The following is a 72,089-nucleotide window of genomic DNA, read 5'->3' as shown; positions in this document are numbered from 1 at the left end:
AAGCACTAAATGCAATTACTTGCGCACTATCACCGGATGAGTTCAAAAGAATAATTTCCTGTGATACTGCAAAGTAAGCTTGGGATATATTAGAAATGACACACGAGGGTACTACAATTGTCAAAAAATCTAAAGTCTAACTCCTCACAACCAGATTTGAAGAAATTCATATGGAGGAAAATGAAATGTTTATGGACTTTTACACTAGATTGAATGACATTGTAAACTCAATGTGGGGTCTTGGCGATAAAATCCCAGAAAGTAAAGTGTGTGCAAAAATATTATGCTCATTTCCTGAACGGTTCAATTCTAAAGTAACCGCGATCCAGGAACTTTGTGATACGGATAATATGAGGGTAGAAGAACTAGTTGGTTCTCTACAAACCTACGAGTTAAACTTTAAAGCTCCTAAAGGTAAATCTATCGCACTAAAATCTTCTAAATGTAATTCAGAAGAAAATTCTGATTCAGAAGATGATATGGCTCTTTTAGCTAAGAAATTTTACAAGATTTTCAAAAGCAAGAAAAGGGTTGATTTTCAAAAATCAAATGATAAAAAGAAGTTTAGACCCAAATCTCGAAAATCTTTGAAAGATAGTCAATGTTACAACTGTCAAGAATATGGGCACTTAGCAAATAGATGTCCTAAAAGGGACAAACCCAAGAAGAAGAGTATGTTGGCTACATGGGATGAATCATCTGATTATGAAGGTTTTTCTGAATCAGAAGATTCTGAAACTGAGTCGGGCAATGAGGTTAAAGCTCTTATGACTCTAGCCAAATTCACATTTTCAGATAATGACTCAACAAGTGAAGAAAATCTGAGTAGTGAATGTGAAAATGAAGATGATCTTTAAGACGCTTACAATGCCCTATATAAGGAAAGTTGTAAAATTGCTGTCAAACTTAAACTTCAAAAAGAAAAGTTTTCTAAACTCAAAAAATGTTTTGAATCACTTGTCTTAGAAAAATCACAAATTTCAGATTGTTTTGAAAAATCAAAATGCGATTTGGAATTCAAAAACTCTCTAATTATTGATTTAAAATCTGAAATTGAGAAACTTAAAACTGAAGTATCTTCTCTTCTGAGTCTAAAGGACACATGGAAATATGCCCATTAGAGAAACTTTTATCCGGATCAAGAAAATGTGGCGATATATCCGGGTTGGGCTATGATCTACCTCCTAAACAAAAGTATACTCCTCCTATGTTTGTTAAAGGAGAGTCCTCAAACTCAAAAGGGAAAAGTACTTATCAAGATTTTTCTAGAAATTCAAAAACTTTTCAAAAACCTAGAAGCAGCCATGTCAATTTTAATCAGAAACGAAATCCACTGGCTGAAAAGATAGTTGATTTACTCAAGGAGCTCTTAAAATCTAACTCTATAGGTCATTCCTACAAATATACACAAAAGAAGACCAACTATGTTCCTAAACCCAAAACAATTATGAAATGGGTTCCTAAAGTTACCTGCTTGGTTGCTCACACTGCGTTCAAAGCAACAAGTCATTCAAAGTGGTACCTAGACAGTGGATGCTCCAGGCATATGACAGGTGACAATGCTTTATTCACGGATCTAAAAGATATGACTGATGGTTCAGTCACATTTGGTGATGGTAGCAATTGCAAGATTATAGGCCAAGGTATGGTTCAACTTTTTAATCTTCCTGTGTTTAAAAATGTTTTATATGTTGAAGGCTTAAAACATAACTTGCTTAGTATATCTCAAATATGTGATAATAACCATAGTGTTCGGTTTTCTAATCAAAGCTGTGAGATACTAAACAATAAGGGTTCTGTAATATTAACTGGACGTAGAACGTCTGAAAATTGCTATATTATTAGCGAATCCAGCTCATCTAATCAAACATGTTATATGGTCCATACAGACGAAACTGATTTATGGCACAAACGTCTTGGACATGTACATTATCGAAATTTATATAGATTGAGCAAACGAGAACTTATAAGAGGTTTACCCAAACTTCAGAAATTAGATAAAATATGTGGTGAGTGCCAGATAGGCAAACAAACAAAGAACTCACACAAAAAGGTGAATTCAAATACCACATCAAGACCACTCGAACTTCTCCACATGGATCTAATAGGACCTACCAGAACAGAAAGTCGTGGTGGAAAAAAGTATATCCTGGTAATAGTTGATGACTTTACCAGATTCACTTGGGTAGTCTTCTTAAGGGATAAATCTGAAACCCTTGAAGAAGTAAGAAAAGTTTTCAAAAGGATTCAAACTGAAAAATCTTCTCAAATCAGTAAAATTCGTAGTGATCATGGATCTGAATTTGAGAATAGCAATTTTGAGAAGTTCTGTATCGACCAAGGAATATTACATGAATTCTCTGCTCCCAAAACTCCACAACAAAATGGAATTGTAGAAAGAAAGAATAGGGTGCTTCAAGAAATGGCTAATGTCATGTTGAATAGCATGAAGCTCTCTCTAAAAATCTTTGGGCTGAACCAGTCAACACACTTGCTATATTATTAACCGAGTCTACACTAGCAAAGATAATAATAAAACGGCTTACGAATTGTGGTTCAATAAAAAGCCTACTGTTAAATACTTTCGAGTTTTTGGCAGTAAGTGCTATATTTTACGTGATCGTGAAAATTTAGAAAAATTCGATACGAAGAGTGATGAAGGTATTTTTCTAGGATATTCCTTAAACAGTCGAGCTTACAGGGTTCTGAACAAAAGGACTGGTGTGATTCAAGAATCCATTAATGTTGTCATTGATGATCACTTAAACACACCAATTTCTAATTCAGATAATGATGAAGTACTAATCATTGATAAACCTGATACTTCATCGAATCAGACTGATTCTGAGTTGAGTACTGTTAAAGATCATCCAACCACACAAATTCTTGGAAACCCTCTCACCGGTGTTCGCACCCTAGACAACTTGAGGATATATGTAATTATGTATGTTTTACATCCCAAATAGAACCATCTAACGTAAAAGAAGCTCTTGCTGATGAGAACTGGATTGTTGCGATGCAAGAAGAACTCAACCAATTCGTAAGAAATGATGTTTGGTATCTCGTACCAAGACCTAAAGATAAACACATCATTGAAACAAAATGGATTTTCAAAAATAAGTCTGACGAGTGTGGAAATATAATTAGAAACAAGGCTAGACTAGTGGTACAAGGTTATACTCAAATTGAAGGGATTGATTTCGATGAAACTTTTACACCAGTAGCACGTCTTGAATCTATCAGACTATTTATATCCATTGCATGTTTTAGAAAGATAAAGATCTATCAGATGGATGTGGAAAGTGCTTTTCTAAATGGCGATTTACATGAAGAAGTCTATGTTGAACAGCCAATGGGTTTTGAAGATTCCAAAAATACTGATTATGTATATCGGCTTAAAAATGCACTTTATGGATTAAAACAAGCACCTAGGGCATGGTATGAGAAACTAACGACATTTCTTTTAAGTTATAATTTTCAAATGGGATCTGTTGATAAAACTCTGTTTGTTAAAAAACATAATGATCATATCTTAATGGTGTAGATTTATGTTGATGATATCATTTATGGATCAACTTGTACTGACTTGACTACTGAGTTTGCAGATTTGATGAAATCACAGTTCGAAATGAGCATGGTTGGGGAATTGACGTATTTCCTTGGATTGCAAGTAAAGCAACAACCTGAAGGAATATTCATTTCTCAATCTAAGTATGCTTTGAATCTAATCAAGAGATTTGGATTTGAGAATGGCAAGAATTTCGATACTCCTATGAGTACTACCCTGAAACTCTCAAAAGACTCTAATGGTAAAAATGTTGACTCAAAACTTTATTGGAGTATGATTGTTAGTTTGTTATATTTAACTGCTAGTAGACCTGATATTTTTCTAAGTGTTGGTATTTGTGCAAGATATCAATCTGATCCAAAAGAATCTCACTTGATTGCTGTCAAGCGAATTATTAGATATGTCGCAAGTACTGTAAATCTCGGTCTCTGGTATCCTCATGAGACCAGTGTCCACGTAGCTGGGTACTCGGATGCTGACCGGGCTGGTAATCTAGATGATAGAAAATCAACCAGTGGTGGTTGTTTTTACATTGAAAATTGTCTAGTTTCCTGGTTTAGTAAGAAACAAAATTCTATATCACTTTCAACAGCTGAAGATGAGTATATCGCAGCTGGTAATGCATGTACACAGCTTGTTTGGATGCAACGAATGCTAAGTGATTATGGAATTAAACAGGATTCTATGTTATTACATTGTGATAATTCCAGTGCGATAAATATTTCAAAAAATCCTATTCAGTATTCTCGTACTAAGCACATTGACATTAGATTTCATTATATAAGGGAATTAGTAGAAGAAAAAGTTATATCTCTAGAATATATTCCTACCGAAGATTAACGAGCTGACATTTTCACAAAACCTCTCGATAAAAGCAGGTTCAAAAAGATGAAATTTGATCTTGGCATGTGCATTTTAAAATGATTATTTATGCCTACTTGTATTATAGTGTATATATTTGCTAGATTGAATTCCAATTTTTGTATAATTTGCAAGAAATATGAATTTTTGGTCATTCTTCGACCTGTCGTGAGTATACTCGACCCGTCGACCTTCGACCGGTCGTAGATATCCACGACTAGTCGTAGAACTCGGGATTCACTTAAAATTAGGAGTTTTTGCTTTCTTCCTCATTTCGTTTTTCTTCTCTAAGGAGTCGTGCTTCGACTTGTTGAACCCATCTTTCATGTTCTTCAAGGTTAGTGTTCCAAATCACGTTTTTCTTGCAGATTTGTGTCTAGATTGTTTACTTTTCTAGCTTGAAGCTTTCTATTTTGGATTTCATTAAGATTTAGGATTTGAATTTTGAAAAATCTATTTTGTGTCAACCCACTTCTTAATCCTTTGCAACTTCTTATTTCCTTAATATCCTTGTTGCAAATGGCTTCTAGAGGTAGAAAAACTACTTCCCGTGGTCCTTCTTCTTCCTCCAGATCGACCATTATCTCTAAGCGTCATCTTCTTGTTCCCAATGATGATCCATCATATGTTAGGGACATTAGATTACGTAATGTTATTGTTGAACATCCTGTTGATGTTAATTATATTGCACCTTTTGACATCCTTCCTATGCTTGAAACTGTAGGTTGGGCTAACTTATTACATTGGGGTGGGCTTGCATACCGGTCCATTGCCCAATCCATGTTTACATGTATTAGTGCTTTCTCACAGGATAATTTAACTTTTAAAATATCTACTAGAGAAGGGCCTTTTGACATTGATCGTCATTTAATTTCAGCCCTTATGGACATTCCTGTGAATGATGAGGGTATTCCTATCCATAACTTAACTGATAAACCCTTAATGTTTGAAAAACGCATGCTCACTAGAGATTTGTGCAACATGGATGTTCAATGGACACAAAAAGGGAATGCGCTTCCCGCAAGGTATTTGTTACCCAAATACAGAATTCTCCACAAAATCTTTGTGTCTAATCTGTATCCTCGTTCGGGTAATAAAACTGACTTGACTTCGTTTATGGTTCGTGTTATCTATGCTATTTCCAATGGTACTCAAATTTGTTTACTATCCTTAATCTGTCATTTCATTCTTCAGTTTAGACTCCATCCTGGTCATAGTGACATTCCTTTTGCCTATTTAATGAATGTATTGCCTACACATATGTTAGTTGATATGCCGGTTGATGAGGCACCAATCCATCATCTGATCTTCAACAATACTAATATCAATAAGATGAAGCTGGATCTACTTCCTGAACAAGGTGGTGGTGGTGGTGGTGGTCATGAAGAAGCTGGTGATGACATTAATATGGATGACATTTTTGAGGAACTGGATTCTGACTCAACAAATGATCCAGATTTTGAACCATCTGATGTTGATGCTCGTCTGAGTGCATTAGAGGATAAAGTTGAGAATATAAATATAAAGATGGAAAATATGTCTATTGCTCATGATTTACAATTCAAGTACATGCACAAATATCTTAGGCGTTTGAACAAAGGCATGCACCAACTTGATCCCTCTATTCCTGCTCCGTCATCTAGTTCTGGTTCTGACTAGTTTATATGAGACTTCTGGTCTGTAATAACTTTATACCTTAGCACTTGGTTGACTGATTTTGAGTTGGATACTATCTATGTTTTATGCTGGATATTTATTCTATGTGAAGCTATGCTGAGTATCTCTATCACTATTTTGCTATACTCTCATAACTCCTCATGTTTCCTCTCATATATCCCTTTATTTAGTTCTCCTTTATTGTTGTTTCCTTTGTCATATTGTGACAAAAAGGGGGAGAATGGTTTGTTCTTAACGATGTGATTGTGAGAGGAGTAGCATTGGTTATGTTACTCAGGGGGAGTATGTTTGAACTAGTTGAATGAAACTGGTTGAATGTTGAATATTGAATATTGATTTGCAGGTAAGCCAGTTTATATGACCTGGTTCATAACTCTTTAACCAGTTGTTTTACTTTATGTTTATCTTGGTTATGTGTTTTGTCACTAATTTGACAAAGGGGGAGATTGTAAGTGCTATAGTTTATATCCCTGTCTGTTGTCAAATTTGTGGTGCCAAAATCACTGTTATATATAACTTGCATAAGTGAAGCTCTCTCAAGGATCAACATTCATAAACAAGCAAAGCTCACAAGTACAAGGATCAATCTTGAATGCAAGAACTGCTCACAAGACAAGACTCAAGCTGCAAGACTTCAAGAAGAGTACAAGGCAGTTTGTAAAGAACTCAAAACACTTTCAAGATTGAGCTACATCAAGATTTCAAGATTGAACTACATCAAGACTTCAAGGCTCATACTTCAAGGTCACTAGTTCCTAATGTTTCAATGTCCTTACTTCATGGTTGAGGTTTGACTGACCTTATGTTGACCTTAGAAGTAAGTCACTTTGGATACATAAATTGAATGTTTATTTTACATAAGTTTGGTCTGTTCTTCGACTAGTCCTACTAGTCCTAGAGTTGCTTCGACCAGTCTAAGAAATTCCTCGATCAGTCGTGAGTTTGTTACAAATTTCGGATAAAATCTGTTAGGCTTCGACTAGTCCAGGAATCTGTTCGACCAGTCGAAGGAACAGTGTCGACTGCATCTTCGACCAGTCGAAAATCTTCAACTCAAAATCCAGCGATGTTTTTCAGGTTCTTCGACCAGTCGAAGGTGACCTACGACCAGTCGAAGGAGACCTTCGACTAGTCGTAGAACGGTCAAAGCTTATCGCGCCTGATTTTTTCAAATATCTGTTATTGCTTCGACTAGTCGAAGAGCTCCCTAGACCAGTCGAAGACGCGATCTGCTCACCTATAAATAGTGCACGAATCTCAGAAGAAATTATCGAATTAATTAATCCATTTAAGCCAATCTTCGTCGAACTTCTGAGAGATAATTCTGTGCTCCATCTAAGCTAAGTGTGCTTATTTAATATTCTCTTTCCTTAGCTTTATTTAATTAATTTTGTTTCTGCTATTCTAATCTAATTTGATAAGAGGAATTGTTATTCCCTTTCTTTGGAATCAAAATCAATTAAGGCAAGCCCTATTTGGTTTAATTTAAAATCCATTAGAATTATAACCATTGTAATTGAGTACTGGACATTGAACTTGGACATTCAATCATCTACTCTGATTTGGTTCTACCGGGCTGCTACAACGAAGGAGATAATCAGGTATTTTACATTTAATTGTAAATTCCTTTCTGTTTTGGTTTCTTTCAAGATTTGCTAGAAAAATCTTGTTGTATTGGTTTTCTGAGGAGAGCCAGGAAAACTCAGAAGTGGGGTTTTTTTAATTGTGTAAGCGCACAGACAAAGACACAATTGTAAAGGTTTTGGGTGAACCTGGGAAAACCTATTTTGTTAGTGAACGCTAATATCCCGTGTGTGAGGATATTAGGAGTGGAATTGCATTCTGTGTGGCTGTTGTTTAACAGTTGGTGAACACACAGGCGAACCACTATAATCCCTTGTGTTGTGGTTGAATGATTTATACTTCTGATCTTTAATTATTCTTTTGTGGGATGTATGTATGGTGGTGAATGTTGTAATCATTTAATTCAAGCATTGTGAGAATTTTGTAATAGTTTAGAATTTATTTTCTGCTATTCCTTTATCAGCTTGATATTCAATTTCCTTTAAAAGTTGTTCCAGCAAGGTTGCCCTACCATTTTTATGGTGTATGGCTGTCCCTAGAACAATACATTTGTGATTACAATTTATTTCAATTCGGTTTGTATTTATTTCTGTATTCCTCTTTGGTTTGAGATTTGATACAAAGATCTTTCTAGAAATAAGGTTGTCCTACCATAAACTCTGGTTTTTGGTGTAAGGTTGTCCTTAGAACAACATTTGTATCAACCTCTCAAGATCTGAATTTTGAGGTTATTTTACTTTCTTGCATTGTGATTTATTTTGGCTATCATATTCTTTTTAATTCCGCTGTTATAAGTTTTATTTGGCATAGTCCTATTCACCCCCCCTCTAGGACATATAGCTAGGCCTTTTCAGTACTGACAAGGGTGAGGGGTCCATGGGACCCATCCACATCGTCCATCCATTTGGCGTGGGCCACTTCACCATGCGCGTGTGGTGTCCACCGTCCTTGGACGATGGGACCCACCCCCTCGTGTGGGGCCCTCCCTGACACACCCAAATCCATAGCTCGATTGGCAGACAGAGTGAAAGATACCTCATTTCAACACTAAGGTCTTGGCATCAATTCTCCAGCAGGGGTGGCTGCCAGCGAGGTGTGATTGGACGGTGGGGTCCATGGGACCCACCCACACCGTCCATCCACTCTATTGGGCCACACCATGTTACATGTATTTAATCCGGACCGTCCACCGTCCTTGGACGGTGGGACTCACCTCACGTGTGGGGTAACACCGTGATGCGTGTCGCTATCCAGGCCGTCCGAGGCCTGGACGTTTGATACATATAATATAATATTATATTATATATATTATATATTATATTATATATATATGATATATTATATTATATTCACGTTGCTGTGGTGGGCCCTACATGGGACCCACCTCTGTTTTTTCTCAGCCAAGAAAAAGAAAAAGTGAAAAAAAAGCAGCCACGTGTTGCTCTCTCTCTCTCTCTCAACGCCAGTGGCTAATTCCATGGGTCCCATCTGTTTCACCCTCACTGTCTATCTATGGGACCCACCATGGTGCATGTGTTGTATCCAAACCATTCAACCATCGGTGAGATCATTTTAGGACATGGGGTAAATGAGTGAGCTCCGAAGTTCAAGTAGACCCCACCAATTGCAATAAATAGTGGGGTACAGGGACATCCACCGTTCAAAACTTCTATGGGCCACCGTAGTTCCCAATATTGTTTCTACTTCATTTATCTCTATGTTAACTTGTGAATAGGTCGGATCTCGAATATACATAAGGGTGGGCCCGATTTGATATTCATGAGGCCCATCGATTCGACCCATTTGATCGGCCCATCGATTCGGCCCATTGATTTGGCCCATTTGATTCGGTCCATTTGATCAGCCCATTTGACTCGGCCCATTTGACTCGGACCATTTAAATCAGCCCATTTGACTCAACCCAGTTGACTCGGCCCATTTAAATCGGTCCATTTGATCGGCCCATTTAATCGGCCCATTTGACTCAACCCATTTGATCGACCCATTTGACTCGGCCCATTTGATGTATATGAGGCCCAAGGATACGTATGTAAGGCCTTTGTGTGGGCCGAATGCGATGTATATGAGGCCCATTCGATGTGAGATCCTACAATGATGTATGTGATGATGTCTTTTGGCGGCCATGCCTTGGGAACAATGATGGTTTGACGTCCTCATTGTAAGAGCAATGATGGTTAAATGTCCGCATTGTAACTCTCCCGAGGGCCCATTGTTAGGCCCATACGTGTAGTGTGTAGGCCGTCTAGGCCCATCTTCGTTACGAACGGAATTCATCGCCATATAACATGTTTAGTATAGTCCCATGATTTATGCTCATACGCATCATATGTATGCTTGGTATGAGGATTGATTGACCATAGCATATGCCTTCGGGTTGATTGTTTATAGGCTCCTGGATAAACGGTGATACCCCACATGAGTGCACGATACATGTAGGATTGTTGCATGACTGGATAGTGTGATTCATGCATTTCGCATCGTGTGACATGATTACTATACGCCCTAGCGACATCAGGGTCGTAGCCGCCACAAGCATATTATGGTTGGCAGGATTAGATACTGAAAATCTTGTTCTACATGGGGTGCTATAGATATCCCTGGGTGAAAGTCCCTAAACCCTTATGGTACCAGAAGGTTGCTCCAACGTGTAGACCGAGTGGGTGCATGAGCGCTGAGTGTCGATTACCAGTTGGCCATGCTTTCCACTATGTCGTGGTCGGTTGGAATGGGGTGCAGCCTTACTCGCCCGAGAGGAGGGGGGCCAGCTCGAGGAATGGGTCCGCTATCGACAAGCCGAGCCCGATATTGGCAGGCGGATAGTGAGGTCTCTTCCACTTACCTTATTGCGCACGATAGGGCGGCAATTTGGTTTGTAGTGTGCTAGACCTCGGTGATATTCCAGATTTGAGCTGTATTGATATGTGGACTTATATGAGGATTCGTATGCTTGAGTTGCATCTCGCATTACATGGCCTTAGTATGGCCGACATCATTCATGACTTGCATCGCATGACCTTGGTACGGCTAATAGTATTCATGGATTCATTGGCATATTCCATATTACTCTGATACTACATAACTATACTACTACTTGCGCACACACTTTCACCACCCTCTAAGCTTTCTATAAGCTTATGCACGACCGTTGCGTGCAGGTGACGTTGGATGCAGCAGCGCTGAGGCAGGAACGCATAGCAGATCATCTTAGAGCTTTTTGTCTGTTACCATTGTACTTATAAAGTTTTTGATCATAGTGAAAATGTGATGGAGTTTTTGGTTGTTGTATGTGGGTTATGCCTTTGGTTATGCTTATTACGAATCAAACTGATGTTGAAAATCCTCCTCGTAGCATTCCAGGATTGGAACTTGGCGAATGGGCACTGGGAGCCGAGAATGGGGTTCTACGGAGGCTGTCGGCGCCGGATTTTTTTATGAGTTGCTTAAAACAGGTATGACCAAAGGATTCCATTTCTTTGCTCCCTTGTCACAGATCTTGCTATTAGTATATGTTTGTATAGACACCAACTCCCCGACAAACTATATTGCATATCAAACTCATCCTACAGTGTTGTATGTGGGGCCCATATTAACCTAGGGCCCCCATCCACTCTGTCCATAAGGTGTGCTCCCTAAAGCTCACACTGTATCACAAAAATCATGCTGATCCAAAATGCGTATGGGCCACAAAATAGGGCACAATTGGTTAAGGGTCACAACAGCTGGGTAGCCCGCTTGACCCGACTTTGAGTCAGTCTTGGAACTACGAGCTTGGCCATGGACCAGGCTTGGGTCTCACATGAAATGACCCAATGAATTTCGAGTTGGGCTTGGGATCATCATTTTAGTCTAACCCGGCCCACTCAAGCATGGCCCATCCTAAGCTTGAATGTACGTGTCATATCTAACAAATATGCCATTCCAATCCTCAATTAGGCAACCATTCATCTACAATGTAAACCGTTGGTTTCATTCCTCTAAAATATCTATTTCCTTTTGTATGTGTGGGCCAATTGATTAATGGATTAGATTAATGACATCCAAATGGGAAATGAGGATTTTTATCAATTTTTTAGTCGGGTTGGATCTGAGTCGGGCTTGGGCCTGCTGTGCTAGGCCTATCTCAGGCTTGGCCGGTTTCAGGCATTGGGTCGTAGTGTTGGGCCAGTCATAGCCTAACTTGGGTTGGCCTAAACATGGCCGATTGCCAGCCTTACAATTGGTAGGACGATGACCACCATTAAAACTTTTCGAATCGTGTGTGGTCCAATGTATTTTGTCTGCCATCCAATCCATTCGTAAGATATGTTCCACCGGGACGAATGGACAGCCCAAAAATCAGGCCATTGCGAATCTGAGGTGGGCCACATATCTGAATTTTGGGTTGCCATGATTTTTGTTCTCCAAGAATAAAATGAGGTGGCACATGGACTAGTGTATGTCATGAATACATCAACGTGGGGCCCCTTGTACCTATATGTCAAAAGGGGAGGGTTCAATTATCAAAGATTGCAAGAAGCCTCCGTAAATGTGGCCCCCACCGCCTAAGAGATCATGCACAGCCTCTGCTCTGTTGTGTTAGCTTAGCACCCTTAAAAAATGCTGGTTGACACTTCAATCTTTTATTTTTTTGTTTTTTGGTTAGGTTGTGAGTGCACCCACTGTCAGTTCACACTTCATTGTTAGCCACCCCCTCTAGGGAATCAATACCAAGACCTTAGTGTTGCAACGAGGTATCTTTCACTCAGTCTACCACTTGAGCTATGGATCTGGGTGTTGGTTGACACTTCAATCGCACAGGATATAGTTGTATGGCAATCCAGACCAGCCCAACCCACTGTTTAAATTGCGGATTAGCGACGCATTTTTGCGACGGACTTCATTCATCGTAAAAATTGCTAGGTTTAACAACGGATTTAATCCGTCACTAATGGAAAACGTCTGTCGCCAATCCCGTCTTTCTCGAAAATCCGTAGTTCAAAAGTCACGGAATTTCACGACGGACGAATATCCGTCGCTAAAATCTGATTTACGACGGATTTACAACAGATTTTGGTCCGTCATAAATTAGCGACGGACAAAATCCATCACAAATTTTCATTTTGCGATGGAATATGATCCGTTGCAAATTCCCACCCAAAATACAAGTTGGCGCTGGTTTTCAGTTGCTTTTGCGATGGATCATGGTCCGTCGTAAAAGCACTTTTGCCCTAAACATTAATTTTTTTTTCATTTTGTTTAGAATATGGTGAAAAAAATATGTTTTTGTTGTAGTCTAATAATTGTTTTTAATAGAATTTTAGTGGTTTAATTGAACATATTTGTATATAAGATTATTTTTTAAGAATTGATTGAATGAAAAAAAAATTATTTTGTTTTTATAACAAATGAGTGGAAATTATTTTATTTTTAATTTAAAACTAATATTTAAATGATTTTTAATATCACATGAAAAAGAATATTGAGAATAAAAAATTTAACAATGTTAGAGAAAAAAATGAGATTTTGAAAAAAAAAAAAATCGTGATTTAATAAAAATCTATTTTATGGGAAAAAAGAAGAATATTGAATAAAGTTGATAAATTTGAAAAAAAAACACATTTGATTTTGAGAAAAAAATAATATCTTGAAAAAGAAAATTAAAAATATTTTTAAAAATGTGAAAATTTTCACAATGTTGAAAAATGAAAATATTTTGAAAAAGAAAATGAGAGTTTGTATTTTGAAAAATAAAATAAAATTGAGAAGTTCGATAAAAATTAACAAGTTCGAATAAAATGATTTTTTTTTTTTTTTTTTTTTTTTTAAAAATGGAGAAGTTAAAAAGAATTGAAAATTTTAAAATAAAACGATATTAAAAAATTGATACTTTAACAAAAACCAAACTTTTTGAAACGAAAAATAAAGAAGTTAAAAAAAAAATTGTGATTTTGAAAAATAATTGAAAATGTTAAAATTTGAATTTAAAAGAAAAAGTTATTTACAAAAACACTGAGATTTTGAAAAAAAATATCATTTTAAAAAAGATAATTGAAAAGTTGAAAACAAAATAATGCCTTTGAAGAAAAAAAATAAAAAATCGGCATTTTGGAATTTTTGGGAAAAAAAATAAAATTTGTGAAAATTTTAGAGATTTTGAAAATAAAAATTCAGAATTTGTATTTTAATTTTTTTTTTGAAATATTTTATAAAAAAATGATATTTTGTTAAAAGTTTTCAAAGAAAAATTAAGAGTAAAAAATATACATTTTGAAAAAAAATGTTATTTTTAAATGGAAATTGAAATTTATCTGAGAAAAAAAAAATAAATTATTAGGCACATCCACTAATTGAACAATTAATTGTTTTTGGACAATCGAATTAGTCCAGATTGAAGAGTAAATAACTTTAAATGTTTAAATCAAATTTCACTCAAATTGTTGATCAATCTTGTATGCCCAATATCTTTCTCATATGTAGCGATTCTGATTGGGGCGAGTAACTAGTCAAATTGAAGGTATTAATCATTAAAATAGAGTGAATGGACCAGACATATAAAATGGGCCAAATATTATTGTCAAAATTGTAACCCAGCTTATTAACCTCGCGAGAACCTAAGAATTGATGTTAGTAAGTTTTGTGGGCCCCATCATGATGTGTGTCGAACATCAACACCGTGCATTTGATGTGTCCCCTTTAGGTTATAAGATATCTCAAAAATCATTCGTATACGAAACTCAGGTGGGCCATACCATCTAAAACCATGTGAAGACATTCTAAAAAATATAAAAGCACTTGGTGGGGCCCACATGAGTTTTGGATGAGGCTAAAACTTGGTATAACCCCTCATCCAAGTGGGACACACATAATGAGTGGGTTGGATATGTGAATCACATTTGGAGAGACCCAATATATGATTATGAATGTTTTAAGGAAACCCCTCTCCACTACATTTAGGTTACTCATTATCCTTACCAGAGTAATCTTTGTGGGGTCCACCGTTATTTATTTATTTTATCCAGTCATCCATGTTAACAGATAATTTGAGGTCTAAAGAATAGAAAGGAAGGATATCCAAAGCTCAAGTAGACCGCACCACAAGAAAAGTGTGATTGAACCTCTACCATTGAAAAATTCTTGGAGGCCATAGAAGTTTTAGATCAAGCTGATGTTTATGTTTTCTCTTCATTCATATCTTTTTGATATTATGAACAGGTTGGATGACAAATAAACATTACTGTGGGCCCATGGAAGGTATTAATGGTGGAAATCATTATTCCATATTGTTTCATGTGGCATGGTCCACTTGAGTTTTGGATTTACCGAAAATTTGGGATCAACCCACACCGTTCATCCATTTTTCAAGATCAGTTTAGAGAATTATCCAAAAAATGAATCATATCCAAAGATTAAATGGACCACACCACAAATACCAGCATGGATGGGAATGGATTGCTACTCCCCTGCCAGTAGCCCGTTGGTTAGTATTCGATGCTATGTGGGCCCCACCATGATGTATGTATTTCATCCATTATGTTAATCCATTTTTACAGATCATTTTAGGGCTTGATCAAAAAAATGATAAGGATATAAACCTAAGGTGGACCACATCATAGTAAACCAATATTGATGGGATATCCACCATTAAAATCCTCTTAAGGCCCACTGTACTGTTTATTTGACATCCAATCTATTGATTAGATCATACAGGCCCTGATAAAGGGAAAAGACAAAGATTGGCTTGATCCAAAACTTTTATGTCCCCCAAAAGGGTTTTAATGGTAGACGTTCAATCCCCCATTGCTTTTGTCAGTGTGGCCCACTTGATAGTTAGATCTGTCTTATTTTTTGTCTCAAGCCTTACCACGAGCTCGCCAGTTGGATGGATGGTTTGGATATAACACATACCTCACGATGGGATGTAAGACCCGTATCCTAGACCGTACCGTTCCGTAGGCTTCTGCGGTCCTTCTGGTCGAATTCTAGCAACCCTCGACCTGTATCTGACGTTTGTGCGTGAACCTAAGCTGAGTCCTACATACCTAAGTTAATTCAATCCGAAACTTGTAACCTAGTGACCGCGTCGTCGCTGCGGTTCCAATGCCGCGACTCGCGCACCGATCCGATACCCAGGCTAGAAGTTGTGGGCCGTCGTTCATTTTGAAGAAACGCCGCTCGTTGTGAATTTTGAGGGAATCTCTACGACATGACCCGTCAATCAATCAATCACTCAAGTCAAGTACACCTCATACCCCAAGTACAACACCCATCCCTCCTTTTTCCACAAGTCAACTCTCTCTCTCCCCTACCCATTCCTCTTTTACAAAATTTCAAACCAAACCTTACCCATCCATCTCCTTTCCTTACAACCACCACTCCACCCATCCCTTTCATCCATTAATTCTCTTTTTTCTCTCATTTTATCTCTACTCTCCAACTCCATAAGCAACATCCCACATCCAAACTCCCCAAGTTTCCAAGAGCAACTTAAGTGTGGCCCACCCTCTCATCTCTCATCCCCACCATCAAAACTCTATCAACCACCATCAAAAGTGAAGGCAAGGAGCATAGGAGTCTAAGGGATCAAGGAAGAATGCAATAGGTGGGTGATCCACCATTGATTCTTATTTTAGGGCCCACTTGTTGGTGGGACCCATTTTGATGTATGTGATGTAACCATGAGGGGCCCATATGGCGGGGTCCCTCTATCACTGTCTCTCTCTCTCTCTCTCTCTCTCTCTCTCTTCCTTTATATGATGATGATGAAGGGGTGTGTGACCCATCTGGTGTGTGTGTTCCACCATGAAGCATATATTTTATCCATGCCATTCACTTTCATGTGGGACCCGCCTGGTGGATCTACACCATTCAACCCATTATCGGGCCTGGACAGAAGGAAAAACACAAATATCAGGTGATCCAAAGAGGTGGCCCATGTCCATGTGGGGCCCACCATGATGCTTGTGTTATACCTATGCCGTCCAGCGTCCCTGGACGCTGGACAAGTGCTGCTAATATGGGGAGAGTGTACTGACATGGGTGTGTACTTACAAGCTAACACAAAAAAAATGAGCTTTTGGGGTAGGCTACTCATGTAGGCCCTACCTTAATGTAAAAATCAAATCCACACCGTCCATTTCATTTCTCAGCCCACTTTAGGCGTTGAGCCGAGAAATGAACCCAATCCGATTTTCTGGCAAGCCCTGGCATGGAAAACAACAATTTTCACCTTTAAAATCCATTAGGACCCACCTTAATGTCTCTACCCGCCAAATATATACTGCATATTAGACTCGTTTGATTCGCCATTGGCCATAGAATCCAGTGGTTGGGTTGAATTTTTCGTATGCAGGCCCCACCTAGGAAAAACCACAAGAAAACCCTTTTTTCAAAAAAAAAAAACATGAAATAGCAGTAGCATCTGCTGCTGCTGCTGACAGAGGACGCGCAGAGTCCTGCGCTGACGGGCGGACGGATGGGTAGGACCCACAGTCCCAATCGTGGGCCCCACCATGATGTGTGTCGACCATCAACACCATGCAGTGGTTGGGTCCCCTTTGGGACAGTGGGCCCCCCAAAAATCAGCCTTATGTGGAGCTCGGCTGGCCCACATGGTAGGAAACGGTGGATTGAATGTCTGCCATTAAAACCCTTTTTAGGTCAGAAGTTTTGGATCATATGAAATTTATTTTCCTCTTGGCCCATGTCTGTGTGACCTTATCCACGAGTTGGGTGGAAAATAAACATTATGGTGGGCCCCACGTGGGACCCACTGATGTATGTATTGTAACCCATACCGTCCCAGGGTGGGACAGTTGGTGTACCTCACTCCAGTTAAGTAGCTACTGGAGTGGCATCACCAAGTTCTGTGGGTCTCACCTATGTAATCCACGCCATCCATATATGGGACCCACCATGATGCATGTGTTGCATCCAAGTCGTCCAACCATTTTGAGAGCTCATTTTATGGCATGAGCAAAAGACTGAGACAGATCTAGGATCAGGTGGACCACCCAGCAAAAAGGCATTAGGGATTGAGTTTCTGCCATTGAAACTCCTTTGTTGTCACAAGAGTTTGGATCATTAGGAAATTTGTTTTCCTCTTAATCCAAGTCTATGTGACCTCATGACCAGATTGGATAGAAAATAAATATTATGGTGGGCCTTAAGAATTTTAATGGTAGAAATCATTGTCACCACTGTTATTTGGAGTGTGGTCCAATTTATCTTTTAATATGATTCATATACATATATATAGATAGATATATGATTAGGCCCATCTTGATGTATTTGTGGTTCGTTGTTGAGGCCCATGTGATTGACCCATCTTGATGTATTTGTGGCCTATTGTTGAGGCCCACCTTGAGATATATACGAGACTCATGTTATGAGGCCATTTGATGTATTGGAGGCCCATATGTTGAGGCCCAATAGGATGTACATAAGGCCCATTGTAGTGTGATTCCACCATAGTATATGTGTTGACCTTTATAGCGGACTATGCCTTGGGAGCAATGATGGTTTGACGTCCACATTGTAAGCATGATGTTGGTTAAATGTCCGCATTGTCACTCTCCCTAGGGCCCATTGTTAGGCCCATACTTGTAGTGTGTAGGCCGTCTAGGCCCATCTTCATTATGAACAGAGCCCATCACCACATAACTTGTTTAGTTTAGATCCATGATTCATGATCATACGCATCATATGTATGCCTGATATGAGGAGTGATTGATCATAGCATATGCCTTTGGGCAGATTGTTTATAGGCTCCCTGATAGGCAGAGTGGCCCTATATGAGCTCGCGATACGCGTAGGATTGTTGCATGTCTGGTAGGGTGATTCATGCACTTGCATTTGTGTGATTGTGATTATTAGATGCCCTAGCGACATCAGGGCCATAGCCTCTACATACATATCATGGGTGGCTAGATTAGATACCAGAAATACTGTTTCTAGCATCGGGGCGTCATAGATGTCTCTGGGTGAAAATCCCTAAACCTGATGGTACCAGAGGATAACTCCAACGTTGAGGCCAAGTGGATATATGAGCGTACGAGGGTCGAATACTAGGAAGCTACGTCTCCCACTGTGTCATGGTTAGTTGGAAAGGGGTGTGGCCTTACTTGCCCGAGGGTAGGGGGCAATACTAGGCTGAGTTTGACCAGCTCGTGAATGGGTCCACTATCGACGTGCCATATAGGTATTGATAGATTATTGGCCAAGCGGATAGTAAGGTTTCTTATGCTCACTTGGACTGTGCGGCTGGGAGAGCAGCAGTGCCATTTGGAGTGTATTAAACCCCGATGATTATCCAGAATGAGAACCGTATTGATATTTGATGAGCTGTATGTGGATTTGGATGAGGATTGGTATGCTTGAGTAGCATCATGCATCGCATGGTCTTGAAATGGCCGATAGCATTCATATCTTGCACCGTATAGCCTTGGTACGGCTGCTTGCATTCATGTACTCATCAGCATGATTTTGCATTACTCTGACCTTGTATTCTGAGCATGCTCATATTGCGTACACACTTACCCCACTCTCTTAGCTTTCTATAAGCTTATGTATGATTGATGCGTGCAGGTGACGACAGGACGTAGCCATAGCCTTGCAAGTTGGAGTGTGAACCAAGCTTTTAAAGTTTCTGTTATTATCATTATCTTGTATTTCCCTTCATACACACTATATTCAAAGTTTTTTATTATAGTGGATTTTGTGATGGTGTTCTTGTGGTTATTGTTCGTGGGTTATGCATATGGTTATGCTTATACTGAATCAAAATCATATTTGAAATCCTCCTTGTAGGATCCCAGGATCGGAACTTGGTGTATATGTGCCGGGAGCCGAGAATGGGGTACTACGGAGGCTGTCGATGCCGGATTCGGTGATCGGGAATTTTGTAAGCCCGGTTTATGAGTTCGGGGCGTGACAGAAGTTGGTATCAGAGCATAACTTAATAATTAAGAACAACATCACATGTTTGCTATGAGTTTAGGTTCCGAGTGCGTAACCTTTCTATTTAGTCCCTTAACGTGCCTTAGGGAGTTTTCAAGGATTGATAGGAGCCTTTGTTCTTTTCTATAGGACATGCCGCGCAAAAGAGTGACCTAATCGACTCCTATTCCACCACTTGATACTCCCCCTTTACCACCTGCGGCTCCCGTTCCACCCCCAGAGATTCTTGTTCCCCAGCCTGAGGATGTCGTTCCTCCACCTGAGACCAGTGCGGATCCGACCTTACCTGTGAGTGCCTCTCAGTTACAGCAGATGTTACTGGCTGTGACAGCCACACTTCAGGGACAGGGCAGGCGCCCAGTTGTTTCACCATCTCAGGCCGAGCAGGAGCGTGCGAGCACCCTTCTTCGTGAGTTCAGACAGCTCGATCATCTGCATTTCAAGGGTGAGCCAGATCCGACAGCAGCTGAGAGGTGGCACTCCGATGTGGAGAAGATTTTTGATACTATAGCATGTACGACGGAGCAGCGAGTCCAGTTGGCAGTATTTCTTCTCCAGGGCGAGGCCGAGTATTGGTGGACCTCCATTACCCGCGTTGCAGGACCTGATTATGTCTGGACATGGGAGAATTTTATTGATCGATTCGAGCAGCAGTACTTCCCCCATCACATTCGTTGTCAGAGAGCGTTAAAGTTCGAGACTCTGGTGTAGGGGGACATGTTCGTGGCGCAGTACGCGGCCGATTTTGTCGCGTTATAGAGGTTTCCGCCGTATCTGGTTGATGATGAGGGGTGGAAGGCCCGCTGTTTCAGAATGGCTTGTGTTATGGTCTTCGAGACTGTGTTATTGGGCATGAGCTCCCGACCTTTTAGGCGGTTGTATGGAGGGCCTAGATTTACGAGACTGAGTGGGTCGGTTCACAAACCGATCGAGATTAGAGGAGAGGCCGAAAGAGGCAGGCCCCCTCCAGTAGCTCTCAGCAGCATCGATGACCGCGGAGATAAAGGAGCCACCCATCCGCCAGAGCACTAGTAACACCATCGGCACCTCCCTGGCCAGCTTAGGCTAGATTCTATGTGGCCCAGTAGGACCCGCAGTCCTTTAAAGGAGTCGTTAAGGGTATACTCTCAGTCTCAGCATACATCACCTGAGTATTATTTGATTTTGGTACTTCGTACTCATTCATGTCTGAGGATTTTTGCTTAAAAACTGGATTGTTGATAGAGTCCGCTAGTGAGGGATTGACCGTATCGACGCCCTTGGGGAACACTACAGTATTAAGCCACTTCTGTTCGTCTTGCCCAGTGTTAGTAGGAGAGATTTTCTTACTCACCGACTTATATGTGTTACCGATGCCAAACTTCGACGTTATCTTGGGCATGGATTGACTAACAGAGTACCACGCCATCTTGGACTGTTCCGCAAGGACAGTCACATTCTGCATACCAAGTTTGCCGCAGTTTCAGTTCGTTGTCGAGCCCCGAGGAGAGCTATTATCATGTTTGATGTCCTGTGTCATTGAGGAGCCTGTTGCAGCATGTATTGATAGTTGCCGATTGTCTGTGATTTTTCCAACGTGTTCCAAGAGATTCCGGGATTGCCACCGTGCCGTCATATTGAGTTCCAGATCGATCTTGTGCCCGGTACTGCGCCTATATCGAAGGCCCCGTACCGTATGGCACCGATGGAGTTACGAGAGTTTGGATTCATCCGTCCTAGTAGTTCTCCATGGGGAGCGCCGATACTCTTCATTAGGAAGAATGATGGCTCGTTAAGGCTCTGCATGAATTACCACGAGCTCAACCAGGTCACGATTAAGAACAAGTACCCGCTCCCGAGGATAGATGATTTATTTGATTAGTTGCAGGGTACACAGTTCTTTTCAAAGATTGACCTGCGTTCCGATTATCATCAGATTCATGTCCGAGAGGAGGACATCCCGAAGAAGGCTTTCAGGACGCGTTATGATCATTTTGAGTTTCAAGTCATATCCTTTGGACTGACTAATGCACCCGCGGTCTTCATGCAGTTGATGAACGAGGTCTTCCTTTCATATCTCAATCGGTTTGTTATGGTCTTTATCGACGACATTCTGATATATTCGAGGACCCATGAGGACCATATGCAGCATCTGGAGATCATGTTGCAGACCCTCCGTGCCCACCGGCTGTATGCGAAGCTGGAGAAGTGAGAGTTTTGGCAGGAGGAGGTGAGGTTCCTCGGTCACGTGGTGACGAGGGAGGGTGTCACAGTGGACCCCTCAAAGGTTGAGGCAGTGCGTCTATGGGGCTAGCCCATGACTGTGTCTGAGATCTACAATTTCCTTGGTTTAGCGGGATACTATCGGAGTTTCATTGAGGGCTTCTCTCATATTGCAGCCCCGTTGACCAGGTTAACTTGGAAAGGCGTAGATTTTGTTTGGACTGAGGTATGTAAGCAGGCATTTATGGAGCTGAAGGACCATCTGACGTCCGCTCCTGTCCTCACTCTTCCCTCTGGGAGTGATGGATTTGTTGTATTTACCGATGACTCACGTATTGGTTTAGGCGTTGTCCGAATGCAGACGGTAGACCTGTAGCCTTCGCGTCTCATCAGCTCAAGGTCAATGAGCTGAACTACCCCAAGCATTATTTGGAGTTAGCAGTAGTCGTCTTTGCACTGAAGGTGTGGAGACACTATCTCTATGAGGTCAGGTTCGAGCTCTTCTCTGACCATAAGAGCTTGAAGTATCTATTCTCTCAGTCTGAGCTGAACTTAGGCAGAGATGCTGGATGGAGCTTCTGAAGGACTATGATTTTGACCTCCAGTACCACCTAGGCAAGGCGAATGTGGTGGCGGATGCCCTCAGCTGTTAGTCATGAGGCCTGGTGGCACACATGATGATTCAGGAGTGGAGGATGCTCGAGGATGTAGCAGAGTATGACTTCGAGTTTGGTTTGCAGTCTTCTATCATTCAGCTATCGAGCCTGTCGATTCAACCCTTTCTTATCACAAGGGTGATCAAAGCTCAGCAGACAGACAAGTCGTTACAGGATTATTGAGTAGAGGCAGCATCTGAGAATCAGACAGATTAGCAGATTGGTGCTGATGGTGGACTTCACTTTAGAGGCCGATTGTGTGTCGCAGATATTCCTGAGTTGTGCAGAGATCTTATGACTGAGGCACATCGATCGCGATTTTCTATTCACCCTGGCTCGACGAAGATGTATCATTATATGAGGAGACAGTATTTTTGGGCGGGGATGAAGTGCCAAATTACCAGTTTTGTGGCCGAGTGTGACACATGCCAGTGTGTCAAGGCTGATCATCAGTGACCCCCTGGTCCATTGCAGCCATTGAGCATCCTGACGTGGAAGTGAGAGCACGTATCTACCGATTTTATCATGGGTTTGCTAAGGACTTAGCACGGTCATGACGCGATCTGGGTTGTCGTGGACCGTCTGACGAAGTCGGCACATTTTCTTGCGATTCGTGCAACTTGGCCTTTGAACCGGCTTACGAAGTTATTCATCGAGGAGATTGTGAGACTACAGGGCGTTCCAGTCTCGATTGTTTCTGACCGATACCCAATGTTCACGTCTCAGTTATGGAGGAGCTTTCAGAGAGCGATGGACACTAATTTACAGCTCAACACTGCGTATCATCCGCAGACCGATGGCCAGACCGAGAGGGTTAATCAGATACTTGAGGATATGCTTCGGGCCTGTGCGATTGATTTCGGGAGTAACTGGGATGAGCATCTACGATTGGCTGAGTTCGCATACAACAACAGCTATCAAGCGACCATTGGCATGACTCCTTTTGAGGCACTATATGGCAAACCGTGCAGATCTCTGAGTTGTTGGACCGATGTCAGAGAGCGGCGTCTCCTAGGTCTCGAGCTTGTGCAGCAGACATTAGAGGTTATCGATATCATCAGGCAAAGGATGCGCACAACTCAGAGCTAGTAGAAGAGTTTTGTTGATCGCCAGCGTCATCTCTTGGAGTTTGATGTAGGGGACCATGTGTATGTCAAGGTCTCACCTATGAAGTGCGTAATTTGATTTGGAGTGAAGGGCAAGCTTGCCCCGAGATTCATTGGACCTTTTGAGATCACTGAGCGCATTGGCGCCATGGCCAATCGGCTTGCCTTACCATCTCAGTTGTTTGGCATCCACAATATTTTTCATGTCTCTATGTTAGGGAAGTGTGGGTCAGAGTAGTTCTTGTTATTGATTGGCAGCAGTTGGAGGTTCGCGAGGACTTTTCTTACATTGAGCAGTCAGTCCGCATCCTTAATCGGAAGGAGCAGGTCATCCAGACCAAGGTTATTCCCTTGGTAAAGGTTCAGTGGGGTCATCATTCTGTTGATGAGGCGTCTTGGGAGCGCGAGGCCGAGATTCGAGAGCGCTATCCCCATCTCTTTGATGATTGATTATATGTTATAGCATGTATGCTGTCTCTAATTTATATGACGATGCCTTGTTTCCTCTTCTATTATGAGTTATGTTTACTTGCAATGATTTTATAAATTTTGAAGACAAAATTTTTATTTGGAGGGGAGAGTTGTAAGACCCGTATTCTAGACCGTACCATTCCGTAGGCTTCTTCGGTCCTTCCGGTCGAATTTCGGCAACCCTTGACCTATATCCGACGTTTGTATGCGAACCTAAGCCGAGTCCTACATACCTGAGTCGACTCAACCCGAAACTTGTACCCTAGCGACCGCGTCGTCGCCGCGGTTCCAACGCCGCGACTCGCGCATCAATTCGATACCCAAGCTAGAAGTTGTGGGCCCGCGTTCATTTTGAAGAAACGCCGCGCATTACGAATTTCGAGGGAATCTCTATGACATGTCCCATCAATCAATCAATCACTCAAGTCAAGTACACCCCATACCCCAAGTAAAACACCCATCCTGCCTTTTTCCATAAGTCAACTCTCTCTCTCCCCTACCCATTCCTCTTTTACAAATTTTCGAACCAAACCTTACCCATCCATCTCCTTTCCTTACAACCACCACTCCACCCATCCCTTTCATCCATTAATTCTCTTTTTTCTCTCATTTTATCTCTACTCTCCAACTCCATAAGTAACATCCCACGTCCAAAATCCCCAAGAGCAACTCAAGTGTGGCCCACCCTCTCATCTCTCATACCCACCATCAAAACTCCATCAACCACCATCAAAAGTGAAGGCAAGGAGCATAGGAGTCCAAGGGATCAAGGAAGAGTGCAATAGGTGGGTGATCCATCGTTGATTCTTATTTTAGGGCCCACTTGTTGGTGGGACCCATTTTAATGTATGTGATGTAACCATGAGGGGCCCATAGTGGTGGGGTCCCTCTCTCTCTCTCTCTTTCTCTCTCTCTCTTCTTTTGTATGATGATGATGAAGGGGTGTGTGACCCATCTAGTGTGTGTGTCCCACCATGAAGCGTATATTTTATCTATGCCATTCACTTTCATGTGGGACCCGCCTGATGGATCTACACCATTCAGCCCATTATTGAGCCTGGCCGGAAGGAAAAACACAAATATCAAGTGATCCAAAGAGGTGGCCCACGTCCATGTAGGGCCCACCATGATGCATGTGTTATACCCATGCCGTCCAGTGTCCCTGGACGCTGGATAAGTGCGGTTAATTTGGAGAGCGTGTACTAACATGGGTGTGTACTTACAAGCTAACACAAAAAAATGAGCTTTTAGGGTAGGCTACTCATATTGGCCCTACCTTTCTGTAAAAATCAAATCCACACCGTCCATTTCATTTCTCAGCCCACTTTAGGCATTAAGCTGAGAAATGAACCCAATCCGATTTTCTGGTAGGCCCTGGCATGGAAAACAACATTTTTCACCTTTAAAATCCATTAGGACCCACCTTAATGTCTCTACCCGCCAAAAACATATTGCATATTGGACTCGTTTGATCTATCATGGGCCATAGAATCCAGTGGTTGGGTTGAATTTTTCGTATGCAGGCCCCACCTAGGAAAAACCACAAGAAAATCCTTTTTTCAAAAAAATACATGAAACAACAGCAACATCTGTGCTGCTGCTGACAGAGGACGCACAACATCTTGCACTGATGGGCGGACGGATGGGCAGGACCCACGGTCCTAGCCGTGGGCCCCACCATGATGTGTGTCGACCATCAACACCATGCATTTGTTGGGTCCCCTTTGGGACAGTGGGCCCCCTAAAAATTAGCCTTATGTGGAGCTCGGGTGGCCCACACGGCAGGAAACGGTGGATTGAATGTCTGCCGTTAAAACCCTTTTTGGGTCAGAAGTTTTGGATGATATGAAATTTGTTTTCCTCTTGGCCCATGTCTGTGTGACCTTATCCACGAGTTGGGTGGAAAATAAACATTATGGTGGTTCCCACGTGGGACCCACTGATGTATGTATTGTAACCCATACCGTCCCAGGGTGGGACAGTTGGTGTACCTCACTCCAGCTAAGTAGCTACTGGAGTGGCATCACCAAGTTCTGTGGGTCTCACCTATGTAATCCACACCATCCATATATGGGACCCACCATGATGCATGTGTTGCATCCAAGTCGTCCAACCATTTTGAGAGCTCATTTTATGGCATGAGCAAAAGACTGAGACAGATCTAGGATCAGGTGGACCACCCAGCAAAAAGGCATTGGGGATTGAGTTTCTGCCATTGAAACTCCTTTGTTGTCACAAGAGTTTGGATCATTAGGAAATTTGTTTTCCTCTTAATCCAAGTCTGTGTGACCTCATGACTAGATTGGATAGAAAATAAATGTTATGGTGGGCCTTAAGAATTTTAATGGTGGAAATCATTGTCACCACTGTTATTTGGAGTGTGGTCCAATTGATCTTTTAATATGATTCTATATATATATATATATATATATATATATATATATATATATATATATATATATATATATATATATATAAGGCCCCTGTGATTAGGCCCATCTTGATTATTTGTGATCCGTTGTTGAGGCCCACTTTGATATATATGAGGCCCATGTGATTGGCCCATCTTGATGTATTTGTGGCCCACCTTGATATATATATGAGACCCATGTTATGAGGGCATTTAATGTATTAGAGGCCCATGGGTCGAGGCCCAATAGGACGTACTAAGGCCCATTGTAATGTGATTCCACCATGGTATATGTGTTGACCTTTATAGCGGACTATGCCTTGAGAGCAATGATGACTTGACGTCCACATTGTAAGGATGATGTTGGCTAAATGTTCGCATTGTCACTCTCCCTAGGGCCCATTGTTGGGCCCATACTTGTAGTGTGTAAACCGTCTAGGCCCATCTTCGTTATGAACAGAGCCCATCACCACATAACTTGTTTAGTTTAGATCCATGATTCATGATCATACGCATCATATGTATGCCTGATATGAGAAGTGACTGATCATAGCATATGCCTTTAGGCAGATTGTTTATAGGCTCCCTGATAGGCGGAGTTGCCCCACATGAGTGCGCGGTATGCGCAAGATTGTTGCATGTCTGGTAGGGTGATTCATGCACTTGCATTTGTGTGATGTGATTATTGGATGCCCTAGCGACATCAGGGCCATGACCTCCACATACATATTGTGGGTGGCTGGATTGGATACCGAAAATACTGTTTCTAGCATCGGGGCGCTATATATGTCCTTGGATGAAAATTTCTAAATCCTATGGTATTAGAGGATGACTCCAACGTCGAGATTGAGTCGATATATGAGCGCATGAGGGCTGAATACCAGGAGGCCGCATCTCCCACTATGTCATGCTCGGTTGGAAAGGGGTGTGGCCTTACTCACCCGAGGGTAGGGGGCTACTAGGCTGAGTTTGACCAGCTCGTGAATGGGTCCACTATCGACGTGCCGGATAAGTATTGACAGACTATTGGTTAGGCGGATAGTCAGGTTTCTTATGCTCACTTAGACTGTGCGGCTGGGAGAGCGACAGTGCCATTTGGAGTGTACTAAACCCCGGTGATTATCCAGAATGAGAACTGTACTGATATTTGATGAGCTGTATGTGGATCTGGATGAGGATTGGTATGCTTGAGTAGTATCATGCATCGCATGGTCTTGAAATGGCCGATAGCATTCATATCTTATACTACATAGCCTTGGTACGGCTGTTTGCATTCAGGTACTCATCAGTATAATTCTGCATTACTCTGACCTTGTAATTTGAGTACGCTCATATTGCGCACACACTTACACCACCCTCTAAGCTTTCTATAAGCTTACGCACGATTGATGCATGCAGGTGACGCCAGGATGCAGTCATAGCCTTGTCATAGTTGGAGTGTGCGGCCGAGCTTTTGGAGTTTCTGTTATTATCATTATCTTGTATTCCCTTCATATGCACTGTATTCTAAGTTTTTTATTATAGTGAATTTTGTGATGGTGTTCTTATGGTTAATGATCATGGGTTATGCTTATGGTTATGCTTATACTGAATCAAAATCATATTTGAAATCCTCCTTGTAGGATCACAGGATCAGAACCTGGTGTATGTGCCGGGAGCCGAGAATGGGGTAATACGGAGGCTATCGGCACCGATTCAGCGATTAGGAATTTAATGAGCCCAGTTTCCGAGTTCGGGGTGTGACATGGGATCCACAGAACTTGCTGACTTCAGCCAACTCTCACTTCATTTCGCTGGCCCTAAAACGATCTCTGTTTCTCTCTCCCTCTCATCCGCTCTCCTCTACATCTGTCCCTCTCCCAGCGCTGGCCCTAAAATGATCTCTGTTTCCCTCTCCCTCTCATCGGCTCTCCTCTTCATCTGTCCCTCTCCCAACGCTGGCCCTACAGATCTCTCCCACCTCTCTCTTCCTGTCAATCTCTTCACGAACATTGAGGTAATTCTCTCTCTCTCTCTCTCTCTCTCTCTCTCTCTCTCGATTAATAGTGGTGGTTCTCTCAATCTCTCTCTCAATCGATTGATAGTGGTGGTTCTCTCTAGATCTCTCTCTCAATCTCTCTCTCCCAGCGCCAGCCCTAAACCCCCTGGATTCGGAACCCCCATGATTGGAAACCCCCTGGATTCAGAACCCCCTGGATTTGTGTTTTTGAAAATTTGATATTTCCGTTGGAATTTGTGGAGGTTGGTTTTGTAGGAGTTTGATGGATGTTGGCATCAGAATGGTTAAGTCCATGCCCTATTCTGAAAATAATCATAAGTCCAAGCTCCCTCAACCCGACCTATTTGCACCCCTAGCCATGGTTTAGTAACCTAGACCATTGATCCGCTGCATCCCATCATGGATGGACCATGCTTGAAAAATCTCCTCAGTTAAGGTGATCATAACCTTTTGATTTGTGGCTAATAGATGGCTTCAAGAGAGACATTAAGGGTCAATGATCCATGGTGGGTTACAACAGACTAATGGTCTGGATTACCGAACCCTGGGCCCGACTTGTTAGAATTGAGAACTAACGTATACCACACCACAAAAAGCCTTGGATTGGATTCCTATGATTCTTCTTGCTTTTAAGCATCTGAATTTCTTTTTTAGCTACAAAGTATCATTGAAATGGCTTTTTATTTATTTTCAAAATTAGTCTTTATGAGGCCATTGACCAAGATGGACGTATACCATCATTCAAAAAATAAATAAATGATGAATGTAAACCTTTAACTCGGATATCACATGATGCCATCATACAAGCAATTTGGAGAATGTGTCAGATATTTACGTTAATTTTGAGATGACTGAGATGGTTGATTCTTCTTAGTAAATCCAATTTACTTTAGCAGAAAACCACCAACGAATTAAAGAACAGACTACTCGATAGAATAACATGACTAGACTCTAATAGAAATTGAATTTTTTTTTTTTTAAAAAAAAAACAAGGTAAAAGAAAAAGCTTATTCTAGCAATAAAGATTGTGAAATTTTCCTTATGGACTACCAAGAAGCTAATTCCTGTCACTCTCATTGATGCCGATTCTCGTCATGCAGTTCATGTCATGGTCATATGCCAGGTTGGAAACTCATAGGGTCAACTCAGTAGGCTTCTCCTTTTTACCTATTCATTAAGTCCAATGCACATGTACATTCTTAGGCTTTTTGCTGGTTTTAAACTTCAAATTCTAGAAAGAATTTCTCTTTCTGGGCCTTTTTAATTTTGTTACTATTCAAAATATGGTTGGGAATTGAGTTAAATCTCAAAAGGTTTGAATTTGTAAGTGGTTCTTCTTGTATATGGTTGGAGATTCAGTTACGTTTTTTGTTTATTTGAATCTCAAAAGGTACGAATTTTCCAAGTGGGTCTCGTTTGGATTGTGCTTCTATTCTTTGGAGTAATTATTGCAAACCAATTCAACAATGCATTTAACTGCACCCTTCAGCATGTGAAATTCCGAGTAGGTAAACATGTATCTTATTACCTGAGCAGGATCTTTAGTTTACAACCTGTTTGCTGAGTTAAACTAATAGGCAAAGCCACAAGTCATTCTTTGGAAGTTTATGCCCCCTCTCGTCCAACATTCAGAAGCAAGAATCAGAAATCGAGGCTACCTAGGCAATTCTCTGTTAATGATGGTAGATTATCAAGTTAAGTGAAGCATTAGTTTATCCTTAAGCATGGAAGTGAAAGAAATGCCATCAATGCTTTTGAATGAACCGAGGGATTTCACATTTACTCTTGCTACCTCCTCACAGGCCCATATGCAAAAAAGAAAAGAAAAGAAAAAAAAAAAGGGGCCTGCAATAGTCAGGCAGACCCGTAGATCTTCCAGGCTTAGTTGAGATTCCTTTTTTCAATATATATATATATATATATATATATATATTTTCAATTTATTTACTTTGCCTCATCAGATATCCAATTTGATTCCCTGTTTTTATTTTCTGCTCAAATTTTTGGGTTTTGGATGTGAATGAGCTATTCCACCTAACAGTTACACTTGTATAGTAGCTTTTCTAAGCATACATTTTTTTTTTTTTCCTTTTCTAAGAATACATGCGTGTAATGCAAATGCCACAATTGCCAGCATATTATCTTTCCTTGCTTATTAGAATACTCGGCCGGAGCCATTTCATTATTACTCGGGCTTTCAGTACTTAGTAATCTTGTAATTTTTTTTTCTAAATTATGTATCATAAAGAATAAATCCAGGTATGTTTATTTATTAAATAATATAAATGGTGGGACCCACCCGATGAATGGGTTAGATCTTATTGTTATATGCTAAGCTGTAACATATAATGGCGTGTACATGAACAGCCTCCTACACGCGTGTGGGTTTATAAAACCTCAGTACTTGACACTTCGATACATTTTCCGCACATTTTTCGCACACACACTCTCTCTCTCTCTCTCAAAGCCAAAAGGTTTAATCAAAATCATATCCAGATTCCTTTTTTTTTTTTTTTTTTTTTTTCATGTTTGGATGTTGGATCTTGATTTATTATAATCTAGAATCGATTCTACTTTGACAGGTTTGATTACATCACTTATTCAAGTAATTTATGAATTATATGAGATGGGTATTTCTTTCCTTTTCTTTTCTCTCTATATTTTCTTTTTTGAAGTTGGATTTTGATCTCATCTGATAGAAAATGGATTGCAATGAGAATTGCTTTTATGGGTTTTGCTTATATCATTTGTAGAAGGAATCCTTGCCCTTGATTTGCTTCCTTTCTTCGTTTCTTTGATGAATTTGTAGAGTATGTGGGGTGGTCTTTTTTCCTCTGTTTCAACCTTTCATCTTCTTAAGTGTAACAGAAGGTACACATATTTCTATTATGATTTGTTTTTATTTTTTCTCTGCTTATCCGTAAAATGTTCTGATTTAAATATTAAGAACTACGTAGTGGCTTGATCCCAATCTTCCGAACATTGGGTATGCAAGCAGCCCTTCATACTAGACCGTATCGGTGCAGCCACAGATTCTTTTTTTTTCCCTTCTTGTAGTGTGGATGCATTTTCATCAGGATTACTTGGCAGTAAGAGTGAGATGGATGTAAGTTCTCGAAACCTTAAATTAATCTTGAATCATTTATATCTTTATCGCTTCATTTATATGCTATCGTCAGGGTTAACTTGTAACTCCTCAGAACCCGCTCTGCTATAAGACATTACGGTGCATGACGGTTCCCAGTAGGTTAAGTTGCAAATTATTATTAAGAGTTGGTTGGATATATTTTATTTTTTGTAAATGTTATTAATAGTTGGTTGGATGATGAATGTATTTGCGAATGAAAATGAAAATAAAAAACTTATAATATATATATTTTATAAGTGCTATGGTTTTATGCTCCTTTGGTTGTCAAATTTTGTGGTGCCAAAACATCAATATATATCTTGTGTAATCTATGTCTTGTGTAGCTCATTTGTATATATGATCAAGACATTGCATATGGGTTCAAGACATTGCATCACCTCTCTAAACATGTTTCTTCAAGTCAGGAATGAAGATTTACTTCAAACCATTTCAAGAAATGCAACTACAAGCTACAACGAAAGAAGTGATCTTGTTCAAAGACTCAAGTTCGTGTACAACTCGAAATGAAGTATAATTCAAGCTCTAGAAGATCTCAAGTTCAATGCTACATCAAGTATAGAGATCCCAAAGTTTTACAATCTTCAAAGGTCAATTATCTTATAAAGATTCAATGTCCATTCTTCACATTTAAGGTATGAATGACCTTAGATTAACCCTAGGGTAGGTCATTTTGTATACATAATTCAAATTGAATCTTTTTATAAGTGTATGGACTGTTCTAAGACTAGTCCTGGACCTTGTTTGACTAGTCCTACCACTGGCTCGACCAGTCCAAGAAATTTCAAGCCAGTCATCAGTTATTGCAATTTTTCAGAATTTTTTGGTTGAGCTACGACTAGTCTTGGAGTCTTCTCGACTGGTCATGTGAACAGTACATGACTCGTCTTATGACCAATCCTGGTTCTATGACTCAAACTACAGAAATGAAACCTGGTGCGTCACAACTAGTCGTGGAGGCTCACGACTGGTCGTGAACAGACTACGACCAGTTGTGGAACGGTTTTATCCGATTGTGCTCAAAATTTCAAAATGCAGTTCGTCCTACGACCAGTCGTACTGTCCTTAGGATCAGTCGTAGACGAGTTTCTGCAACTATAAATAGACGACGAATTTCAGAGTTTGATAACTCAATTCAAGTAAAATCAAGGCATCACTCTGAGATAAGTTAGTGTTTATTTTAAGCTAATTTGTGCATATTTAATATTCTCTTTTATTAGCTTTATTGATTTGATTTTGTTTCTATATTCCAATCTGAATTGAAAAGAGGAATTGTAATATTTCTTCTTCTTGGAATCAAAATCAAATATCCCAGCTGGTTTAATTTAAAATCAATCTAGAACCTAGAACCATTTCTTAAGTGAGTATTGGATATTGAACTTCTATTCGAACTTTTACTCCGATTTGGTTCTTCCGAGCTACAACAAAAGGAGAAATCCAGGTATATTACTTTATTGTAAATTTCATTCTTTTAGTTTTATTTCAGATTAAGCCAGAAAAATCTCAATCTGTTGGTTATCTGAGGAGAGCCAGAAAACTCAGAAGTGGGGTTTTTTGAATTGTGTAAGCCCATTTGAAAGACACAATTATGAAGGTTTTAGGTAAACCTAAGAAACCTATTTTCATAGTGAATGTTGATATCCCCTGTGTGAGGATATTGGGAGTAGAGTAGCAAGCTGTGTGGCTATTATTTAACAGTTGGTGAACACACAGGTGAACCACTATAACTCTTTGTGTTTTGTGGATGTGTGATTTATTTTTCCTATCTTTTATCATTCAAAGTTGTGGGATGTATGTATGGAAGTGAATGTTGTAATATTTACATTTCAAGCATTGGGGGGAATGTTGTAATAGTTTATAATTTATTTCTTGCTATTTCCTTTATTTTCTTTTAGTTTGAGATTTTGATATTCAAATTGTTCTAATAAGGTTATCCTGCCATGTTTTTATAGTGCAAGGTTGTCCTTAGAACAACATTGGTATCAATCTCTCTATTTGAGGTTGCTTTACATTTCCACATTGTGATTGGTTTAAAGTGCTACTATTCCTTTATTTATTTAAATTCTGCTGTTAAAGTTTTAATTTGGCATAGTCCTATTTAACCCCCCCCCCCCAAAGACATATAGCTTGACATTTTCAAGTGGTATCAAAGCCTAATAGCTCGTTTTAATTTTTTATAATTTGGATTTATTTCCTGAGCTAATTGATCTAAGCTATTTATAAGATGTCAAATTTTGATAGCCTTTCAGTCATTAGGCCTCCACCATTTGATGGCTCCAATTATGCCTATTGGAAAGCCAGGATGAGGATTTTCCTAAAAGCCATGGATGAGAACGTGTGGCAAGCCACAGTGACTGAATGAACTCCTCGTACCATTGAAGTAACTGGTATCAATGGATCTAAATTAATGAAAGTTTCACCTTATTTTTCTTAGACCACACTTCAAAAAAGTGAGAGTAGTGTCAATTCAAAAGCATTAAATATAATCACTTGCGCACTATCATCGAATGAATTCAAAAGAATTATATCCTGTGATACTACAAAGAAAGCTTGAGATATTTTAGAGATGACACACGAGGGAACATTAATTGTCAAGAAATCTAAAGTCCAACTCCTCACAACCAAATTTGAGGAAATACATTTGGAAGAAAATGAAATGTTCATGGACTTTTATACAAGATTAAATGACATTGTGAACTCTATGTGGGGTCTTGGTGATAAAATCCCAGAAAGTAAAGTGTGTGTAAACATACTATGCTCATTACCTGAACGGTTCAACTCAAAAGTTACTGCGATCCAGGAACTTTGTGATACGGACAATATGAGGGTAGAAGAACTAGTTGGGTCGTTACAAACCTATGAGTTAAATTTTAAAGCTCCTAAAGGTAAATCTATTACCCTTAAATCTTCTAAATGTATATCACTAGAAAATTCTGAAGAGGATATGGATCTTTTAGCAAAAAATTTTTACAAGATTTTCAAAAGTAAAAAGAGGGTTGATTTTCAAAAATCAAATGATAAGAAGAGATCTAAATCTAAATCTAAAACTTAAAAATCTTTGAAAAATAGTTAATGTTACAACTGCCAAGAATATGGGCATTTAGCAAACAAGTGTCTTAAAAAGGAAAAACCTAAAACGAAGAGTATGTTGGCTACTTGGGATGAATCTTCTGGCTCTGAAGCCTCTTCTGAATTAGAAGACTCTGAAACCGAGTCGGGCAATGAAGTTAAAGCCCTTATGACTTTAGCTAAGTTCACTTTTTCAGATCATGATAATTTAACTAGTGAAGAAAATCTGAATAGTGATCATGAAAATGAAGAAAATCTTCAAGATGCTTACAATGCCCTATACAAGGAAAGTTGTAAAATTGTCGTAAAACTAAAACTTAAAAAAGAAAAGTATTTAAAACTTAAAGAAAACTTTGAATCTCTTGTCTTAAAAAAATCCCATATTTCAGATTGTTTTGAAAAATACAAATGCAATTTAGAATTCAAAACTTCCCAGATTGAAAATCTTAAATCTGAAAATGATAAACTTAAACTTGAAGTTTCTTATCTTTTGAGTTTAAAGGATACATGGAGATATGCCCAGGATGATCCAAAGTTAGAAAAACTTTTATCCGGTTCAAGGAAATGTGGCGATTGATCCGGTTTGGGCTATGATAAAAATATTCCTCATAAACAAAAGTTTAATCTTCCCAAGTTTGTGAAAGGAGAGACTTCAAACTTAAAAGGGACAAGTACTAATCAAAATTTTTCTAAAAATACTAAAACTTTTCAAAAACCCATGAGCAACTATATCAACTATAAAAATCAGAACCGAAACCCTTTAGCTGAAAAAATAGTTGATCTACTTAAGGAGCGTTTAAAATCTAACTTAGTAGGTCACTCTTACAACAACAACAAATAAAAGAAGACCCACTATACTCCTAAACCCAAAACAGTTATGAAATGGGTTCCTAAGGTTACCTGCTTGGTTGCTCATACTACTTTTAAAGCTATAAGCCATTCAAAGTGGTACCTAGACCGTGGATGCTCAAGGCATATGACTAGTGATAAAGGTCTATTCACCGATCTTAAAGACATGGCTGATGGGTCAGTCACATTCGGTGATGGCAGCAATTGCAAGATTATTGGCCAAGATACGGTTCAACTCTATAACCTCCCTTTATTTAAAAATGTCTTATACGTTGAAGGGTTAAAACACAACCTGTTAAGCATATCTCAAATATGCGATAACAAGCATAGTGTAAAATTTTCTAACCAAGATTGTGAAATTCTAAATAATAAGGGTTTAGTAATATTAACTGGTCGCAGAACTTCTGAAAACTACTATATTGTTAGTGAATCCAGCTCATCTAGTCAATCATGTTACATGGTCCATACCGATGAGACTGATTTGTGGCATAAACATCTTGGACATGTACACTACCGTAATTTGTATAGACTGAGCAAAAGAAAACTAATAAGAGGTTTACCTAAATTATAAAAATAGATAAAATATGTGGTGAATGCCAGTTTGGCAAGCAATTAAGGAGCTCTCACAAGAAGGTGAACTCCAATGCCACATCAAGAACACTTAAGCTTCTCCATATGGATCTTATAGGACCTACCAGGACGGAGAGTTGAGGTGGCAAAAAATACATTTTGGTAATTGCGGATGATTTTACCAGATTCACTTGGGTAGCTTTCTTAAGGGATAAATCAGAAACCCTTGATGAAGTAAAAGGAGTTCTCAAATGGATTTAAACGGAAAAATATTCTCAAGTCTGTAAGATTCGTAGTGATCATGGATCTAAATTTAAGAATAGCAGTTTTGAGAAATTCTGTAGCGATTAGGGAATATCGCATGAATTTTCTGCGCCCGAAACACCACAACAAAATAGAATTGTAGAAAGGAAAAATAGAGTGCTTCAAGAAATGGCTAATGTAATGTTGAATAGTATGAGTCTATCTAAAAATCTTTGGGCTGAAGCCGTAAATACTGCCTGTTATATAATCAACCGGGTTTATACGAGAAAATCTAATAATAAAATTGCTTATGAAATGTGGTTCGATAAAAAGCCTACTGTCAAATACTTTCGAGTTTTTGGCAGCAAGTGCTATATTTTACATGATTGTGAAAATTTGAAAAAGTTTGACACTAAAAGTGATGAAGGAATCTTTTTAGGATATTCTTTAAACAGTCGCACATATTGTGTATTGAACAAAAGGACCGATGTTATTCAAGAATCTATTAATGTGGTCATAGACGATCACTTGAATACACCTACCCAAGTTCAGATAATTAACAAACCTGATACTTCATCAAATCAAACTGACTCTGAACTAAGGACTGTTAAAGATCATCCAACCACTCAGATTCTTGGAAACCCTCTCACTGGTGTACGCACTTATAGACAACTAGAAGATATATGTAATTACGTATATTTTACATCTCAGATTGAACTGGCAAACGTAAAAGAAGCTCTTACTGACGAAAAGTGAATTGTTACGATGCAAGAAGAGCTTAACCAATTTATAAGAAATTATGTTTAGTATCTTATTCCTAGACCTAAAGATAAACATATTATTAGAACGAAGTGAATTTTCAAAAATAAGTCTGATGAACTTGGTAATATAATTCAAAACAAAGCTAGACTGATTGTACAAGGGTACACTCAAATTGAGGGTATTGATTATGATGAAACATTTGCCCTAGTAGCTCGTCTTAAGTCAATCAGACTATTTATATCCATTACTTACTTTAGAAAATTCAAAATATATCAAATGGATGTGAAGAGTGCCTTCTTAAATGGTGATCTGCATGAAGAAGTATATGTTGAACAACCAATAATTTTTGAAGACCCTAAGAACACTAATCATGTCTATCGCTTTAAAAAGGCTCTCTATGGATTAAAACAAGCACCTAGAGCATGGTACAAGAAATTGACTAAATTTTTACTAAGTCATGATTTTCAAATGGGAAGTGTAGATAAGACTCTTTTTGTTAAGAAACTTAATGATCACATCTTAATAGTGCAGATCTATGTTGATAATATTATTTATGGATCTACCTGTACTAACATTACTGTTGAGTTTGCAGATTTAATGAAATCTAAGTTTGAAATGAGCATGGTTGGGGAATTGAATTATTTCCTAGGGTTGTAAGTAAAACAACAACCTGATGGTATTTCCATTTCTCATACCAAATATACTCTGAACTTGATTAAAAAGTTCGGATTTGAGAATGGTAAGAATTTTGATACTCCTATGATTACAACTTGAAGACTCTCAAAGGACTCTACAGGTGAAAATATGGATCCTAAATTATATCGTAGTATGATTGGCAGTTTACTTTATTTAACTGCTAGTAGACCTGATATTGCTTTAAGTGTTGGTATTTGCGCTAGATATCAGTCTGATCCTAAAGAGTCACAGGATTATGCGATATGTCACAAGTACTGCTAAATTGGGTCTCTGGTATCCATATGATACTAGTGTTCAACTGGCTGGGTACTCAGATGCTGATTGGGCTGGTAATATTGATGATAGGAAATCAACCAGTGGTGGTTGTTTCTATATTGGAAATTGTTTAGTTTCTTGGTTTAGTAAGAAACAAAGTTCTATATCGCTTCAACTGCTGAGGCTAAATACATCGCAGCAGGAAATGCATGTACTCAGCTTGTTTGGATGAAACGTATGTTAAGCGATTATGGAACTGCACAGGAATCAATGATATTATATTGTGATAATTCCAATGCTATAAATATTTTAAAAAATTTAATCCAGCATTCACGTACCAAGCACATTGACATTTGGTATCATTACATTCGTGAATTAGTAGAAGAAAAGCTGATATCTTTGGAATACATTTCTACCGAGACTCAACTTGCTGACATTTTCACTAAATCTCTCGACAAAAGCAGGTTTAATAAATTAAAATTTGATCTTGTTATGTGCATTTTAAATTGATTATTCATGCATAGTTGTATCATAATGTATATATATTTGATAAATTATTGGTTTAAATTTTAAATTTTTATGGAAAATGCATGTTTTTGGTGGTACATGACCAATCGTGGACGTGCTCGACCAGTCATGGCACGACGGGTCGAGGACGACCCATGACCAGTCATGTAGCATGCTGGCCCTTTTAAAATTTAGGGAAAACTTCATCTTCCTCATTTCCTTTTTCCTCTCCAATGAGCTGACATCTGACCGGTCGTAACCACCTTCCTAGATCTTCAAGGTTAGTGCGTCATTTACGTTTTTCTTGTAGATTCTAGTCAATATTACTTCATTTTTACTCTTGAAGTAATTTATTTTGTGATTCATTGCAATTTTGGGATTTTCTTTTGAAAAATCTGTTTTAGCCAAACCCCACTCTACATCCTTTGCAATCTCTTGATTCTTTGTACTCTTACTTGCAAATGGATGCTAGAGCTAAAAAGAAAACTTCCCGTGGTCCATCATCTTCTAGATCAACTCCTATCACTTGGCGTCATCTTCGGTCACCCAAAGATGATCCCTCATATGTGCGGGATTTGCATTTACGCAATGTCATTACTGAGCGACCTGTTGATCTTGACCACATTGCTCCTTTTGGTATTCTCCCACTTCTTTAAGCTGTAGGATGGGCTGACATCTTACATTGGGGTAGGCCTGTATACCAATCTATTGCACAGTCCATGTTTGTATGTATCTCTGATTTTTCGATGGAGAATTTAACGTTTAAAATTTATGCTAGAGAAGGTCCATTTTAAGTAGATCACCATCTAATTTCAGGGCTAATGGACATACCTATTAATGATGAGGGTATTCCTATTCATACTCTAGTTGAGAAACCCTCAGAATCAAAAAAACACATGCTCACTAAAGATCTATGTAATATGAATGTGCAATGGACTCATGAAGGGAATGCGCTCCCCTCAAAGTACTTATTACCCAGATACAGGGTTCTCCACAGAATCTTTATTTCAAATCTGTATCCACGTTTTGGTAATAAAATAGAGCTTACATCATTTATAGTTTGGGTTTTGCACTCTGTCATCTTTGGTACTAAGGTTTGTCTTCCATCTTTGATATGTCATTCCATCATTCAGTTTTGTCTCCATCCAGGTCATAGTGATATTCTGTTTGCCTATCTTATTACTATTTTAACTACTCACATGCTAGTTGCTATGCCCATTGGAGAGGCTCCTATCCATCATCTTATTTTTAACAACTCTAATATTAACAAGATGAAATTGGAATTGACTCTTGGCCAAGTGGATGTTGGTAGTGGTGGAGCTGAAGCAGGGAATGTGGATGAGGCTGGTGATCTTCCTCCTAATGATATTAATATGGATGACATTTTTGATGAAATTAAATCTGATTCTACTAATGATCCTGACTATGAGCCATCTCATTTTGATGCTCACCTTTGTGCTCTAGAGGAGAAGGTAGAGAATATGAATGTAGCCCATGATTTACGGTTTAAACATATGTGCAAGTATCTTAGGCGCTTAAACAAGGGCCTTCATCAACTTGATCCTACCATTCCTGTGCCTTCTTCAGGATCTGATTAGGTTTGGTCTGTAATAACTTTAAGTCTACTTGTGTTGGTTTGTGCATTTTATTTGGTTTACTGACTTTTGTTTAAACTAGTTAATGGTATGTGGACTTTAATTTTCTTTTATCTTGTCTAGTTAATCCTTTATTAGTCCTGTTTCTTATCCTTTTCCATTTTTTCTTCTTCCTTTGTAATGTTGTGTTAAAAAGGGGGAGACATATTTGGATTGATTGCTTATGGCATAAATATGGATTGTGGGTGGCATATAATTGCGGGTAGCATATAAATTTTTTTGGATATATGTGTGTGCTACTCAAGGGGAGTATGTGAGGAGATGTTTTGCCTATGTTGTGCCTAGTTCATAATGTTATGTGCTAGTTGGTGATAAATGGTGCATGATTCTTTAACCAGGTTGTAACTGGTTTTCTCTTATAACTAGTGCTTACATTATTCTTTGATTGTGTATTAGTGATATTATTGTTGAGTATGTTTTGTCACAAATTTGACAAAGGGGGAGATTGTAAGTGCTATGGTTTTATGCTCCTTTGGTCGTCAAATTTTGTGGCGCCAAAACATCAATCTATGTCTTGTGTAATCTATGTCTTGTGTAGCTCATTTGTATATATGATCAAGACATTGCATATAGGTTCAATACATTACATCACCTCTCTAAACACATTGCTTCAAGTCAAGAATGAAGATTTACTTCAAACCATTTCAAGAAATGTAAGTACAAGCTACAACGAAAGAAGTGATCTTGTTCAAAGACTCAAGTTCGTGTACAACTCGAAGTGAAGTGTAATTCAAGCTCTAGAAGATCTCAAGTTCAATGTTACATCAAGTATAGAGATCCCAAAGTTTTACAATCTTCAAAGGTCAACTATCTTATGAAGATTCAATGTCCATTCTTCACATTAAGGTATGAATGACCTTAGATTGACCTTAGGGTAGGTCATTTTGTATACATAATTCAAATTGAATCTTTTGATAAGTGTTTGAATTGTTCTAAGACTAGTCTCGGACACTGTTCGACTAGTCCTAGCACTGGCTCGAACAGTCCAAGAAATTTCAAGACCAGTCCTGAGTTGTTGCAATTTTTTCAGAATTTTTTGGTTGAGCTACGACCAGTCCTAGAGTCTTCTCGACTGGTCGTGTGAACAGTACACGACTTGTCCTACGACCAGTCTGGTTCTACGACTCAAACTACAGCAACGAAACCTGGTGCCTCACGATCAGTCGTGGGTTGGGCACGACCAGTCGTGGAGGGCTCACGACTGGTCATGAACAGACTACGACCAGTCATGGAATGGCTTTATCCGATCGTGCTCAAAATTTCAAAATGCAGTTCATCCTACGACCAGTCGTACTATCCTCAGGACCAGTCGTAGACGAGTTTCTACAACTATAAATAAACGACGAATTTCAGAGTTTGATAACTCAATTCATGTAAAATCAAGGCATCACTTAGAGATAAGTTTGTGTTCATTTAAAGCTAATTTGTGCATATTTAATATTCTCTTTTGTTAGCTTTATTAATTTGATTTTGTTTCTATATTCCAATCTGAATTGAAAAGAGGAATTATGATATTTCTTCTTCTTAGAATCAAAATCAAACATAGCTAGCCTGACTGGTTTAATTTAAAATCAATTTAGAACCTAGAACCATTTCTTAAGTGAGTATTGGATATTAAACTTCTATATGAACTTCTACTCCGATTTGGTTCTTTCGGGCTACAACAAAAGGAGAAATCCAGGTATTTTACTTTATTGTAAATTTCATTCTTTTGGTTTTATTTCAGATTAAGCCAGAAAAATTTCAATCTGTTAGTTATCTAAGGAGAGCTAGAAAACTCAAAAGTGGGGTTTTTTGAATTGTGTAAGCCCATTTGAAAGACACAATTGTGAAGGTTTTAGGTGAACCTAAGAAAACTATTTTCATAGTGAACGTTGATATCCCCTGTGTGAGGATATTAGGAGTAGAGTAGCAAGCTACGTAGCTGTTGTTTAACAGTTAGTGAACACACAAGCGAACCACTATAACTCTTTGTGTTTTGTAGATGTGTGATTTATTTTTCCTATCTTTTATCATTCAAAGTTGTGGGATGTATGTGTGGATGTGAATGTTGTAATATTTACATTTCAAGCATTGGGGGGAATGTTGTAATAGTTTAGAATTTATTTCTTTCTATTTCCTTTCAGTTTGAGTTTTTGATATCCAAATTGTTCTAGTAAGGTTGTCCTACCATAAACCCTTGGTTTTTATGGTGCAAGGTTGTCCTTAGAACAACATCGGTATCAATCTCTCTATTTGAGGTTGCTTTACATTTCCGCATTGTGATTGGTTTAAAGTGCTATCATTTATTTATTTATTTAAATTCCGCTGTTAAAGTTTTAATTTGGCATAGTCCTATTCACACCCCCCTCCCTCTCTAGGACATATAGCTTGGCATTTTCATATATATATATGGAGGATACCTTGTTTAAGGGACATGAAATTCTTGTAGCTTATGGTATAGTGCCCCAATATTGGTTGTATGTTACTAGTATATAGTAGATAATACTAGGTCCAATATTTTTTATATGTGAAATTTTGGTTTGTGTAGCCCACACATGTGCATTGGCCATGCCATTAGTGCTAGATCATCTCTCCAGTAGGTGGGGCGCGCTGTTTAGATCTTATACTCTAAAAATCAGGTCATTTCACACATGAGGGGGGCCATATCATATGAAACAAATGGATAGCTAAAAAAGTGTTTTAGTTTTAATGCAGCTAGGGTATGATGAAACTAGTTACAGAAAATTGAATAATACATACCAGATTTAGAGCTTCAAAATATCAGAAAAAAGAAGAAAATGTTAGTGCATAAATCTCTATATATAATGATAGCAATTTTGGATGATTTTCCCTGTGCAATTAAATTTTAGGAGAGTCCTTGATTTAAAGATTTGAAAGGGCGTACGAGGGAATTCCAATATAGGCCGTATTTGGATTAAAAATGTGAGTCATTGAACCATGGCTATTTCTGTCATTTTAGCCCAACGCCTGCTTTCTCTCTCCATGGTTCTCTAGCCGTTACTTTCTCTCTCCCAATCTCTCTTCCTTCATAGTTATACTTTGATGACGAGTAATCTCCCTGACATCCTGGATTGCCACTGTATGATGGTTATCCCCCCCTTGAAATTAGCCACTGTAAAGAGGCCTTCTTAGGATAATTTAATTCAAACTTATCATCAATAGGCCATGCATGTGACCAAAAAGCCATTTTTACAGAGAACCTAGTCATAATATGTCCTAAATTCATCAACAGAACATGGAATTCTAAGAAAATAAATGGCAATTGATGAAAGAGCACAAAACTACAAGATGATATAATAGATTGCATACAAATGGAAATATCCCATCTCCATCTGTGCATAGAATGTTGTGTTTGCAATCACAACAAATTTGGCAAAGCAGCATTAAGTGGGTGTGAACTAGGCTGTTACACGATGGGCCCCATCGTGAATGTACCCTGGACCTAAATCAAACAGTTTGGTCACCACTTGGGCCACATACATACCTTGACATAGTTCAAATGTAATTCAGCTTGAAACACATAAGAGCACACGCACACACAACTGATTGTACATCCAACTAGTTGGTATGTGGAGGCCACAATGTTGTTTGTGTGGTATCTCGCTGCCCCAACAAGGTTCTCCCACCATGAAAGTGGGATGCCCCAAAGATCTAGTTAGTCCAACCATGAGAATGGGATCCCAAATGAATGTGGAGTTTTTTGGTTGGTTGTTCTTGGTTTTCTATGGTGTGCCCCACTTGACAATTGGATTAACCTAATTTTTGGGGGATCCAATTTTCATAAAGGGACAACCTTGCTGGTTGGCGAGATGTCATGATACAAACACTATGGTGGGTCCCACATGCCAACTAGTCTATGTACAACTATTTGTGTGTGAGCATTTCTCCATATATATTTTGAGGCAACTAAGTATCAATTAATCATGAAGGCTAGTAGCAAGGCCAGATTTAAGCAAGACTTTAATGTTTTAGTCAAGAAAATGATGTACTAGTAAAAGAAACAAATGTATAAGACAACCACAAGCATTGTCACAGAAGCAAGTGGATAGAATTGACATTGACTTCCAACTTGCTACTCTTACGCATATTGTCGTAATCTACCAAATTACCGACGTCTTGTTGATGCAATCGATGGAACAATTGTCCAACAGAACCAAACTCAACATTCTCTTCTAAAGGAACACTAACAAAATAATAGCTTGAGGTTAAGAAATATTCCATGAGAAATTAACTTAGAGGGTGTTTGGATGGAAGGAAATAAAAATATGCATAGCAAAATGTAACTTGGAATCCTCAAGAAATGGAAAACCATGGATTCCAATTTTCCTCTGTTGTTTGTTTTGAATTCCAATTATACATGAATTTCATGTTGGTTCTCTCATTTCATGTGTTTTCTCAACCTTGGAAATAAATGTAACATTATTTTTGGGAGAAATGAATGTCCTCAGGTTTTTTAGGAGGTGGATTTTTCACTAAAATTGATGTCATTTCTAAGATTTCCCACATTCCCAAGAAACCCTGTAGAAAAGTCATATTGGGTCACAGGTTTTTCATATTATTTATTAGTGGGTCAATGCACCAATACTCAGTATTTCCATAATATGAAACTTCAACTATATTGTAAGTTGTTTTTATTATATTCAAATGCGATGTGTGATGCTTACACATCCAGCATGAGTACTTCAATAGTAGACAGTCAACCACTACAATTGAAGTTTTATTAACTGCAGTTTTCTACTGTAGAAGCTTAGACAATATAGTTTAGAGTATCTCAACATGCCAACATGTTCATCCAGTTACATGATGATGTTCAAAAATAATGTTCTCATAAAATTCTGTTCATGGTAAATATAAATGCAAAAAATGTGTAACCATGTAATCAGGAAAATGAGTTAACAAGGGAATTTTTATATATATATAGGATAGCTATGAGGCCAGCCCTGCTTTATGGTACAGAATGTTGAGCAGTCAAGGAATAACATGTTCATAGGATGAGTGTAGTAGATACGCTGATCTTGAGATGGATGAGTGGCAAGACAATGAAGGATAGAATTAGGCATCAATTCATTCGAGGGAACTTTGGAGTAACACCAATAGGTAATGACATGAGGGAAAATAGACAGAGATGGTTTCATGTGCAGCAGAATCCAAGAACTGCGAGAATTAGGAGTGAGTCAATTCAAGTTGAAGGCTCTAGGGGAGAGGCCCCAAAGGATGTGGGTGGAGGTAGCAAGAAAAGACTTGAGGAACTATGGTTTAACTGAGGATATGGTCCCTGATAAGTTGGAATGCGTAACAGGATTTGTGTAGGTGGCCTCAGTTATTCAGGATAAGGCTTAGATGATGATGATCTAATCATAATAACATCAAAACTACAATTATAATACCGAAAACAATGAAAATGGTTGAAGTATTATCCAAGGTTCTATGTCAAATTACAGCTACATGTCCATTGCAGTTGCTTAACTACCTGAAAATGAATGAAACCAAACTATGAGTTATTCTTATGGGTAATTTAAGTACCTCATTTATTGCATTTGTTTAACAAATCATTATCTTATACATTGCTATGTTTTATGTGTGATTATGCGTGTTAGATCCTGAAAATTTCCTTCCTGATTTAGCACTAGGTCTTCTCTGTCAATGACCTTTACCACTATGCTATTTTTCATTCAAACACAGTTTTGACACCTTCGCAGGAAGTAGCTGAATTAGTAAAACATGACTTTGGGAGCATTGACATCCTTGTGCACTCTCTTGCCAATGGCCCAGAGGTACCGTAATAACTATATTATTCATGCCCCTTCTCATGTTTATGTTTGTTGTTTTCGTCTATCCTGTAATTTCCTTTATAGGTCAGTAAACCTCAATTAAAGACATCCCAAAATGGTTATCTTGTAGCGATTTCAGCATCAAGTTATTCCTATTTGTCATTGCTCAAGCATTTTGTTCTAATAATGAATCCAGGAAAGCTTCTTAGAAAATGAAAAAAAAAAAAAAGAAAAAAAAAAGTGGGTTGCCTGATTTTTTGGCTAGCTAGGGTTATTTGCACTATGGGACCACTTGATGAATGGCTGAGATTGGCACCATGTGCCTTGTTAGAACTTGTGGCTTGGTGTAGATGGGCTGCCTAGCCAGCCTCTATTTTTGTATGTATGTGCAGTCAACTTACCATATGAACATGTGGTCCATGTAATGTTGCAAGTGGTGCATCAATTTCTCTCACATACATTGCTACCGAAAGGATCATTCCTGGGTAACTTGATTTACACACCCTGTGATTTTAGCAGCCCATGTAAACCAAAACTATTAAAGAAAGGATTCTTATTGTTGTGTTGTTCTTTATATATTAATGCATACAGATATGGTGGGGGCATGAGTTCAGCTAAAGCTACTCTAGAGAGTGATACCAAGGTGAGATTTTTGTAGCTGGTCGGTCTGCTGCCTTCATTGTAAAATATATATTTTCCTGAAGCAAATCGGCTATATTTATAACATTTTCTGATCTGGCAGGTGCTTGCATTTGAAGCAGGAAGGCGCCACAAGATTCAAGTTAATACAATATCTGCTGGTATGACTGTTATCTTCATACTTTTATTTTCTAAGACATGGTACTTGCTAGAGTATCTCCCTGTCGTGACATTTTTCACATTGATGAAAACTCTCAAGTCCAATGAGAAGCCATGCAGCCAAGGCCATTGGATTCATCGACATGATGATTGACTACTCATCAGCCAATGCAGGATTATATCATGGTGATTTCCCGGCAACTGCTGAAACTCCATTAGCTTTTAATAGACAGAATTAAATTGCATTCCCCAACTGGTGAATTTTTTTTATTTTTTTTATTGCAGTGAGATGATAGGAGTTGTCATGAATACATGGAAGAGTTCTTCGGTTGTTGCAAATCCGTTTTGGCTGAAGATGGTTTGTTTGTCTTATAGGTTACATATTGTCTATTATAATTTTTCTTAATTATGGTTTGATTTGAATTATCTGAAAAGAAAGGTGTACTTGTAGTAGTCTATTCAAATGGCCCCACTCAGCCATTTCCTCTTTATTGAATTGAGTTGTTACCAATTTTGTGAATGGGATTCTTATTAAACAATCATGTGAATTATTTTTTGAATGACTATCAAGTGTAAGATTCAAAAAGAAAAAAATAATAAAATAAAATCCGATGATATTTTTAAAAAATTTATAGACATTTTAGCGACAGACCAAATCTGTCGCTAATTTCTCAACTAGTAGCATATCAACGACGGATTTGAGTCCATCACTCTCCTTCTATTAGCGACAGACCTTATCCGTCGCTAATATTTTTAATGACGAATAATTCAGGTGGTTTTTCAGAATTTCAGTGACGGATTTTTAATTTTTTGTGACGGATCTTATCCGTCGGTAATCTGTGACGGACCTTATCCGTCTCAGATTCAACGACGAATTTTATCCATTGGGAAAAAAATGACCCAGTAAACAGCGACAGACGAAGTCCGTCTTTTTTTGGTTTTACGACGGATTTGGTCCGTCGCAAATCGGCGATTTTGGTGTAGTGACCGCGGACTGTGTAGTCGAAAAATCACGTGAGAGGATTGTTAACGTTCAATTTTCGATTCCAGTTAGGCGACAAGAATTGAATTTGCGACTCAATTTAAACCGAACAACTATGACCCTAAGTGTCGAGATAGGTAAATACATAGCATATGACCAAGATCTACTACCTACTCAACCACTCGTATAGTGCGTAAAAAGGATTGGATGATATTCATAAGGTAGGATTCATCCTCTCTAATGATGAGTTATACCTTTGCCTTATGTCCAAATGACTTTTCAACGCAGATAAAAGAAAAACAAGAAAGGAAATCTTACAGTCAGTCACAAAAAGCAGTTGGAAATTACTTTTCTAGATGGAGAACTGAATCCATCGTATAAGCATAGACCCAAATTAAAGTTAAGATTACCAGCTACTTGATGCTACAGATTATACTATGGAATGTAAACAGTAGACGAAAAGTAAATGATTATACTAAGAAATGTAATTGACTGGCAAAAATAGTAAAGGATTACACTAAAAAAATGTAAATAACAGGTGATTGAAAGATATATTGGGTTTGATTGAGTTGGTATATATGAGACGAATATTCTTACTGAATTCCTTTGCTATTTATAGCCTCAATCCAGCCATACGGATGCTTCCGACATTCTGACAGTTACTATAACCATTTGTCTTGTAACCACTTCTGCATGATCACTCTTCAATTGACTGCTTAGTGGATGGCATGGCATCGCTCGATGCGCTCCAATTGTATTATTGTAGAATCTTCTTCGTATATCCCCAAAGATCTCCAAATATACCACATAAATCCATCCATATCACATGCAACTCGCTCTAATTGGCTCTCGCGGGAATTGGCGACAATGGGGATGAACATTGCCCCCCATGTTATTTCTCCTTTGGAAAAAGGTGAAAGTGACGTGCGACCCCTCATTAATACAACAATCCTTCAGTACACGTGGCAATGCCATTGCAACCGTCTATGACTGATATAGCCATATATGTAAACTCCAACCGCCCTTTTTTGAAATAAGGGCTAACCGCGTTGTGCCGCATGTACTCGTATCGTATAAAACAAAAATTAATGATGCCCTAATAAATGCTCCTTCTCCTCGACTGATATAAGCATCGTTTCAAACATTCTTTTCACTCCACACTTCCTTCTTCCTCATTCCTTCCCCAATTCTAATTCCTCCATTCTCTTTCCAACCTTAATAATGGCTACATCATCGTTCTCTACCCCATCTTTCTATGAAGATGACTTGGTCATTGTAATGGATGCTCTTTTTGAGAAGTTTTTTAATTAAATACTCTTCAAATTGCCTATTGGAGACTATTATTGTATGGAACCAGCATTCTTCCCTGGGATCAATACTGATGAAGTCAATATGATGGACCATCTGTTTCCTAACTGCCTAGGCGAAACCTTACTAATTCAATCCAAATCTATCCTAAAGTCGTCCAACACTTTAAAGAACACTTGATCCTGGATGAAACCATTGCTAGAATGGGATGTTTGGTTCACTCACGTTTCTTCTCAATATGAGGCGACATAGAGGAACTCTGGCATTTTCAAGTGCATGAAACTTTCCATATACGAATATCCGTTGGACCTTGCTCTTCTTACAGCGGCGTCGACATTCTAGAGCCCATTTTCTAACACAATTTTCTTTGGATGTAGCCCTATATGTCTAACAATTTTGGACATTGCAATTCTTACCCAACTTATTCCTTTCAGTAAGACATTCTTCCCAAGCTTTGCTCAAAAGGAAATAAGACGCTTTGCTAATAAGGTCAGCAATGCCTATTCACACTTCATGCAAGTGTACCAAATGTGAAGGCTCAATCAATTACAAAGATTATACGGCATTCCTGCTGCTCTGGATCTACTGACATTTACTCTGCGTGAATGCTCTCCAGATCACAAATGAGTATGTTCAATTGGCCGAGGTGTTTGCACAGGGTCGAAAACTCGCTCTGACACCTTTTGTACTCAGCCACTTGTACAGAAGTATTTTTGAAATTACCACCAAAGGTCTGTATCTTGGAGGAGGACCGATGTGGCTTCTTAGATGTGTATCTATGAGTATTTCCATCATTCCCTTGTACATATCCTCATTCATTTTGATATTATTTATTCTTCTTACAGTCAATGGATGATTCATTCTCCTAAGGAGATCCATACATTTTTCATTTATATGGACTCCTTATTCTTTTCTCTTAATAAAAGTAAATGCAGTTGATCGTTCACTCCTTTTGATGATAGAGAGTTTGGTCCAGATTGGTGTATTGGACGATACGAGGATGAGGACAATCAAGAACCATCTCAGATGCACCTCGCTTGGGAGACTTACCTCATTTGTAAGGATGTCCCCTATGGTGGCACAATAGACACTGGTAAAAATGACAAGGCTGGAATCGAGCAGTACTGTCCAAACTTGCTTACCTGTCAGTTCAGTCTTGTCTAGTGCATTCTCTATCTGTTCATCTAAAAATCTTGCAACCAACCTCCTTTTACTCAGCCGATCGCCGATCGCCAATCGAATTGACCCCTATCATTCTACTTTTCAGTCGACTAGTCTAACTCTCAATCTTCCCATCTATCTGAATCAACCTCTGATGTGGACATCTTCTTTGATTAGTGGGAGAGTCACTATAAAATGCTGGTTAATAAATCTCATCAAGTTATCATTGTAACGCCCTGAATTTTTGCGGCCCGAGTACATACTCGTGCCTGAGAATTTCGAGTGTTAATAATGTAAAGATTGGATACTTTAAAATCACACCTTATTTTTTTTTTCAATTAGATCACATCCAATTACATTCACGAAGGTAACTATTTATGAGAATAAAATCGACTATATTTATTATTCTATTAGAGTAAAAGTGTACAAATAATTCTTTAATGTCCTCTCAAAGGGAGCTTATTACATTATCAGAGTTTGTAGAGGAAAATAAATAAAATAATTCGTGGTGCTATCCTTCTTCTTTATTCGAAAGGATCTTCCATAGATTGATTATCATCCATATCATCAACCTGTGATTCACCTGCAATATTTATATAGTTGGAGAGGGTCAATGCCATGCTCATAATGGTGGTTGTCCTTTAAAGTTTATAATGATTCAAGTGATTCATAAGAATAATAGAAGGGTCCCGATGCATCTCATACTCCACAAATATAAGTGGTATTGGTATGAGCAACATTATATATGAAATGCATGCTTAACAAAGTATGTGCAGTCCATCACAACCAGCGATCATGATTATAGTGTGGAAAGTAGTTTAAAGATAACTGGCTCGCCTCACATTCTCATACTACGGAGATTCGTCGGCGTGTCCAACGTTAATGTTGATATATGCAAACATTTCAAAGCAATACAACAACACGATTTGAGGATTTACGTGATACGATGTGTTCATGGAGTGACTATTTGTGACATCCAACTCAGAGAAGTGATGTAACACACATGGCGATTTACTTACATCGATTGTGCACCACTCACCAACCCATGGGATTACGTGCTGACCAAGAGGGTCGCTACCCGTAACGCATTACATCCACGGTAATATATTGATCACTAGAAGTGAGATTCCCAACATAATACTTGCATGCAAGATAATAATGCAGTGACGTGAATTATATAACACCGATTCATATCGTGAAGAAAAATAATAAATAAAACTTGGAACATGTGAGAAAGATGTAATTAATTAAATTGCAAAATTTAAAGGAAAAATCCTCACCTCTTAAACTCGATCACACCCTAACATTGTTGGATTTGAATATATGCATTGTCGTACCCAACTCTAGCATAAACAACACGATTCATATGGTTAGATAATCACATTTCAAAGATTGTACGGTTAAGATCAATCTCAAGTTGTGGTTTAGTATAGATGTAGATTTATGCCTAGGTTTAAAGTAGTTTCTAATCTAATTGAGAATTTCAATTTGATTGAATAAAATATATTCACCTACCTTGATTAACCAGCGTTCTTAATTCAACAAATTTATAGTTAGGTGAATTTCTACACTGAATCGAATCAATTTGACTATGTCTAATCAATCTACTTAGTTATGAATTCAAATCCTAGCAAAAAGTTTGATGCATAATATAAAGTCGAAGGAAAGTTGGCACACAGATCTTACCCACTAAAGTAACTAGCTGGAATCACTCTAACTCATACCAACTCGTTGCTGGACTCAGTGGTTTCACGAAGTCAACCCAAAATCTTTGTCTTCTTCTTCTTCTTCTTCTTCTTCTTGAGGGTTTAGACAGGACTTCTGGATGGACCAGGGTCTCAAGCTGTCCGGTACCAACCGAGTTAAGTTGGTCCAACGCCTAAACTCCTCCTCTTCTTGACCAAGGATGTAACTCGATATAGCAGCGAGTCGTTAGCAGGACTCCTCTCTTGCCTCTCTCTCTTCTCTTTATTCTTTCTTTGAATTTTCTCCAAAATTTGTGGTGCTTCCTGTTGTATTTTGTTTTTAAAATAAATATTAAAAATTTGATTTTTAAAATTTTTCGATTTCCCTCTACATTTGGAATTTTTGGTGCTTTTGAGTTGTGGGTTTTGTCCCACATCGGATTTGATAAAGAAAATATCTTGCATATAAGATAGGCTTTTTGCCTTGGGCTTGAGCCCCATTCAGGGGGCATGTGAATTTGGTCTTGTGTGGGGGGCTATGCCAATAACTCTAATCTATGTTATTGACCACACACGTGCGCGCCGAGCCGAGCCGTGCCGAGCTGAGCCAAGCTGAGTCTGAGTCCGTGTCTGTGTGCGCATGCGTGTGTGCGACTCGATGCAATGGGACGAGATGGGACGGGCTGGGTTGGGCGTGGGCGCAGGTGCGGGTGCAGGTGCGGTGTGAGTGTATCACGTGGGTGTGTGTGTATGTATGGGTACTCGCAGAACTTTATTTACGAGAGTGTACTCGCACTTGCACCTTTTCATTTTAAACCAGAGAAATGTATCTGTTTCGGTTGGTCGCACCTATTGGCTTTAAACCCAACGGACCTAACCCTTTGTAAAGGGTGCTTATGCACCACTTCGGAGTTTATATAAAGACTTCTAATTCACATTTTAAAAATATGAAAATCCTTTTCTTTTATAAAACTCTCTCTGATATTCTGGTTTAAGAATTTTATTGAGTTCAATTCAGCACTTTTGGGTTAAACTGCAAGTGGTTCAAGCCCGTGTACAGTGAGTGCACCACTGGGACTGGGTCATAGTCGTTGTATCATTGAGGTCGATTGCTCTGAAAATCTATTACACTTAGGACGCTGTCCAAGGGGAACAAATTCGATTTCAAGCCAAGTGACTCAGTCATGCCTCAACTCAATTTAATAAGTCCTCTTTCTCAAAATTTTATTTTCTTTTTTAATTCTAAATTTTCTATAGTCTATTTAATTCAACCAAATATTTCAAAAATCTTAAAATTGAATTTTGTTGAATTACATAGACTATGGCTACAATAACAGTAAATGCTTCTGCTGAGTTACCCAAAATTGAATCGTTCGCTGGACAATGCTTTAAACGGTGGAAACAAAACTGATATTTGCACTGACCACCCTTAAAGTTTCATACATTTTATCTAAATCATTTACTATACATCCAACAAATCAAACTAAAGTAACAGATGAAAATAATTGTAAAAATTATATTTTAAACTCTTTATCCAACGAACTATATGACGTGTATGCTTCTTACGTGTCTGATAAAGACATAAGGACTGCTTTGAAAAAGAAATACATATTGGAAGATGCAGGCGCTAAGAAACATGCAATTACTAATTTTCTTCATTATGAAATGATAGACGATAAACCTGTCACTAATCAGATTCATAAATTTTAAAATCTAATTCACAAACTGTCAACTGAAGGAATTAAGTTGGATGAAGTGCTTCTGTCAGGAGCGCTAATAAAAAAGTTACCACCCTCATAGAAAGAATATAAGAATAGAATGAAACATAAAAAGAACGGTGTTTCTTTAGAAACCACTATCGTACATATATGAATAGAGGAGGCCAATAGAATCAGGGACCAAAATGAAAATGGAAATGAGATAGATTCAAAGGCGAATCTTGTAGAATCAAGTCGGAAAAATAATAAGAAAAGGGCAAATGTCATAACTATAGCAAACTTGGACATTATGCAAATGAATGCTGGCTCAAAAGGAAGAATGCAAACAATCAATTCAAGAAAAACAAAAATTGCCACAACTGTGGAAAGCCTGGGCATCATGTTAAAACTTGCGGGCTTAAGAAAAAAAGATAAGCCATAGCCTAATCTTACAGAAACAGGCAATGAGTCTGACATGGTAGTAGCTATAGTGTCAGAAGTCTTCCTTGTAAACAACTTGGAGTGGGTACTAGACACTGGTGCAACTAGGCACGTGTGCAAGAATCGTAGCATGTTTACCTCCTACCAAGTATCAGGAGATGATGAACAGGTGTTCATGGGTAATGCTAGAACATCTCTAGTTGTAGGGAAAGGAAAAGTACTTCTGAGACTCACTTCTAGAACAACTCTAATGTTGAATGATGTCCTACATGTGCTTGACATTATAAGAAACTTGGTATCTGGTTCACTCTTCAATAAGGCTGGTGTCAAGTTAGTATTTGATTCAGATAAGCTTGTAATGACTAAGAATGAAACTTTTGTTGGTAAAGGATACTGTAACGATGGTTTATTCATTATAAATGTATTCAATGATAATAATAAGAAGACATCCAGTTCTGTTTATATCGTTAAACCTTTTTATCTATGGCATAGTAGATTAAGTCATGTGAATGTAGTATCTTTGAAGAAAATGAAAAGATTAGGTTTATTACCTAATATATCTAAAGAGGAATTCGATAAATGTGAAACATGTGTAGAATCAAAATTCACTAGAAAACCCTTTAAATGAATAGAATAATCCTCTGTTCTATTAGAATTGATACATAGTGACTTAGGTGATTTTAGAAATCACATGTCTAGAGGTGGAAAAAGATATTACATAACTTTTGTAGATGACTACTTTAGGTTTACTAGAGTCTATCTGTTAAGGAAAAAAGATGAAGCTTTAGATGCTTTTTCTAAATACAAAATTAAAGTTAAAAATCAGTTAAATATAAAAATTAAAAGACTTAGAACAGATAGAGGAGGTGAATATGAATCTTTTCAATTTAGAGAATTATGTGAAAAGAATGGAATAGTTCATGAAACTACATCTCCTTATACACCAGAACAGAATGGAATAGCAGAACATAAGAATAGATCTCTAAAAGAGATGATGAATGGGATGTTAAATAGTTCAGGCTTACTCTCAAATATGTTGGGAGAAGTAATTCTGTCTGCTTGTTATATCCTAAATAGAATTCTTTATAAATCTTCTAAACAAACACCTTATGAACTTTAGAAGAATCATGTTCTTAGTTATAAATATATTAAAGTGTGGGGGTGTCTTGCTAAAATAGGATTACCTGAAACTAAGAAAAGAAAATTAGGTCCTAAAATGACTGATTGTGTATTTATCGGTTACTCACAAAATAGTGCAGCCTACAGGTTTCTATTTTTAAAAACTAAGGATAATATTCTAGATCCTAATACATTATAGAAGTCAGGGATGCAGAGTTATTTGAAAACGTATTTCTTATGAAATCTAAATCTATAGCAATAGAAGAAGTTAATGAATCAGGTATCGCGTCTACTAGTAAAAGTGTTTGCAAGCAAGTAGTAGAAGAGATACAACCAAGAAAAAGTACTAGAGTTAGAAGAGAAACTAACCTAGGAGATGGTATTTTCACCTTCTTAGTAGAAGATGATCCTACAACTTATGCAGAATCAATTAACTCTCTAGATGCAATCTTTTGAAAGGAAACAATAAATGATGAGTTGGAATCATTATATCTAATAACACTTGGGAACTTGTAGACCTACCACCTGGAAACAAATCAATAGGCTGTAAATGGGTGTTTAGAAAGAAACTAAAACTAGATGGGACTATTGATAAGTTTAAGGCTAGGTTAGTAGTGAAAGGCTTTAAACAAAAGGAAGGAATAGATTACTTTGATACATATTCCTCTATAACTAGGATTACAACTATTACGGTCTTAATAGCGATAGCTTCCATATATAAATTGATAGTACACCAGATGGATGTTAAGACAGCTTTCCTAAATGGAGACTTAAAAGAAGAAATATATATGGAACAACCTGAGAGTTATAAGATATCAGGTAAAGAAAATAAAGTATGAAGACTAATTAAATCACTATATGGTTTAAAACAGGTTCCTAAACAATGACATGAAAAATTTGATGGTGTTTTAAAATCAAATGATTATCATATAAATGATGTAAATAGATATGTATATAGTAAAATTTCTAAAAATGATTATGTTATTATATGCCTTTATGTTGATGACATGCTTATTTTTAGAACTAATATTAAATTAGTTATTGCGACTAAGAAATTCTTGTCATCTAAATTTGACATAAAAGACTTAGGAGAGGCTAGTGTAATCTTGGGTATTGAAGTAACTAGGAAAGATGGTATTATTATATTATCACAATCTCATTACGTTGATATACCATTGTGGCCAAAGCTTGTACGACCATGTCTATTCATTGTGACTGTCAAGCAGCTATAGCAAAAACAAAGAGTAAAATATATAATAGAAAGAGCAGGCATATTAGACTCAGATACAATATAGTGAAATACATGTTGTGTGATGGAGTCATATCTATTAACTTTGTGAGGTTATAAAAGAATTTGGCAGATCCTCTGACCAAAGGACTATCTAAAAGGTTAGCTAAGTACATCGAAGGGAATGGGGCTAAGGCTAATATATGAGCTGCCAGTGTCAGCAACCCAACCTATACAAGTGGAGATCTCATGAGATAGGTTTAATGGATAAATAACAAGACATGAGGTAGACAATTTCACTGAGTTATATGAGCCCCTTTTATGGTGTACAGTGCGAGCAGCAATGCAGAAGGATGAGTTTTTAGAACTCTTAATGGATCCATAGTCATATATTTAGTGGTGTATATAGTTGCTGCATACACTTGATGGAATTCACCTATATAAGTATAGAGGTGGAGGCTGCTTCCTATGAAAATCTAGGCTAATTCTCTAGAGCACTCACGAAATCCAAGTAATGGTGTATAGCCGAAAGCACATAATCGCATAATCACTTGCAGAGGAAGAGTTGTGTGAGTGACATGTACTTGTAATCTACATTAAAAGGATTTAGGTTCAAGACTATGGCGTCACCTGATTTCTGTAGACCTGTCTTACTTACTCTAATGTCGGTTTAAGTCTATGGTGGCACCGGCACCATTGCACAACTATTACGCTTTAACCCGGAAGAGTTTTTATTTTGAAACATGTGGGGGATTGTTGTATTTTGTTTTAAAAATAAATATTAAAAATTTAATTTTTAAAATTTTTTGGTTTCCCTACACATTTAGAATTTTTGGTGTTTTTGAGTTGTGGGCTTTATCCCACATCGGATTTGACAAAGAAAATATCTTGTATATAAGATAGGCTTTTTGCCTTGAGCTTGAGCCCTATCTAGGGGGCATGTGAATTTAGTCTTGTGGGGGGTGCCAATAGCTTTAATCTATGCCATTGACCGCACACGCACGCATGCGCCAAGCTGAGCCAGATTGAGCCGAGCCGAGCCGAGTCTGAGTCCGAGCCTGTGTCTGTGTCCGTGTGTGCATGCACATGTGCAACTCGACGCAACGGGATGGGACGAGCTGGGCTGGGTGCGGGTGCAGGTGCGGTTATGGGTTCGGTGTAAGTGTACTCGTGTGGGTGTGTGTGTGTGTGTATAGGTACTCGCAGGACTTTATTTACGAGAGTGTACTCATACTTGTGCCTTGTCGTTTTAAACCAGAGAGCTGTATCCATTTCGGTTGGTCGCACTTGTTGGGTTTAAACCCAATGGACCTAACCCTTTGTAAAGGGTGCTTATGCACCACTTCGGAGTCTATATAAAGACTTCCGATTCACATTTCAAAAATACAAAAATTCTTTTCTTTTATAAAACTATCTCTGATATTCTGGTTTAAGAATTTTACTGAGTTCATCGTTGAGTCAATTCAGCACTTTCGGGTTAAACTGCAAGTGGTTCGAGCCCGTGTACAGTGAGCGCACCGCTGGGAACAGGTCATAGTCGTATCATAGAGGTCGATTGCTCTGGAAACCTGTTGCACTTGGGACGCTGTCCAAGGAGAGCAAATTCAATTTCAAGTCAAGTGACTTAGTCACGCCTCAACTCAATTCAATAAGTCCTCTTTCTCAAAATTTTATTTTATTTTTTAATTCTTAATTTTCTATAGTCTATTTAATTCAAGCAAATATTCCAACACTTCCTAGTGGTGGAGGAAGGGTTTTTATTTTTATTTTTATACAGCTATGGGATTCCCGATTCTTCCTGCATAAATCTATTCGTTGGCTGAGTCGTGCTCTAACAAGTTGCGTAGGTGAGTTGTTAGTTGTTTCTACAATTTTGATCCTCTTAAATCTCCTCCTTCTATCTTTTTGGAGATCATATCTTATTTGGTTGGGCAATCAGGTGAATAGATTGGATTTTTGGAATGGTATAAGCTCTGTTATCTATGATCAACATTTAAGTGAAGAAGATGATCATCGTTGTAATGGCAGAATTCATTCCTACCCTCCATTCTTCAAACCACTTCTTTTGGGTGGTCTAGATTGACCCACTATGCTTACTGGGCCATAAGATCGAAGGTCCAGATTGTTTTCTTCAGTGGATCCAGCGAACATGGTCTCAGCCATTTTTTTAAATTTTTTTTTTTTTTTATACATGTTGCAAATCTGAGTCCACAAAACTTGATGATCCTGTCAACATGGTCTTTTTTCCTAGCTTTCCTGGAACTCCTAGTTGGAATCGGAATCCATTTCCTTGGAGGTTGGACGGTTTCAATTTGATAGAAGATTTAAGATGGAGGTTTGTCGTGGAAGATCTCCTCGTCGACGTGATTCTCAGACGCTGTTACAGCGTGTAGAGAGTGAATGCCGAACTTGGTTCGGTTGCTGGGGTAGATGGGGACCACTTTTGATGTCCTTCCGGGAAATCCATGCCCATCGCCGACTTCAGCACATTATGGTGGCCCATGGCCCCAAGTTTGAAGTAGATCTGACCTCCGGGTGGGCCACACGATCCATCGATGCATGGGATGGTGTTCACCGTCGAACCAAAATCTCCTTCATGTATACATGATTTTCCATGCACTTGCCACTTATGATTTACAAATTTCTCATCTGTTTTCTCAATTGACTTTTGATGTCCGTTACATCGGGGTGTACTGTCTAAATGTTCTTAAATTTGACGGATATCCTTTATTTTTCATGCTCTTTTTACGGGTCAAGTTTGGCCCCAAGCTCCAAAGAATGTCCAAGATACTCTTTTAAATGGCTAACACACTTCGTGCTTCAGAACCGCGGTTGTACATATTTAGTTAAAACATTACCTAGTGGTTTGGACATATGTCCCTAGATTTTCATGATGATCGGTTTACCATGATATCCGCATGGCCTGTTTGGCAGATCTAAACATGACGGATAGTCAGATGACTTGCTAAAAATAAGGAAACTTGATGTTTAGCACTCTAACCATGTATATAGGTGGATGTGCGGTCCGTTTCATAAATGAATGGACATAAAGTGGGTTTTTGAAGTGATCAAGAGGTAGAACATGTGTACTGTTAGATTCAAGTGACTCGTTCATATATGCAAGTTTCTAAGATTATAGTTTTCATAGTGAGTTAAGCATATTCATAGATTGTGAACAAGATGGACGTATCAAAATCTCAATTTGATCTTTGTACGAGCGAATGTAAAGATCAAGTAGTTAGTTTACTATGATCGGGTGGTCTAAAATCAGAGTGGACAGTCAGATATCCTTACCTAGCTGTGAGTAGTTGACTAAACGGTTGGTTATGATGGATAGATTAGAATACTTAGATATATGATGCTCCTATCTTAAAATCGATGGTCAGATGACTTGATCTATGGATGGAGATTATTCCCAACGGTCATATTCATGTTGGAGAATAGATATAAGGCTATGATAGCTAAATTGGTATCGTACACATATACATTCTAAGTTAAATCTCATGGTAACATTCGAGAACTTTCAATACTCGGGTATTGAAAAGTTCGAGGTGTTACAATTATAGTTCAGTTCTTCTCTTGTATGGAGCTACGAGGGAAGAAAAGAGTAGCACCCCAATTAGCTATTACTCCCAACCAAAAATTGAATAAGCTGACAACCAAATTGGTCATCGCTACCATTCTGCAAGCTCCATGACCGAGACAATTCCTCAATCAAAGCACCAAAAATCTATGGTGAAAGTACTTGTTCCTCTAAAGTCTCCACCACCTCGGCCATTTCCATCGGCCTCGAAGAGGATCCTTAACTTATGAGCTGCTATTGACCCGGCCCCGTAATCGCCAACTCCAGTCTTCACATGAGCCAATCCATCTTTTCATCCAATAATAACAAGTTGGCCGCTGCTGACTTCAACCAAAGGACGACGATAATCAGGTACTTCCTCGGCCGAAGCTGTCTACATTTGAAAAATACTTCAAAACCAAATATTAGTTAGGGCTCTTCGTTGAATACTATTCCAAAGAAATTGAAGAAGGTCTAAAACATTAGCAAGAAGCTCACTATAATAAATGTTGGAATAAATGGTGGCAGGATAGAGAAAGGTTAAATAACCTTGATCTTCTGTTCGATGAGAAATACCTTACTCCCTATCAACCAAATTAGCCACCATTCCTGACTTCTATTCGAGTAAAGGCGATGGTTTAAAAAAAAAACCCTCAATCTGTAGACAGATGATTCATCATCCTCATCGTCTATTCTGATTTAGGTGGAGACTATTTTTAATTATATAATTGCTCTAAGTCCTTTACCTCATCTTTTTGCTAATTCTATCATTTTTGTAGTTACTTGAGAAGTATCGATTGCAGAAAGGAAAATCAACATGGCGCAACCATTGTAACAACTTCAGCTTGCGATCAATATCCTTGAGATAGCTAATCTGCAAACTTTCGACTCTAAAGGGAATGTCAACAACAAAGCTCCTCCTCATCCTTCTCTGAAGACTACAATCATCATTATGGAGTCTGAACGCATGGTGGACAGCCCTCAGACACCAACCATTGTCATCAACTAAGAAGATGAGGAAGAAGATGAGTGTCCCCTGACCATCATTCCTCAGAGCTCTAAAAGAAGATTGCCCCCTCAACCCATTCCTCTGTCTGCTCAACAACTTCCTTTGATCACGGAGTCTCTTCCTATAAAAATTGAAGAGCTTCTTCAACTGAGTGCAGTACACAAGAAAGTCACCTTCGATCAGGCACTAGAGGAGGTCCTCATGACCGATATCTCTCTTCCTTGCTCAACACCAGTTCCAGCATTAATGCTGATGTCGACCAATGATGCCACAACTTCTACTGCAAACCCTTGTTCATTCAGGGTTGTTGGGGATTGTATCGATTGAGATGATTGATAGGCTTGTTGAGTTGATCGATCAATATTGAATTTCTCACTCAGATAAGAACCACTCAGCTAAGTTGCTAGCACTTAGGGATTTCTCGGAATACATTAAAGAAAAATATGAGCTCTGTACCATAATCGGGCGCTTCGAGGTTGAACATATAACAACAGAATCCCAAGTAACTACCACTAGTGATATAGTTGAGAAGCTATCAGCCAACCACACATAATTGAAGAAATCAGATGTCGAGTTGGAGGACATGAGCGTACAGATTATTACTCTTGAAGCACAACTGATGATGCCAAAGAGAGATTTTGAATTAAAGAGTGTTAAATGCGACGAAAAGAGGAAAATGGTCAAGGGCCTGGCCATGTCTACAAGCCCTAAACAAAAGCCATCGGCTGGGTTTGACAAGCGTTCTTCAAATAAGAAACTATTTTACGCAAGATGAATGGTCAACTAAAGAAAATAAAGTCTATGATTCAACAGTTTTCTACCTTTGAATTATTTCTTTTGTACTATATTTGTTAATTAATGAAATTGGCCATCGAGCCTTCTTTTATTATCGGTTGCCTCACTTTGCACTTTCTTTCTTTTTCTATTTTCCAAATAATTAACTGATGACATGGTGCTTGGAGTACGAGGAATTGTTATGCATGATCCTCTAAAATAATAGCCATGATGACTGCACATTCCTACTTTTCATGAACACGAAGCGTCTTAGCCCTTCATAATTGCATCGAACATGGGTTCCATAATCACCTATTTAAATCATCTTGGATCTCATTCTGAACTCACACCGAAATTCAAGAAACTTCGCAACACCCTGACTCTGTAGCCATGGCCTCCAACCCAAGCTCCTCCTCCTTCCTTGATGGCACAGAGAGCAATTTGAAAGCAATCCTTGATTAGGGTCTCATCGATTTATCCAATCCTCGCTACTATTTGACACCAATTTCTTTATCAGGGAAGCCTCAGAGGCTGCCAAATCAGACACTACGCTTGGAGAACTTTTGAAAGTATTGAAGCACTTATTCTTTCTTAGAAACCGCTACTTCTAGCTCATCTTCATGTCCGAGCAGCTTGGTGAACACCTAAGACAACAAGCAGCGGCCCGGGAGGACTCTTTTCCAATAAATGAAGCTTAGGAACTGACATGAAACAACTGACTATGGTAGCACCGAATTCACCAATTCAATTGTACCTTACTCCGTGTGTTGTAGACACAACACACCAAGTTCCTTGAGGACATCAAGGAGAAGGAACGTTCCTATGCTCCTGTTGGAGCACAAAATTAGTAAATAAGGAACTATGAAAGCCAAAAGATTCAAGCAAGTAAAGGAATGGATAAGAACAGATGATGTGACAAAAAAAGCCATATTGTACGTGATAGCACAATAGAGGTCTGTTACACGAGTCCACGCAACATGGTGTTGATTCGTGACCCATTATGCCCGCATAATGATGGGTCTGTTGCGCACAATGGGCCATTCAGCATGAGATTCAAGACTTCACACGTATGAAAGCCTATAAATATCCCTTCACACCCTCATTTAGGAGGCATGCAAGTTCAGAGCTCTCTACCTTTGCAAGGTATTATGAGAAGGAGAAGAAAGAGGAAGAAGGGGCCAAAAACCTGTTGTCCATGACCGCGCAACAGGATCCTATTGCGCCTGCCCACACAATAGGGCTCTGTTGCGCGCATTCAATGTAGATAGCACATGCTGTCGAATTTTTCATATATTTTACAATTCTTATTGGAGTCCAGTCGTTCCTCGCAAAGATTGTCATTTTAGATGAATCAAAGGAGAAATAAAAGATTCTTGAACCTGCACAACAATTGTTTCCTCGAAATGAGTGCAACGCAAGTCGGAATGCTATCAAAATCACCATCTGGATGGTCCCATATGATTTTTACTTAATGTTTTGTACTTTATATTGGAATCAAGGGAAATATGAGGATGTAAACAAATTCTAGAATCAATAAGATGTACTTGATGATGAATGTTCTCCCATATTCTTTGTCAGTATTTGTAACATCCTGAAATTTCCGTGATCTGAATCTGATGCGTGGCACGGATATCCCATGTGTTATCTCTTCTGAACCCTTTAATTAAACCATTTGATTTATAACCAATGACATTCCTCTTTCACAAAGATGGGTATTCATGAGAATGAAAGTTAACTAGTTCCATTATTCCATAAAGTAAAATATAAATTCCAAAACTTCTAATGCTCACACAATGGGAGCTTATTACATCATTAGGTCTTCGGCGGAAGCATTAATAAAATAAAGCATAAACTAATTTCCTATTTATTCAGCAAAATCTTTCATTGGGAGATGGTCCTCCAGATCCTCAGCCTGTACGTCACCTACATCATCTGACGTTTGGAGAGGGTCAGTGCCCTACTCATAGTGATAGTTATCCTTTAAGATTATCAATAATTCAAGAGATTTATAAAAGAAATGTAAGGGTTCTGATACATCTCGTATTTCACTACTACGAGGGTATCAGTATGCGCAACCAATAAATATGTGAATGCATGCCTAGCAAACTATGTGCGACTCATCATACATAGTGATCATTACATTGTAAAATACAATTTATAGAAAACTCGGTTAGCCCCACATTCTTGCACTACGAGGATTCACCAGTATGTCCAACACTACCGTGGATTTACGTAAACACCTCGAGGTGGCACAACACATGAGTCGGATGAATTACATGACACGATTTGTTCATGGAGAGACTATTTGTGACATCCAATCTCAGAAGTGATGTCGCACGCATTGTGAATTACTTACATCAATTTGTGCACCACTACCTAAACCCATGGAATTACGCATCGACTAAGAGGGTCTCTACCCAGAGCACATTACGTCCATGATAGAATATTTGAATCACTAGTTGTGATACCTTTAACACATCACTTACAATAATGAGAATGTGATCTGAATTATTGGAGTTTTGGAATTCCAAGACACATGCCTAAGCCTTAAAGGTAGCACAAGGCTAACAAAATAATGAGGAGAGTAGCAATGACTAACTCAATAAAGAGGAGAGTGGCAATGACCAACTCAACAAAGAAGAGAGTAGTAATGGCTAACTCAACAAAAAGGAGAGTGGCAATGGTCAACTCAACAAAGAGGAAAGTGGCAATGACCAACCCAATAAAGAGAAGAGTAGCAATGGCTAACTCAACAAAATTCGTAAAGGCAAGGGTAAGGCTTGTATCCATTATCCCAAAAATAATGAAGATCAACCATAATTAACATCATACCATAATTCCCAAAGGGTAGGTAATTGTTGGTGATAAATTAAATAATTGCAGGAAGAGAATCATAGTAGCATAATAACAAAGCATATAAAAGACAGGATAAATCATCTTAAATCAAGGTAAGCTTAAAAGAATCCCTTGCCTTTGGTTGTTTGGTCGTTCACTATCAAAATTATATGTTTAAATGCAGACGTTCGTCCTAAATCATATGGTTTGAATTATTAAAGCTAAACTAGGGTTTAATATATGATGAGGTTAAATCTAGACTGCTATAGTTTAAAATTCAAACTAGAGGAGGTGGACATCTTACCTTGTTCGATCTTGCAATCCCAACCCGACAATCTAATGTTGGCAGATTGTGTCTGCAACCAACCGACCCTTGTCTTCTTCTTCTTCTCCTTTTTCTTGGGATGTTGGGTAGAGAACCTGGATGCATTGGATTAGTCAACCAGTTGAACCAAACTGAGTTAACTCAGTTAAACGTCCCACTGTCTCTCTTTCTCTCTCTCTTTCTTTCCTCAAGCGTGCATTTCTTGGTGGAGGGGCTGGGTCTTTATAAGACCTTTCTTGTTTTCAGATGTTTCTTGCATAGAGGATATGTTGGTTATGCGTAAGGTTGAGAGGCTTCCTGCATAATGCGTAAGGTGGGGCGGTGTTGGGTCAGATGGTTGGGAATGACGGATTCTGTTTGTTGGCAGCTGGATTGCGGGGTCTTGGTTTCGAAGCTCTTCCTCTGGACATCTTGGATTTATCTTTCGAGACTCCCTGGCCCACCAGATTGGAGCTCTGATCGTCCAGTTTTACAAAGTCGTTTTCACGCAGTGCAGTTATTTCACACAAGGGTTTGGTAAATGCCGAGGCTTCCGTCCCACTTTCTTTCCTTTAGATGTCATGGAGGGGATCGGAAGTCCCTCCTCTTTGTTTTGGATGGCCTAGATCAGAGCTAGGTGGTCGTCTTCGGATTTCCTACATAGAAGGATTTGAAACCGTATCGGTTTCTTTAGTGTTGTTTGCGAAAGGAATGCGGAAGAGAACCTGTTTGGTCTCTTGATTGGATTTGGTATGGAAGGATCTAGGGTTTGGTCGATTTCGTCCCATTGACACGATGGATGATTCAGATCTTCCGATGAGGTCGTGATGATGGGCCATGACATCTTTAGACGGACGTTATCTGTTCAAGTCATGAGCGGTGCGAGAGATCAAGAGAAGTTCCCTCTTTTTTTCGGGAGTTCACGGCTCAAACACGGTCAAACCATGTTTAACCATTTAGTGTGTTGGGGCATACACGCACCTTGTGCACACGCACCTGAATGTGGGGCCCACAGGGTTATTTTGAAGAATCTACTCCGTCCATTCATTTTGTCAGTACATGATAAGGCGTGCTCCAAAGTATAAGATGGGAAACGATTCTTAGGTGGGCCATACTAAAAGATTACTCACTTAACTTGAAGTACAGGCCGTTACATTATTAAATGATAATTCCCCAAACAAAATACATTCATTTCTTGTTGAAACAAAATGGCGACTCTGCTGGGGAAAATAACTTATTCAATATTAACTTAGAAATTGTTTGGAGAACAATTATCATCAATCGGCGTCGTAGCGCACCAAAATGGTGACTCTCAACAGGAACATCCTCCCCTTCATCTCTGATTAAAATATAACTTTATTTAACTTTCATTAATGATATGTTGTCGTTTGTCTCAGGAAATATAATTCTTCTTCGATTGTAATGGCCTCTCCTTCAAATGACATGGCCCTTCACTTCGAGTTTGACTTGTCCCTTGTCAACCATATACAAACTGTATAAGCACTTAGTAAACACGAGTAAGTGAATATGACTGATGCTGAATTAACTAGTCAAGAAATAAGTTTGCAAGCGATGGAAGATAATAATGAAGAGGTTAAGCGGCATAGAACATCTCTTGAAAAAATAAAAGACGAAGGGTAGCCGACAATCGATGCACTACAAGAAGTGAATTTGGTAACAGAAGAAGAACCACGAAATAACTATATAAGTGCTAGCCTATCAGAAAAAGAAGCCAACCAATATATCAAATTTTTGAGAAGAAACAAAGATGTGTTCGCATGGACATATGCAGAGATGTCTGGTTTGGAACCAACAGTAGCAATGCATCGGCTCAATATATCTAAGGATAAGAAACCGATTAAAAATGTGCAAAGGTGATTCCATCCCGATTTAATACCTCTGATAGAAGAAGAAGTGAACAAATTAATTAAGGTCAGGTTTATAAGGGAGGTCAAGTATCTTAAGTGGATTTTTAATATCGTCCTTATGAAAAAGAAAAGTAAACAGATTAAAGTATGCATCGACTTCAGAGACTTGAATGAAGCATGTCTGAAAGATGATTTTCCTCTACCAATAACAGAATTATTAACCGACAGTACGACAAGGTATGCGGTTATGTCCTTCACAGATGGGTATGCGGGTTATAATCAGATACATATGGCCCCTGAAGACGAGCAATCTACAACGTTTAGAACATCTTTGGGGATATATTATTATAAAGTCATGCCTTTTGGACTTAAGAATGATGGTGCTACATATCAAAGGGCAATACAGAATATTTTTCAAGTTATGATGCATAAGCACGTAGAATGCTATGTTGATGGTCTAATGGTGAGGCCAAGCAACCATGAAGAATATGAAGAACATTTGTCTTCAGTATTTCATCGACTCAGGAAGAAACGGTTGAAAATGAATCTAACTAAATGTGCATTTAGCGTATCCTCAGGAAAGTTTCTTGGATTTGTCGTGAGGCATCGAGGGATTGAAATCGACATGGGGAAGATCAAAGCCATTCATGAGAGCCACCTCCGAAAACACTAAAAGAACTTAAAAGTTTATAAGGAAAGCTGGCATATATTCGACATTTCATCTCAAACTTAGCAGGAATGTGTCAACCATTTTCTCACCTCATGAAAAAGGGGGCAAAATTTTTATAGGATTAAGCATGTCAGAATGCATTTGATTCTATCAAAGAACTGTTGAAACAATCTCCAGTATTGATAGCACCCAAAAAAGGTAAACCTCTAATCTTATACATCGCTGCAGGAGAAAACTCTTTGGGAGCTCTATTGGCTAAAACAAATGAACAAGGAAAGTTTCCTATATTACTTGAGCAGGACTCTGATAGGAGCATAATATAATTATTTGCCCATTGAGAAGATATGTCTGGCTCTGGTGTTTTTCATACAAAAACTACAACACTATTGTCTTTCTCATGAGATAACCCTAATCTCTCGGGCAGATCCAATTAAATATTTAATGACAAGACTGATGTCGTCTGGAAGGCTGGCTAAATGGATGCTACTTCTTTCTGAATATACGATCACTTATGAATCTTCTAAAGCAATGAAGGGACAAGCACTTACCGATTTTCTAGCAGCACACCTGATTCCAAATAACGAAAAAAATTTCTGACGAGTTACCAGACGAACAATTATTGATGATCAAATCGTCTAACTCATGGCAAATGTATTTTGATGGCGCCTCTCGGGTATCAGGGGCTTGAGCGGGAGTGATATTCATCAATCCTCAAGGTGATCTAATACTGTATTCCTTTACATTGGGACAAACGTGTACCAATATTGAAGTTGAATATAATGCCCTCATTATAGGATTGGAAATAGCTCATGAGATGAAAATACAAGTCATACAAATCTACGGTAACTCCAAGCTAGTGATAAATCAGTTAACGAAAAATTTTGAGATAAGGAAACCAGAATTAGTACCTTACTATCGATGAGCACAACAATTATTAGAAGGCTTCCACAATGTCAAAATCAAGCATGTACCGTGGAATGAAAATGCAAAAGCAGATGCATTAGTTAGTTTAGCCATAGCTCTTTCCTATCATGACAAAAGTCCTCTCTAGATCACGATTGAGGAACGGAGGTTCTTACCGTCAGTAAAATTCTTAAATGAAATAGCCAGAGCGCTACCAGTATCTTGTTTAGAAATTACTGTCGTAAATTGGCCTCAATCCTTCATCAATTATCTTAAATATGGGATTCTACCGAAAAATCAGGTTTTGAAATCACAAATTAAACAAAGATAAAAAAAAGGTTCATCATGCATAGTAAAATCTTATACAGGAAGTCTTACAATGAAATGTTACTACGTTGTTTGGATACAGAAGAAGCAAATCATGTATTGCAAGAAGTACATTCGGGAGAGTGTGGAGCTCACTAAGTAGGTCAAAATTTATTTCATCGCATGTATCGTATGGGATATTATTGGCCTTCCATGTTTAAAGATGAGATATCCTATACAAAACGATGCCACGATGTCAAATACACGGTACATTATACACGTACCCCTTGAAGATCTGCACCAGTCAGTCACGTCATGGCCTTTCGCAGCTTGGGGATTGGATGTCATTGGTCCTATAAACCCCCCATCATCTAAAAGGCGTCAATATATTCTAGCAGTAACTGACTATTTATCTAAATGGACGGAAGCAGTCGCTTTGCGTAATGTCAAAGAAAAGGACGTTACTGATTTTATTCGTCATGCGATTATTTATCGCCATGGGATTTCAAAGAAGATCATCATCGATAATGGCACCCCTTTTAAAAATAGGGGTATGGAGAAATTATATCAGAAGTTTGGTATTTAACATTCATTCTTGACGCTGTATTATCCATCGACTAATGGACTAGCAGAAGCCTTCAATAAGACGATAGTTAAAATCCTAAAGAAAATCGTCACAGAAAATAAACAAGATTGGGATGAGAAATTATAAGAGGCTTTATGGGCCTATCGAACGAATCATCGAACAGCAATGAAAGCTACACCTAATTCACTAGTGTACAGAGCCATAGCCATTATTCCAATTGAGACACAAGTTGCATTGTTCAGAATTGCGATACACGAATCCATAACTAATGATGAGAGTGCCAAAATAAGGCTTATGGAATTAGATACTCTGGATGAAAAGCGGTTAGCAACATAACAACGACTAGAATTATATCAGGCACAAATATCCGCTGCCTATGACAAGAAAGTCAAATACCACTCATTCAAGAAAGGTGACACATTGATGATGTTGAAAAGGCCCATTGTGGTTACTCACAGAACTAGGGGGCAAATTCGATCCTAAATGGGATGGGCTATATGTCATTATTGAAGTTTATTCCAATGGAGCATATCGAGAGTAAATTAAAATGGACTAGGCATTGCAATACCCGTAAATGCTCGATTCATCAAGAAATATTATCCTTGAGGAAAAATAGAAGTTTTGATTGCTACAGATTACAGAGGAAATTTATCCCAATCAAAAGGGGTCAGGACAAGTACAGCTTCACAACTGTAAAAAGTTCTCTACAAAACATATGTACTCGCTGGAACATTATTCTGAATAAAGAACATATTCCGATATGCTATTGCTTTAAAAAGCCTTATATCAAAAGCTTTACAAAGGCTTCTTTGGTCGACAATTGATGATAAAGCGATGATCGAAAATATCTCCAATTATGACAACGATGATATAAACATTAATGATTAATGGATGATTGACAAAATCCCAAAAGTATATTGGCCCCATACATATATAGCCAATTATTGTCACTATGAAAAATTGTCGATTATCACCATTATCTTTCATCGGTTGTCACTATTATTATCAATCAATGTTGATCAAAGTCGTCATCAATCATTATTGATCATGAAAGTATCATTATAAACTGATACCCCTTCAATGTATCTCTCATCTTCGAGAAGTAGATTAGAGTATTCACATGTCCACTCTTACATGAACATGATGAAACCCTAATTCTGAATCTAATCCTAAAATAAATTCCTACAGAAAAACCCTACAGAAATATGGAAAGTAGGGAGAGTAAGGGAAGGTGTTACTAGAAGAGAGGAACTAGAATGGAGATTCTATAAAACAGAAACAATAAACAAGTTTAGTAATGTTAGAGAGAAAAAATAAGATAAACCCTAAAAATAAAATTCTAGAAATTGAAAAATCCTAAAAACCCTATATTAGAAAAATTCAGAAAATAAGAAAAATCTAACTTAAAACAAAAATTAAACCTAATCATGTTCAACGCCACTCCCCGGCAAGAGTGTGAAAAACTTATTCACGAACCCGAGTGCAGGGTCGCAATGTAGTAATAACTCAGTGAGAATGAGGTCGAATCCATAGGAAATGGGGAATACGGTCTAGAACTAATCTAAGTCTAATGAATTGTCTGGATTTTTAATCCAGCAATGAAGAAAAAGTGGAACAAAAAAGATAAAAGGACTAAGGATTTGGGAATCCACTTATAGAAATCTCAATATCAATTTACTGATTCAATGAATAACTCAACTGGAATCAAAGTCCTAATTTATCTAGCAGGATGATAGAGCGGTTGAAGCAACAAAAACAATTCAAAACATATTCTGGACATTCATAGCATTGGTTTATAAATAACCATCTTATTGAATTGATTATAGAGAATTTAACTCATCCCCTATGCCAGTAGTTAATAGTGGATCAAGGAGTTCCACAGATCAAATAATCACAAATTAGATACGAGAGCATTCAAGGAGTTCCCAAGCATCTACCGTGCCCATGGTTGATGATAGATCAAAGTAATAACCAAAATACTTCTTAAATTCAAACCATAAACCATGAAATATCCAACATGAAGTCCAAATAACTTGAATAAAAGTAAAATAAACATTAAGAAGAACTACAAGCTTCATTCCTTAGCCTTAGCTAAGAGATTATCCTAACAAGACTAACATCTTAGAAGAAAAATAAAAAGATCAAAGAACCCGTGAAGAAATAGACCCATGCAGAAATAGAAGTGGAAGAACATTGTTGAGGCTCAACATAGGCCTTCTCTCCCTTTCCAAGCCTTATAAGATGCTTTAGAACATCCTATGGACTCCTATTTATAGTTGTGGAACTCTGACTTTCACACTGAATTGGAGATTTTGCAAACCAAACTTGGATTTACACACTTCTATTATGCTTCGGTCGCACTGAAGTCGCATCTAAAAAATTTGTGCAGAATCTATCAAATTTAGGTCAGATCGAAGTTGGCTTCAATCAGACCAAATCAAGCTTGAAAACCAAGATTTCTTGCTAGACTATTTTGTGCGATTTCGGTCGGACCAAACCGACCTTAGTGGGACCGAATAGTCTGTTTTTTCTCCTGTTTGACTTATGATTTTTCCAATTTTTTCTCCATCATTTGGACTTGGTTTTCTTGGATCTTTGGCATCTGAATTCTTCGTTATTGACTTCCATATCTCCAATTCTTCATTATCATCTTTTGAGCTATAAATTCATCCTTTTAAGTGCATATTCATCATAATCTTCTGAATCACCTCACATGACGAAAACATATATAATTAAATTGAATTAACACTTAAATGTCAGGATAACTAATGTAATTGAAGGGTTAAATATGCAATATTTGAGTCTCAACAGATATATAATTAGATCAATTTAACACTTA

The 72,089-nt window shown here is 38.4% G+C and overlaps 2 protein-coding genes across 4 annotated transcripts; both read left to right on the top strand.

The window, feature by feature from the left end:
• The first annotated feature begins 28,333 nt into the window (after window positions 1–28,333).
• On the top strand, window positions 28,334–30,395 carry LOC131223793 (uncharacterized). Its single transcript, XM_058219304.1, has 3 exons — window positions 28,334–28,486; window positions 29,880–29,997; window positions 30,067–30,395. Exons 1-3 carry the CDS (start codon window positions 28,367–28,369, stop codon window positions 30,186–30,188), a joined length of 360 nt encoding a protein of 119 aa, XP_058075287.1. The 5' UTR covers window positions 28,334–28,366; the 3' UTR covers window positions 30,189–30,395.
• A 932-nt stretch (window positions 30,396–31,327) lies between these two features.
• Window positions 31,328–46,966, top strand: LOC131223791 (uncharacterized). Of its 3 annotated transcripts, XM_058219301.1 has the most exons (5): window positions 31,328–31,360; window positions 31,547–31,595; window positions 45,943–46,017; window positions 46,606–46,657; window positions 46,757–46,966. In XM_058219301.1, exons 3-5 carry the CDS (start codon window positions 45,965–45,967, stop codon window positions 46,964–46,966), a joined length of 315 nt encoding a protein of 104 aa, XP_058075284.1. In that variant the 5' UTR covers window positions 31,328–31,360; window positions 31,547–31,595; window positions 45,943–45,964. The 3 variants fall into 3 exon arrangements, with proteins under 3 accessions (XP_058075284.1, XP_058075285.1, XP_058075286.1); XM_058219302.1 differs by lacking the exon at window positions 31,328–31,360 and having other exon boundaries at window positions 31,404–31,595; XM_058219303.1 differs by lacking the exons at window positions 31,328–31,360; window positions 31,547–31,595 and having other exon boundaries at window positions 44,876–46,017.
• Window positions 46,967–72,089: the final 25,123 nt, after the last annotated feature.

Source organism: Magnolia sinica, chromosome 13, assembly GCF_029962835.1.
Source record: "Magnolia sinica isolate HGM2019 chromosome 13, MsV1, whole genome shotgun sequence".
Taxonomy (NCBI): Eukaryota; Viridiplantae; Streptophyta; class Magnoliopsida; order Magnoliales; family Magnoliaceae; genus Magnolia; species Magnolia sinica.
Note: the sequence above shows the minus strand (reverse complement) of the source record. Positions and strands in the feature narration are given on the sequence as shown.

Bases quoted from the DNA above. Each gene is read 5' to 3' on its own strand.
- LOC131223793 (XM_058219304.1), top strand. From the start codon at position 28,367: ATGATCTCTGTTTCCCTCTCCCTCTCATCGGCTCTCCTCTTCATCTGT. The intron at 28,487-29,879 runs GTAATTCTCTCT...GAATCTCAAAAG, and splicing joins ATCTCTTCACGAACATTGAG to GTACGAATTTTCCAAGTGGG. The intron at 29,998-30,066 runs GTAAACATGTAT...TTAAACTAATAG, and splicing joins GCATGTGAAATTCCGAGTAG to GCAAAGCCACAAGTCATTCT.
- LOC131223791 (XM_058219301.1), top strand. From the start codon at position 45,965: ATGACTTTGGGAGCATTGACATCCTTGTGCACTCTCTTGCCAATGGCC. The intron at 46,018-46,605 runs GTACCGTAATAA...TAATGCATACAG, and splicing joins CTCTTGCCAATGGCCCAGAG to ATATGGTGGGGGCATGAGTT. The intron at 46,658-46,756 runs GTGAGATTTTTG...CTGATCTGGCAG, and splicing joins CTCTAGAGAGTGATACCAAG to GTGCTTGCATTTGAAGCAGG.